The following is a 72,089-nucleotide window of genomic DNA, read 5'->3' as shown; positions in this document are numbered from 1 at the left end:
ATCATAGAGGCTTCTTTAGGCAGCAGGTAGGAACAGATACATGAGCCCACAGCCAGATGTTATCAGGAAAGAGAAGAGTCAAAATTGGAGGTCTCCATCAAATCTTTTCTCTGAGAGCTCAGAGAATCCTAGAGAGATTGTAAAAGCAAAGGGAATGGATTACACTAGGAGAACCAGGCCCTACAAATCAACTAAGCAAGGCACATATGAGCTCACAGAGACTGAAGCAACAAGCACAGGGCTTACATGGTTCTGCATCACAAGTATCATGTCCATAAAGATGAAGAGAGGATGTCAGGTCCCCTGGAGCTAAAGTTATAAGTGTTTGGCATGTGGGTGGTGGGAACTGAACTCAGGACTTCTGCCAGGGTGGTGTTTGTTCTTAACTGCTGAGCACCTCCCCTGCCCCATCTCTATGCATTTTTACAGGTGATATTCAAAGTGTGTTTTGTGGTTCAACATTGTGGGTTTTCTGCCGTGATCAAGAGAACACAAATTAAATACTGTACTCAAAAACGTTTACAGGAAAAAAGGGATCTTTTTCATAAAAATATTGATGGAACATAACATTTCTTTGAAACTCATAATATTGATTTCCTGACATGATTTAAATTATATGTAATGCACAAATAATAGCTTTTTTCTGGTTTTATTGTTCTCTATGGCTAGAGCTTAGGAATGTGATAGGAAGATACTAGAGAAGAGGAGGATAAAAGAGAAGAAAGGAGGAAGTAGAAAAGAGAAAGAGGAACAAAGGGAGAAAGAGGGGGAAGAGGGAGGGATGGAAGGAGAGAGAGAGAGAGAGAGAGAGAGAGAGAGAGAGAGAGAGAGAGAGAGAGAGAGAGAGAGAGAGAGAGAGATGGATCATGAACAGCTGGGGAAGAAGTGGAAGAAAATTCCTAAACAATAGAACCTGCAGGAGAAACCTGAATAATCACTGAGCCTGTAAGCATTCACTCACCTATTCAACCACACAGTGATAAATTAGAGTCCTTGCTGAGGCAATGTCAAGGTTTTCACAAAATCTGATGTGTGAACTCTTAAATTACAGGGGTTTCTAATCAAAAAACTATGAACAGATATTTGAGTGACAGGTTAGAGAGTTTTGAAAAGACAAAGAGAATAACATGTTGCTTATTGGAGGCCTGTGGTACTCTCGCTGGATTTATAAGCCAGCTAAAGTCACATAATCATGTATCAGAGATGTGGTAGAAGATGATGCTTGTCAAAATGCACTTAACTAAAAGAGTCTATATAAGTCTATATAAGTTGGGTGTTGTTTTTTGGTGCAGGTAACAGCAAAATAAAATAGCAGTAAAAAAAATAGGTTAAAGATGATGGCAAGCACTTAACCAAAATAGCAGCACGTCACACAGTTGCATCCAACCTAAACTTCAAGAGCTCTAGATGTGTTGAGGGCTTATCAGTCATATCTTCAGGTCATCTGTTTTCTTGCCAGAGAACCACTTTCTGCAAAGAAATACTCTAAGGAGACTGCTGATAGATAGGCCTGAGTTTACATTTATTTGGAAATGGTGACGCTTCAAGACTTAATACACCCTCATTGCGTTTGCTTATGTTTGATAATGACATGGCAAACTTGATTCTAAATGTGACCATTTTTGCTCAGCTGACTTTATTCCTCCCTTTATTTCTTTCACAATTTTTCAGGCACTTGCAAAACCAAAAGATAGTTCATATGGAAAAACATACTTTCACTTTATAACTCTACCAAAAGACTAGTAAGTAATACTCACAAAACAGATTTTTTAAAATAAAAATTTGGGGCACATGAACTTCAATTATGGTCTACTCTCCAATAGTTCCTTGTTATTGGCCAAGATTGTATACAAAGAAAATTGTTTATTTTTCAATTACATAAACATGTTACTAATAAGATGCCATGGTTAAAATGAAGGAACATCACACATCCATCAGCATCATGGTAGGTTCTTCAGAGTGACATGGCAGAGCTGAGTTGATCACCATCTCATATAAGGTGAAGGTTGCACCGTTTTCCTGTAGCCATCTCAGTTCACACTCCTTTTTACACCTACCAGCAACAATTCTCCCTTTCACCATGAAAGAGTCTGGATTTAGAAGGTCAATAATGTTTACCTTTCTTTTGGTTAGACTTCACTGAGTGTATTGGGGACAGCTGACAAACAAATTCATTTTGAGTGTTTTCTCTAATTTTGTTTCTCTCTAGCTTTGGGCATTGCTTGGTCTACACATGGAGAAAAAAATAGTTAGATGCAGGCATTTCTTCTGCTTACCAACCACACACTTTCACAAGTTAGTGGCTAGATCCTCCTCCTGACTCCCAAACCATCACTAAATTAAATTTATGTTGTGATTTTTGGATGCTCTTAAGGACATTGTGCTAGTCCTTATTCCAAACTCTCTATCAGTGACTGAGGTTTGCTATGTGGAATTGTTGTGAGTTGTTTTTGCTCACTACTGGCTGAAAAAAAAATCTGTCAATCTGTGAACTAATGTTTTTAAATGATCAATGAATGATCCTAAGAAATCTTGCATAGGTTAAAGCTGTATTCCACATGCAAAATAGAGTAATGGATGCTCTTGTGTTCAAGAAAGACTGATTGATCCCATGTTGTTATGCTTAACTTAATGTTAAGACACTCATGATTATCTAAAAAGTTCTTTAAATATAGTCTTCCCTGTACACATCTGTTTTCCCACTATGAGGTGTGAAAATGGATATTCTCACATAACTAAATTTTACAGAGCTTACAGCACACTGGATATAAAAGTACATATGAAAGTCAAGCAATTTCCTGTTAAGTATTACAAATTAATTTAAAAACTAATTAAGTGTCAGCCATACTATTAAGCACCTATTTTTCAGAAAATTATAAAAATAGAAAGCACTTTTTGAAAAATACAATCACATAAATATGTTATTAATATTAATGGTTAATGTGATTAACATATTTACTTCAATAAATACATGGCAAATTAAATTTTATTTTATTATTCACTAATTTTCAATAGATTAAGCTTATACAAAATACACATTTTCTAGGACATTTAATAAAGAAAATTTTCAGAGTATACTATTTGAGAAACACCATGCTACTTTAAGGCACATTATTAAAAATTGAAATATATTGCCTTATCTTTTTCTTATGAGTATGCAGCCATTAAAACACAGAAGATAAAACTAGGAAAGCATATTTCTCTACTTACTGCTACTTTCTTATCTAATATATGAGGATTGATGATCATAAAGATTTAAAAATTTGTCAAAAGTGTTCAAAGATCCAATCAGTCTTCAGATTGGCTCATTTTTTCTCAAAATTACAGAGTAATGATTGTTTCGAGATATCATAGGTTTTACTGGCTATAGCAATATAAATTGATATACTAGATTGTGATCATTAATTCAGTTGTCAAAAAGGCTTATATATACTCATATCTTTATACTAGGTCACCTCAGTTATAAGATTCAAGTATGCTACAAATACAGTTTGGAACTGAACGGTAACAGAATTCAATCTAACAAAGCTAACAATTACAGTGTTGATCAAACATTATTTTGGAAACTAAGACACTGAGAATAGATCTAAACATACTCCAGGGCATGGAGAGATGGCTCAGTGATTAAGCTAGCATGTTTGCTGTACTTCCAGAAAACTTGAATTAGATTCCCATGAGTTCTCATATCTCCAGTTCAGGTGGTCTAACATACTTCTGCCCTCTACATTCAACTACACTACATATAACACACACAGTCTCTCACATGCAATAATATATATATATATATATATATATACATATATATATAACATATATATTATATATAAAATAAATCTTTAAAATTTAAAAAATACTGTGTTGTAAATGCACAGTGGAATTTGTTTGCCATCAGAAAACATGCACCAACAAAGTATATATTTACCCAGAAAAAAACCTCACATTAAGTTCAAAGGTGGTCATGGTTAAACAATATTCAAAAAGAAAAAGATAATTTTAAAAATCAGAAACATAAAATAAATTGTACAGTAAAGTATGTAAGGTGTGAGGAGATAGAAACTCATGCTCTGGAGGCTGAGATGTTGGTAAGGTCAGGTAGGCTGTGGTTTGTTCTGTTTGTCTGATCTTCCAGTTTTCACCACAATATTTGGCTCCAATTTTTTTTATTAATAAGACCATTTAGCAATTTGTATTACACATTTACACAATGGAACATTACTCTGCTGCTAAAACAATGACATCATGAAATTTGAAGGCTCATGAATAGAACTAGAAAAACATTATCCTGAGTGAGGTAACCCAGACCAAAAAAGACATAGTATATAGTTACTGATAAATGGATATTAGCTGTAAAATAAAGGATAACTATGCTGGTATAAAATACTGAATGTGAGGAATGCTGGGTGTGTGTGAGGGTAGGGGTTCCATGACAGTTATACACTTTCTATGCATTTTGCTCTGAATGGAATTGTATTATTCTGCAGCAAGACTTGCTACTATCATTTCTATTTGTCTTGTCAACTCTCTGTTAATCTGAAAGCAGAATAATCCACATGTATTTCTAGGTCTAGGCTTAGGGGTCTTCCATCAATTGGAATAGATCTCAACTCTACTACCAATCAGAGAAAAGGTGATTTGCAAAGAATGTCCCATCCTCCTAATTCAGGCTTTGGAATGACTTTTAACCATAGGGTTGGATATTCCAAAAATGGCTATCTATACCAGGAAGAGGCTGAGACCCCAGGATCTGCTCAGTCCACAATGTTAAATGTCTCAAGAGTCTTTAATGGGGCTCTGAAGACCTGGGAGATTCCCAAAGAGTCACTGGTTCTGAAATTTACACTGAAATGCATAGAAACAGGAGACTGATATCAGGGAACAATGTCAGGAAATAAGTTTCACTTTCCTGGACAATGCCCTCCCTGACCAACATAGGGGTGTGTCTGCTTATTTATCAAGTTGGCTGGCCCCAGAAACAGTTTAGCATTTGACAAAAACTCTTCCTAAGGGTGTCTGTGAGTGTGTTTCTGATTGATACTAACTCAGTAGACTGAATAAAGCAGTGCTCTTTCTTAAAATGAATGAACCTCATATAATAAAATTCACTGAAAGCCAGAGTGAAGTCTTAGGCTAACTACAAAGTTATTTCTCTGTCTTGTTGACTCAAGCAGGGACACCAGTCTCCATGGGTAGACATAGATGGAGGCTAAAAGTTACACCACTTGCTCTAGCTCTCAGGCCCATAGCCGGAAGGTTTCTCTGGTCCCAAGTCCTGCTCTGCCCCGTGGTCCCACAGCCACTTATAAAATAATCATTCAGAGGCTTATATTAATTATAAATTGGATGCCCTATGGCTCAAGCTTCTTGCTAGATAACTCTGATAACTTAACCCATTTCTATTAATCTGCAAATTGCCACATGGCCATGGTGTTACCAGTCTGCTGGCATCTTGCTCTTCCTTGGGCAGTGGCTGGCATCTCCCTCACTCGACCTTTTTCTTTACTGTCTTTCTCCTTGGATTTCTGCACAAGCTGCCTTTTCATATAGTCTGTAACCAGATCAGAGAGTCCCCTTGTAGTAATTAGAAGGTTTCTCCAGTCCTGCCCAGCCCCGCGGTCCTGCAACTGCTTATAAAATAATTACTCAGAGGCTTATATTAATTACCAATTGCATGGCATATGGCAGGCTTCTTGTTAGCTAGCTCTTATAACTTAAATTAACCCATTTCTATTAATCTATGTTTTGCTGCATCTTTTTTTTTATGACAATGAGAAACATTTGCTCCTGGCAGTGCCAATTTACTTCAGAAAGGAGGATGAACATTGAAGACACTCAATATGGAGTTTATCTTCTTCTTGGCAAAAATAGTCATTTGGACAAGAAGTTGCCCTTGACTGGACTGCTGATAATATGTTGTATCAACTGGACATGCAGGACCCATGGAAAAATGACCAGGGAATTTTGCCCAAACAAGATGAGATGTTCCTTCATGTTCCTGCTTCACAGAGGAGACTGCCAGATATTCTATAGGACACAGAGAGAAGCAACTGAAAGAATCTAGGCCTATAGGTTGAAGATGGATGCTACAATGTTACAGAAGAACTTTGGATGACTGTCCAGGTAGCCAGCTGTCTCTGTCATTTTAGATTTTTGGAAGTTGCTGACAATGCTCTTCCTACTTAGGTAATATTATATACTTCTGGGGTCTTTGATGTAGTTGAAGACTAGATAGTTATAATTTTCCTTGGTTATGATAAAAGATAAATTAGATATGAAACTTTAGACTCACAAATATAGGAAAAATAGAATATTTTCTTTAATTTTGCCAAATATAAACAGACTAGATATTATAACTGTAATTCTTGCTTGATAACTCTTTTGTTGTATGTAATTTTACTCTGTTAAAGTTAAAACTTTCCTTTTGGATTAGACAGAAAAGGGGAAGTGCTGTGGGATGTCGATGTTGTTCTGTATGCTATGAATAATTGTTGCTCTGATTGTTTGATAAATAAAATGCTGATTGGCCAGTAGCCAGGCAGGAAGTATAGGCAGGACACAGGAAAACTTCCAGCTACATCCCCTGATCTCCAGCTTGCTGTTGGCTGACATTTAGCTGTCTCAGTCCCACAATCATGAGAGACAGTTCCTCACAATATCTCAACAACTGAAGACTTTACTCATGTGGGGATTATCTCTAAAGTGTACTTTTCAATGTGGTCAGAGTAACTGACCACATCTAAGCATCTAAGAATTCCATTAATTTGAGCGATACTGAGGAGTAATATAAAGCACTGTATATTTGGATTTAGATTTTTCAAAATGTGTGGGTTGAAATTTTAATTCTCAATTGGATACTAGATATGCATCCTGAAAGATGTATTTGCAGTTAAATAAAAGAATGAGATCCACTATTGGAGATATCAGAACTCTTGTTCTCCCTGACACACAGACACACACACATGCACACGCACACGCACACACACACACACACACACACACACACATACACACACACACACAAATTTATATGGGCGACCAAGAAGGAGATAACCATCTACTATCAAGAGAAGAAGTCTTAGGGTGGAGCTTTATGTGGCAGACTTAAGATCTTAGACCTCTCAGCCTCCACTACAGTGAAAAATAAGATTTCCCTTATTTATAAGTCACACGGTCTGTGTTGTTTTGTCCTACATCAGAGCAGACTAACATGGAAATAACCAAAAAGGTATCTGTAATCTTGAGATTTTTTTTTTCTTTCTAGAATGTAGTACAGAGCAAATTTGACTTCCCTTCATTTGGTATAGGTGATCAAATAAGAATGTGATGTATAGAGATGTGTTCTCAAAAAATGGCTCTTCTTTTCATCACACTCCTAATGTAAATATTATCAGATAGAGAAACTGCTTTTTTCATTTGTTTCTTCATCAGCAGTTATAATAAAAATCAATTTACTTTAGAGATATGGTAAGAATTAAATAACGGAGCAGCAATTCTCATTGTACAGGGCAAGTTATTCCATAAATTTTACCTGCGATTGAGATGTTCACATTCAAATAATACAAATTCTCTTTACTCCCCTAGATCTTCAACATGCTCAGTTTTTCTAATTTGTCTCAATTTCCAACTCACTCATGTTGCCTCTATTCTGCATCCTTTCAACCAATATGCTGTTGTCCTAAAGTAGAGTGGGATCTCTAGTTCTCTGTAGGAAGTATCTGGCAGTAGCAAGGTATCATTAAAATGCAATAAAGAAAGGTGAAAATATAAAAAAAGGAGCTGACTCTAATTTGGTTTGTGTACTAATTAGCAAAATAATTAAATTAAAGATGCCATTCAGGTGAACTTGACAGATCTGAGAGATATTGGCATTCCATGTGGTATCTTCTGTGTAAGAAGGCCTGACTAGTAGAATCTCATTCCTCTATTACTTGGAAATCTCGAAGCACCTTTGAGTTCTGGAAGACACATTTTATTTTTACCACAACCATTCCACAGGTCACTGGAATTTCAGCCACCATAGCCATGTTCCATGCTAATTGAATAATTTTCAATGTGCACACAAGTTTATGTATGTAAATTCCACTCCCTTCACAGGCTTCTAGGATTGGTAGGATTTTACTTCCTCATTTTATAGATGAGGAGATTGTATTCTGTTCCAAATTCCATCTAAATGAAACAAAAGGCTGTGTTATGTTTGCACAAGCATTCCCAGGCAGGGAAACCTACTTGGGGAGTGAACAAATGAATAACAAATGGAGGAGAGCTCAGAGCTAAGGGACTGGCCATTCTCTACAGACAGTAGCAGGAAGTATGTCCCAGCTCCCCAACTTATCATTTGTGAGTCACTGAACCTGTGGGGATTTAATACAAACATATCATTGAAGTGGCTGTAATGTATAGATGCTCAATTGGTATCCACCACCATTATCTTCCTTCTGTTCTAGCTGCTCCCAGGATGTGTTTCTTGTACCCAGCCATGGACAGCAGTTTGCATGGCTTGGAAAAAATGAGTGAATGTGACGATGTGATATGGAACTATTTCTTCATCAAAGACACAAAGCTTGTGTTGTTATTCTCATAATGATACAGTATAGTGGAAGACTATTTATTGTCTATAGTATATAAAGTACTTCACTCAATTTAAAAATAAATAATTAAGATCCAGACCTCATTTTGCATAAAATACATTGGATGTCGCTTATGGAGATTTTCTGAGAACAGAAATTCCTTTTAGATGTCATTATTAAAACTGGCCACAGTCTGGAGAATGGGAATCACTGATTCTGAAACGACAACAAACCTCAGAGAGAATGGATGACTTTGACAAAAACAAGCAGAAAAAAAGACTTGACATTTAGGCTAAGACGTGCCTGCTTTCCCAAGCCAATATGAACTTGCACACAATCATACAATACTGTTGTGCACTCTGTGACAGATTTGTTTTCAACTTTTGTCATCTTTATTTCTCATATTACTAGAGACAGAGCCTGGGATGAATTATCAATGCTGTACCCTGGACTTTGTGTCTCATTTCTTTAAAACTCATGTATCCCCACAACAAATATGTGAGAAATTCAATACAGTTCCTTTCTGTAAGGGATTGTTTAGGGGATTTGATGGATTTTTCTGGTAAGTCTAAAGAAAATACCCTTAGGGAGGGTCTCTCCTGTATTTCTCTCCACCCCAATTCTGTCTGTCTTTATTCCTAAGTCCTGCTAAGTTGAAATCAGTCTAACATGATCTGTCTACAGCAGAATAAGACCTGATGGGATGCAACGCCACGAAGTTATTTAGTACCTGGATACCCATGAAGCCTAGAAGTGGGTCAGAAGTCAGGACAGAAGATTCAGGTAAGAAAATGGAAGAAGGATCCTTCTCAAATACAAATGCTGTAGGTGCAAATACTACAAGAAATGGGTATCATTCCAGCTCTGCCTTTGGGTAGCTCTATATTCTTAGAAAGAACCTTTAACTGTGAGAGGCAACGTTCTGATATAATTTTTAAAAATTAAAATTATTATAGGAGTTCTAATCTGGTCCTGGAGCCTGGACTTGTATATTCACCACTAGACAGATCTGTTGATGGTAGTGCTCTGGCTCCAGTGCATTGCTCTCGAGTAGAATCCAGAAATCACAGAGCTGCTGCTGCTGCTGCTGCTGCTGCTGCTGCTGCTGCTGCTGCTGCTGCTGTTACTGCTACTGTTGCAGTAGAATCAATGGACCCAGAGAAGCTGTGAGAGCCCAGAGCTGACAAAGACTCTTGCTGCTGTCTTAGATGCTAAAGGCATAGCTGGAAGTTGAAAGAAGACCTTCCATCTCATCTTCTACCTCCCTGTCAAGTCCTCCCATAGAAAGGACCAAAGGAATTTGGTTAAAGGCTTCCACTTTCTTGATCACTAAAGCACACAATGGGACTGAAGATGACGAACTAATAATGACCACAGATCCTACAGAAGGCTAATTAAATTCCTTGTACAAATGGTAACTTTTGATACCACTACTACAAATCAGAATAAAATTGTCAGCTCCCCTGGTCTTCTATTCCAGGTGCCAGCTACAATACAACGTACTATTTTAATTTCAGTTTTAGAAAAATAATATTTTTTCATACAAATTTCTAATGAAATATGGCATGTGCATATTATACATAAAAGTGTGCATATAAAATACATGTGTATGCATCTAAAGTCTAAATAGTGTATAAGATGTGTTTGTTAGTTATATTTCATGCTTTTCTGAAATTCAAATTGTATCCAGGCATTCTGTAGTTTGGCTTGCTAATACTGTCAATGGTATTTCATACAATTTTGTGGATATTGCCAAGGATAATGATTCCCTCAAATATTCACTATAGCCAGTATAACATTTACCACAAACTTCAATTTTCTCAGTAGATTTCATTAAAGACACTAGAATTTAACTAAGTACCTGTGTGTGCCAAGTACCTTGAGAAAGCCTGAAGATGTAATATGATGGCAGATGATGAATACTATAACAGTCTACCCAGTAATTCAGAATTGAAATATCTATTTCTTTATCTCTCAGTGTATTGGAGGACATTAGATCTTAATCAAATCCCTCCTGAACAATTCCCTTGAGCCATGGAGAGAAGCCTGGTTCATGCCATACTCCTTCAAGGGGCTTAAGGGGGCCACCTCCAATTAAAAATTAACACAAAGGTACAAACAAACAAAACTCCTTTCTTGCCACAAACAGGGTGTTCTGGAGGGACATTTTAGTATCAACACTCTGTTTAGAATAGAAAGGGCTATTGTTATGAAGGCTTACAAGGTCAGCCTCTGCCTTTGCCAAACCATGTTTTTGTGGACCACTATCCATACACCAAATGCATGAAATATCAGCATCACTTTCCTAAGGAATATAATGTAAAGCGGGATTACTATAATCAGTAACTGTTCTCCAGTGTCAAAAATAATCTATGTAGGCTGCAAGACAAAACATCTTTAATTTAGGATCTAGTCTGTTTTCTCTTCTCGTGTTTTTCTTGGGTCCTAGCATGGTGCACAAGTATTGAATGGATAAATAACTGGGTAACCGAATGAATGCTCAGTAAATGTGAGACAGTCAGATAACAAAAACTCAACATTACCTCCATTCTGCTGGAAGAGTACTTTGCAAATTGAAGAATTTTCATTAAGTAAATCTTTTATACATCACTTTTCAACTCACAAAATGTCTCTATCTCAGATGATAAAACCTCTTTGGGGATCTAATTTAAACTCTTTTCTATAGAACTTTAAACTATATATGTTTGAGTACAAGACAAAACATAAAAGGAAACACTGTGAAGGAAGAGGAATAATCAATACACGCTTCAGGCTTTCCCATTATTCCTAATATTCTAATATCTTGCTGCAGCACAACTGGCTAGTTTGAAACATTCTCAGACTTTATAGGATAGTTAATAAACCATTCTGACTCTTGATAGAAATTGTTCTAAGTGGACATGATATTACAATCCCAGGGCCCAATCCCCAGGAAAAGCCAGTATCTGCCTTTTTCATCACGGCCTTTAAATCTATCCATACACTATGCGACTTTTGAGAAAGATGTCTTTATTTCAGCAGTGTCTTTAAGATTCATCCATGAATCAACAGCTTGTTTTCATTGTTGTTTAGAACCTGGATATATAAATGTACTACAGCTTATTTATAAATCCACCCATTAAAATATATTCAAGGTATTTATAGCTTTGGTGGCAATAAAAGAATAGTGTGGATTATATAAGACCATAAGTTTTGTTTATCTTGAGCAGAGATGATGGAGTGTAACTGTCAGTCATAGAGAGGTTAGAGATCCTTAGAAGAAGCAACCAGTTTTCCAAAGCAATCTAGTATTTTTGCATTCCTAACAGTGTTGCAAAATACTTCCAGTTTTTTTTGTTTTATTTATTTATTTATTTATTTATTTATTTATTTATTTATTTATTTATTTATTTATTTATTTATTTATTTTTTATTTTATTTTATTTTATTTTTTTTTTTGTGTGTGTGTGTGTGTGTGTTTGGTTGTGAACCCATATGTCCAGGTTATGGACTTTTTTTCAAGCCACTGATATTGTGGCTTTATCATCTTAATTACTTCATTCTCTTTTTCATATTCACACACATACTGTGATGATTTAGCAGCGTTTCCCTAATGGCTCTGGAGAGGAGTATGTTTTCCTATACAGGTTTGCATCTCCAAATCTGACCAATTAATGTCATTATTTAAATAATTTGTTGATTTCTAGGTTAATTTAGGAGCTTTCTATCATTATTGTTGACTTTTCAAAATCATTTAGAACATTGAAATACAAATCCTTTGTTATGTATATGATTTTCATCATTTCCCTTGGTGACATATGTTTTCATTTTCTAAGCAGTATCTTGAATTCCACAAATACTTTTGATCCTATTGAGGTCCAATTTATCAATGTTTACTTCACAAATTATGAATTGTTTAGAATCGTATGTTCAGTTTCTAAGTTTTAAAGGATTTATAGCTATCATTGCATTATTGATTTCATTTTTTTCTCCATTATGATAACAATATAATTGTGATTTCAGTTCCTCTACCCTTTCTCAGTTGTGTTTTCTGACATAGTTTCATCTATTTTGGTAAATGTTCCATATTATTTCACAGGCTCTGTGTTTTGCTATTGTATGATAGAAAGGCATCCACCCTCATTAGATCTGGCTGGTTGATGATGCTGTTCTTTTCTCTGTACTCAGTGATTCTTTGTCTGTGAGCTCTAATCATTATTAAGGCAGATATGCAAAGCCTCTGTGGATAGTCGTGTAATTCCTGTCATTCCTTTCAGGACTGTCAGTTGTTCCTTGATGCTTCAAGACGGTGTTAGCATCATTAGAATCTTGTGAGGCTCTGCATGTAGGAGCATTGTATGTTCTCAGAGAACTTCCTCTTTCATCTTCATGTAACACTGATCTTTAATGTTGGCATTTCTCTCTGAAATCTACATTGCCTGGTGTTAATAGAAACCCTGCATTTCTTGTTCATGGTGCTTGCATCCTTTCTATCTTTTTTAAATTTTATTTCAGCTGCATATAGAATTATGTTGAACAGGATTTCTCCTGGGCAGCATGGCTGTGTGTATTGCATCTCCGTTTCCTTTGTCTTTTTAATTTCCTCTTGATAATGCTCAAATTTTAATAGGAGTACTTAGCTATTTATATTTAATGTAGGTCTCTACAGGTTTGCATTTATGCCTACAATTTTAATATTTACTGTCTATCTATTCTATCTGTTATTTCTGGTTTTTATTGCGGACTATGTCCTTTTTCTGCTTTCATTTTAATAATTATTTGCAGTCCATTTTAATATATCTAGTCACAATGTTATTGCACTGCTGAGTTAATTTCAGTAGGACTTCTGGGATTCTTATTTTATATTTAATTTTTCAATCTACAAAATAAATATTTTATTATTTCAAATAAAATGCAACAGACAACATAGTTGAATTAATAAGGCTGCTTGCTGCCTACATTGACAACCTGAGTCTGAGCTCCAGAACTCACAAAATAGAAGAGAACTAGTTGTTATGGATTGTCCTCTGACATCTGAAAGCACATCAAGGCACATATAATACCACACATATAAACAAACACATATACATACTTAATTAATTGATGTAATTTTAATAAAAGAGACTCACCACCTAAAGCCCATAGAAAACATCATAATGATTAAAAAGTATAGGTTTTTTGTTCTTAGCCTTCAGAACTCTGGAACTCAGGCAATCTCTCTTTGTCTGCCTTCCCCCAATGACATGGTTTCAACTGCTCTGCCTTGGATGGGAAATTAAAAAAATATCCAAGACAAAATTCAGTGATTCAGAAATTAAATAAGAATTTCTCTCTAGCTCCCACCACCAAGTCCTACCAGTCCCAGAATCCACTTATAAAATAAACACACACTCTGCTTGGCCATTAGCTCAGGCCAATCATTGTCTAGCTTTCACTCTTATATTCTATTAATCTTTACTTTGTCAAGTGGCTCGTGGCTTACCGGTACTTTACATCTTCCTTGTCCTGGCGGTGGGTCCAGGTGGTCTCTTCTCTCCTTTCTCCCTTCTTCATTCTCCTCTATGTTAGTCCCGCCTATACTTCCTGTCTGGCTATTGGCCAATCAGGGTTTATTTACATATAGCGATATCTATAGCACTTCCCCTTTTCTTCTTTTTTAAAAAGGAAGGTTTTAACGTTAACATAGTAAAATTACATATAACAAAACAATTATCAAGCAAGAATTACAGTTACAATATTAAAGAAGATATCCTATCTAATATTTGTGAGTTTAAGGTTTTATATCTAACTTATCTTTTATCATAACTAAGGAAAATTGTAAATATCTAGTCTTTAACCACATCGAGGACCTCAGAAGGATATAATACTACCTGAGAAATGGGAGAAGGATGAAAGCAACTTTCGGGAGTCTTGCAGGGTAGACAGAGACAGCTGACAGCCTGGACAGTCATCTAAAGTTCTCTTGTAAAGTTGGGACATTTGTCTTCAGCCCACAGGCCTAGAGTCTCTCGTTCACTTTTCTCTGTGTCCTGTAGAATGTCTGGCAGTTTCCTCTGCAAAGCAGGAATCTGAAGGACTATCTTGTCAAGAAAAGTTCAGTGGTCATCCTTCCATGGGTCTTGCAGGTCCAGTCAATCAAGCAGTCTAGGCAAGAACAGTTTCTTGCCTGAATGGCTATCTTTGCCAAGGTGAAGATAAACTCCATATGGAGTGTCTTTGATGCCCATACTCTTCTCTAAAGTAAATCGGTGCTGTCAGGAGAAGACATGTCTCACTGTCCAGAAAGTCTAAATTTTTTAAAACATTTTAAATGCCATAGTCTGTAGGTCTTTGAAGTGTTTGAAGACTACCTATCTATCTGAAATATATCTATGTATATATACCTAGAAGACTTAGCTAACATGGCTACAAATATGATTATCATAGATGACTAATTATTAATCTATTTTTTAATTATCTATTACAATTTTAAATGAGTTACATAAACACAATACCTCACACAAGAATAGAAATATATATACAGTATAACAAAATTAAGTTTAAATTTGTATCAATAAACTAAAATCTATAGCAATGTAAAACATTTTAAACAAGTTGTTACTCTTTAAAAGTAGGTTCATTAATCTACCCTTTCATCTTATCATATCTAAACTATCCTCTTTTTTTCTTTAGAAACAGGTTATATTTATCATCAACCTATTTTGAATTAAAATATTGGTTTTTCTCTGTCCCACACAAGAGGGCTCTTCTGATTTTGGACACAAGAATCTCTTAACCATTTTTTTTTAAAGTAATATGCCTGGGTTTAGGGGGGGGCGGTGAGCCAATTCCATCTCTAAAGCCAGCTTGGTATATTTGGGAATTTGGTCGTAGTTTCTCTTACTACTTCCTGCTGGAGGCGGGTGTTGTATCTTATGGGGACACAAAGAAAATTTTAGGATTATGGATTAGTCCATGAGGGTGCATCATCTGAGCCAGTTGCCTGAAACCATTCCGGATGTTGGATCATCTGGGCCATGGTGTCACTGGAGACCTTTTAGGTCTTGGCTGGTCAAACCTGATGTATCTTAATCTGGAAAAAAATCCACAGCCTCTGGCTTTCTGTGGAAACAAAAGCAGACTCTTTTCCAAAGCAACATATCCTTATAGCCAAAATTTGAAGTCAAGGTACCTTTAAAATTTACATTTTGGCATAACTCAACAGCTTTTACAATCAAATGATTTTCTTCAGTTACGAATATCAAAGACAACATAATCCAGATTTTCTGTGTGATAGCCATCTTTACGTGGCTTATTACCTTTAATGTTTCTTTAAAGACTTTATTTTTAAAAACTATCTATTTGTTTATATAACTGTATATATTCCTTTTTTTTCTTTCAAGCCTATGTACATTTTACACACATTGTAAACTATTTTATCTGACTCAGTCTTATTGTGAACCTATTGATTTAAACTGTAGCATTTTAAGACTGAAATGGCACTGTGGCTGCTGGCTTCTCCCACTTTAGCTTTTTAACATGGCAGTGGTACATTTTTTGCCAGCTCTGGGAGTCATCAAGTCTCAGAAATAGTGGGTCTACGCTTTTATCAAAGTAGCGTGTAGCCCAGAAACCTATATATATATATATATATACTAGTAAAGACTAAATCTACCACACAGCATAATGTGCTGCTGGCAGAAGCCTCATTCCCACCATATTGCCAGTCAAACACACACACCAGGAACCCGCCAGTAGTTCAAACCTGCGTTTTGTAGTGTCTAGCTGCCCTTATGAGACATGAAGCAGGAACCTGGTTTGGGCTCTGTTGAGAATTGTTTATTAAATATTGTTAGGTCTAAGGTGGAAACTCGAGCCGTTGGGTGCCATTTGTTGCTGGAGAATTTCTCCCAGCTCCCACTGCCAAGTCCCGCCAGTCCCAGAATCCACTTATAAAATAAACACACACACTCTTACATTATTTAAACTGCTTGGCCATTAGCTCAGGCCTATCATTGTCTAGCTTTCACTCTTATATTCATCCCATATCTATTAATCTTTGCTTTGCCAAGTGGCTCGTGGCTTACTGGTACTTTACATCTTCCTTGTCCTGGTGGCGGCTCCAGGAGGTCTCTTCTCTCCTTTCTCCTTTCTTCGTTCTCCTCTCTGTTAGTCCCGTCTATACTTCCTGTCTGGCTATTGGCCAATCAGGGTTTATTTACATATAGCGATATCCACAGCAAAATACATTGATTTGGATGTATGTCATTGGAAAGGACCTGGAAGAATCTAAATGTAGACCTTGTAGAGATTGAAGAAGAATCTTTAGCCCGAAAACACAACTGTTGACACTGAAGGCATTCATTTTAATAATTTTCATAATTATTTGCAATCCATTTTAATACATCTAGTCACAATGTTATTGCATTACTGAGTTAATTTCAGTAGGACTATGGTTAGATGAAATGCTGAGGAAACAGCAAAAAAGACAAGCGGACTGACCTGGGCACCTAAACTATGTATTCACATAATGGAATCATGGAAATGCACCATGGAAATGGAAAAATCATGGAAAACAAACAATGGGACCTTATGGAAATGCATCATGCAAAGTTCTCAGAAACTGCAATTAGAGATTTAGGAGAGCAGGAAAAAGTGGAGAAAAATGGAATGGAATATAAGAAACATGAATGTCCTAAACAAGAGGAAGAGAGCCTCAGTTGATACACGTTGGTTCTTCAGATTGAGAACTCCCAGAACCATGGCAACTCTGCCCATTTGGCTTTATCTAAATTTACCAACACAACCATAGTTTCTTTATGCTGTGGACCTATTTCCACAGTTCTCCTGGAACTATATAATTTTTCATTAAGGTGGTTTCCAGCGTCCATCGTCTTAATGGGGAACCTTTGAGTGATGACTTTGGAGTGAATACGAAACTTGGATGAGGGCACCAATTAAAAATTACAAAAGAAAATAAGAGAGAGTAGAAATGGAGAGAAAAGAAAGAATAAAGGGAGGAAAAAAGGAAGGGAGGAACAGGGAAGGAAGGTAGGAGGAAGGAAGAAGATAGGAATGTTGGGAGTGTGGAAGAAGAGATTAAGGAGATAGTGAAAGGACCAAGGGAAGGGAGAGTAGTAACAACAAAGAACTTTACCAGATATGCAGGTAGGGAAAGTTCATAAGGAATCCATGATCCTGTACGATTGTCTGACTCTAAGAAAATTATTGCTTACAAATGAGTGCTTCAGGCTTGAATTTGTGGAGTAAAGGACTGATCAATGATGTGCTGGAACCAGCCACATGGGCTCATGGGAGACAAGTACGCCTATCTCTGTTTCTTTGTATCATGGACGTGGCTTGAAACTAATTTTTTTTGACACAAAATTCTTTATTGCTACTTGATTATACAGACACAAGGAGACACAATGGCTAGGCTCAGCGACTCATTAACAAAATAAAGACAGTTCACCACTAGACATTTACTATGTAAATCCTAGGGCCCAGCAATACTTTAGGACAGGGCAGGAACCTTTGCCCATCTCCTGGAGGCCTTTACTTGCAGGTGCCTAGCCAGAGAATAGGAGCCCTGAAGAATAGTCCCCCATTGACTGGTGGCTTATTAGCTCAACTTGGTTGTATCTGTCTATGACAGCATTTATCTCTAAGTGGAGGGAAGACGATGAGAACTCCAAGGCCAGCCTGGGATACATTAAAAAAGAGAGAAAGAAAATGGAAAAGAATGATGTTTATCCCCCATTCTGTTGTTGTTTGTTGTCTTTTGTTCTGCTTCAGACATCCCTGATGCCCCCACAGCTCCTCCTAGCCTGACTACACTGGATTGCACTCTGCTGCTCATTCACTAAAACTCCTTTTCTCAAGCCTTGGTTTTGCATATATTGCTACTTTGAAAACTGGACATATAATCTACTGGGAAGGTGCACAATTGGGAAAACAATGTCTCACTAGCTTTAGTTCACTTGAATGTTGAGAGGTCTTCACCAACAAGAGCTTAGACAAGATAGAATCTTTCCATTCCTGTGTACAGTTAAAGGATTGTTCTCACCATGGGCTTCAGAATCAGATTAATGACTGAGAAGCATACCACAGAGAGATTATCAGGATTTGAGGATCTGACCATTGCTTTATATGTAGAAGAAAGCCCCTGGAGAGCCTGTCCTGACAGGTGCTACATTTGGAAATGTGGAACTCTCTTTCTGACTCCACAAGACACAACCTCACTGTCACAATGTGCTCACAATGTGAGTTCCCATATTCTGTCCCCGCTGCACACAATTTTTGTTTCTATCACACTGAACAATGCCCAAAATCATGTATTCTGCACTCCTCTGCATGAGAAGCCTCTCCCCATGCATTCATTTCTTAGTACCCAGAAGGAATTTACAGTCAGCAATCACAAAGTATGGTCTCCTGTTCATAGAAATAAGGCTTACCACAGTCATAACAGGCATTGTTACTAAAGCAGATTGACTTGGCCTGCCTTACAGTGATGAGTGTTCTTCAGCTCAGCACATATTGGGAAAAGTCCTCTACATTGATATAACCAAAGTGATTACAGAGCTTTTTAGGAGCAGCATACAGCTCCTTAGTCAGCTGGCTTAGGTTGGCAATGTGGTGGAGGTCTTTCAGGACATTGTTGAGGATGTCATTGTAATAGAAATTGATGCTGGTGTGCTAGGCGCATTGGCTTAGGGCAGGGAAAAGGATCCTGAAGTCAGGGTCCTTCATCCTAGAATCTTCTAACTCCAGAGTTGGCAGAGTGTCTGCAACACTCTCTAAGGAAACTATGAGAGGCATGAAATTCAAATCACTTAAAATGACATTTCTCAAGCACTGATGATCAAGCTGACAGTGACTCCATGGGGCAAAGGAATCCAAGTCTGACTGTGAGAACTTGCAGAGAGAGATGAACAGGAACTCCAAGGGGGTCTTCAGGCACCTAAGCAACTGTTTCATGAAGTCATCGAGGAAACAGACTTTATCCATGGTGAGATGCTTGAAACAGTTGAGTTTGGACAACAGAGGAACGATCTTGGTGACACACTTCTCCATGTCAGTAGTAGTCCTTCTTTTGAAGATACGTTCTAGCATGATTTCATGAAGATTACTCATCTTGCAGATGCAAAGCACAAAATTTGCCTGTGTGGAGAGATTACACACTATATTCAGTCCAAACTTCTTGATGAACTCTGGCTATAAATTTTTTAAGACTTTCCTGACTCAGTATACTGATAATGCCCCAATCTTCAGTTCACACAGCACAGCTGCAGGGAACCCCTTCACTTCTTTGCCCAGTGCAACAATTGTGTTTGGTATTCATCCTGGGGTAACTGAAGTTCAGTGACAACCTTCAAATGCCACCTCAGTGTGCATCTAGAAAGGCTCTTCACTACTTGCTGCTCAGGCAAAGTTTCTGCTGAGTAGTCTCCACCCTCTCTTCCAGTCCACACATCCCAGAAATCATGGTGCCTATTCCTCAAGTTAATCACTCTAAGCTTCTGTCTTCTCAGGTGAAACCTTCATTCTAGCCATATGTCTATTCCATGCAACACAGCCTGGTATGTCTCTAAATGGGGGTTGTTCATCAGCAAACCAACAGAAAGGCAAGGATAGGGCCAGTCTTCCACCGGGGCCTCAATCATCTGTGCTCTTCTCTGAGTGTTGGCCTCCTTGAACAGTGGGGGAAAGAATGTCATTGGCAGATCCTACAGAATAGGCCAAGGTCTCATTCTTCATCACGCTTTGCACTGCCAGCTGCATGAGTGTGGATGGGGCCTAGAAGCTCATTCTGAGGAATGTTTAGGGAGATGATCCTGATCTGGTCGCTGGTGACAGGCTCCAAAGCTCTGAGTCTTATTTTATTTTATTTATTTATTTTTTTATTATTATTTATTTTACAATACTATTCAGTTCTACATAATAGCCACAGATTCCCTTGTTCTCTCCCTTCCTGCCCCCTTCCCCTTCCCCCCAGCACACCTCCCATTCCCACCTCCTCCAGATCAAGGTCTCCCCCGAGGATTGGGATTGACCTGATAGACTCAGTCCAGGCAGGTCCAGTCCCCTCCTCCCAGATTGAGCCAAGCGTCCCTGCATAAGTCCCAGGTTTCAAACAGCTAACTCATGCAACTAGCCCAGGACCTGGTACCACTGCCTAGATGCCTCCCAAACAGATCAAGCCAATCAACTGTCTCACCTATTCAGAGGGCCTGATCCAGTTGGGGGCCTCTCAGCTGTAGTGGGTAGACATTCCAGCTTGGATCTGGAAGCTCCAACCCCCATTGAGACTCTGGCAACTGTCACGCCTACGAGGCGGGGCGAGGGGAGGTGCTGGAAACCTGAGAGCTGGATGGGCAAGCTCTCTCTCTGGGCGCGCTCTCTGCGCCTGGACCCTGGATGGTGGAGATTGATTGTGCAGAGCTCCAGAGAACACCGCTGGATTGCGATACGCCTTCCCCAGACCCCCGCGACCTATCCATTCCTTCATTTGTAAGTCATCCACTAAATAAATCTTCCTTTTAACTACGTGGAGTGGCCTTTATAATTTTCCCCAATACTCAGCCTTTGGTTCATAGTTCATGTGTTTCCATTCATTTGGTTATTTGTCCCTGTTCTTTATCCAACCTTGGTTTCAACAATTCTCGCTCATATAAACCCTCCTCTTTCTCACTAATTAGACTCCCAGCGCTCCACCGGGGCCTAGCCGTGGATGTCTACATCCAGATTCCTCAGTCCTTGGATGGGGTTTCTGGCACAACTATTAGGGTGTTTGGCCATCCCATCACCAGAGTAGGTCAGTCCCGGCTGTCTCTCGACCATTGCCAGCAGTCTTTTGTGGGGGTATCTTTGTGGATTTCTGTGGGCCTCTTTAGCTCTTTGTTTCTTCCTTTTCTCATGTGGTCTTCATTTACCATGGTCTCCTATTCCTTGTTCTCCCTCTCTTTTCTTGATCCAGCTAGGATCTCCTGCTCTCTTTCCCTCGACCCTTGCCCTTCATTGCTCCCACTCATGTCCAGTCTGTTCATGTAGATCTCATCCATTTCTCTGTGTCTTTCTTGGGGTTCCGTTTTCCAGGTAGCCTCACTGGTGATGTGAGTAGCAGACAATCAATCAATGGCACCTCTTGAAACTGAGAAGCTTTTGTAGAGCAAAGGATACGGTCAACAAGGCAAAGCGACAGCCTACAGAATGGGAAAAGATCTTCACCAACCCCACATGTGACAGAGGACTGATATCCAGAATATATAAGGAACTCGAGAAATTAGACATCAAAATGACCAACAGTCCAATTGAGAAATGGGCTTTAGAACTAAACAGAGAATTCTCAACAGAGGAAACTCAAATGGCTGAAAGACATTTAAGGAATTGTTCTGAGTCTTAAAAATATTTTTAAGGTATTATTTACTCTTGCACAATTCAAAAGATATACCATGACCATCTTTCCTTCTCTTTCTTCCTTCAAAGAACATGGACTGATTGGTCATCTCTCAAAACTCAAGTGTTGAAGTGCTGAGAAGCCTTTACTCATAATTAATTAGAACATAATATGGCCCCATTTTGTAACATTACTGAGATGGGTTATTTTGTTTTCTATTGCTTTAATTAAAAATATTTTATTATTTTATTTTTAAGATAGTCTCATACATCTCAGGGTGACCTCAAATTCACTATGTAATAAGAGGATGACCTCAAACTTCTAATATCCCTGATTATACAAGCAGAGTGTTGAGATCACAGCCATATCAGTCTTGCTAGGTTTCTGTGATGCTGGCATCAAACCCAGGGCTTCTTCCATTTAATCAGCTGTTCTACATCCCCAGAACTGTTGGTTTTGAGACAGCAACTCATTGTGTAGCCTAGACAGTTATGCACCACAATGCCCTAGCAAATAATCATGTGTTTTTATTTCAGTTACTTAGTTAAAAGGGTCGGCAGGTGGGTTCTATCCAATAAAGCCATTGTCTTCATGAGACAAGACAGTTCGGTAATCCAGCAAGTCTGGAGGGAATACCATGCTTATAAATCCAAGGAGAAAGACCTCAGAAGGGAGCAAATATGCTGATATCTTCATTTCAGATTTCTGCCTTCCATGATTAAAATAAGCACAAGTCTACTCTTTAGCACCCCTAATCCATGCTAATTTGTGTGCAACCATGTAAGACTCCTTGGAAGAACAACTGCTGAAGGGCGATCAACATATCTCTTCTAAATTCTGTGCCAAAGGCATTAAAATGGCTCTACATGAGCAAGTTTTCTGGGTAGTTTCAGAACAGCATGCACAGTTACTAGAACTCATTGCCTGCAACTGCTTTGTCTAAGGTGCAGTTATCATGTTCTCCATGTGGCATCTGAGATGGGTGGTAAGTGGAGCCTGAAAATGGGAGTGTACTAGGGACTGCAGATGTATAATGACAGTGAAATCTTCTCTCAGTCTCTTTGGTCACTATCTGTGTAGGTTAGGCCAATTCTTAGACTCTGGCCCTCATTTTCTTTGTCTATTAAATGAAAGATTGTGACTTCATGAAGCTAAGACATATTTTAAGAATTCATTTATATCCTGAATCTAAGGCTCATGGAACAATGCAGAAAAAGGGAAGGAGTGTAAAAGCCAGAGGATCAAGGAGTTTGCTGTAAGATTGTTTCCCCAGTAATATCAAAAGCTACACCCATAAACTCTCATCAATGTTACTGCCCTAGTATGAGATGAACAAGGACAATACCAATGGAAATGCAAAAGTGGATAGGGGAAACCTCAACCACACAAAGAGCTGTAGCTGAGGAAGTTTGAGCAAGAGAGGTGGTCTTCCCCAGGTAATGGCAAGTAATGTTATATAAGCTGAGTAATGTGTGTGTGTGTGTGAATGCAATAAAAATTAATAAAAAAAGGAGGCCACGAATTTGAAAAAGATGGATATGTGGGAGGGACTGGAGGAAGGAAAGGTAAAGGAGAAATGTTGTGATTATATTATAATCTCAAAAATTGTGTGTGTGTGTGTGTGTGTGTGTGTGTGTGTGAATGCAATAAAAATTAATAAAAAAGGAGGCCATGAATTTGAAAAAGATGGATATGTGGGAGGGACTGGAGGAAGGAAAGGTAAAGGAGAAATGTTGTGATTATATTATAATCTCAAAAATTGTGTGTGTGTGTGTGTGTGTGTGTAAAATGCATTTAATGTTTTCATTCTGTACATCTGTGATTCCATGAACCTAAGCAAAAAGCTAGTCATGGTTAATTCCCTAGACAGGCAACAGGCATGGTGGTTACCCTCAGGGGGCCGATAATTAAATAAAAATCCCTATCATAACTAATGAGAAACTTGTAATATGAAACAAATCTCGCTCAACTATGAAGCATAGAAGTTTTAGGATGCCTTCTTTGCTCAACAATTCTTCAAGAAAACACTCTCCTGCTCCATCCTTGGCCTTGTGCAGCAGTGGTAACAAGCATAGCCTTTCCATCCTTCTATCACTGGCATTTCTATCATCTTCTTCCTGGATTCCCTGGGTTCTTTTTCACAGTAAACCTTTCATAAAACAATGCCTGCCTGTCCCACTGCACTGTGGCTGAAGAGCAAGATGACTTGTTTCAACCTGGCTGCTGCCTCTGGGGTCCAATGTTTCTTCTCTAACCATATGTCATTGTTCCAGATGGTGCCTGCCTCCAAGTCTTATTTTCTCCTAATTATGTCACCAACTGTCTTGTTGGGACACATTCTACAGGTGTACATTTCTTTCTGCTTCTTCTTTGGAGGTTTATATTGGTTGAGACTAGCTCTAAAACTTTGTTACTTCTGTTAAGATTTTAGAATTTCATTAGGAATCATACAGATCTTTAGTTAAATGAAAATGGATTCGTTATGAAAATAGGCATTTCAGGATAACTTTTTTTTTTTTTTTACATTTTCAGATATTATATGAAAGAGTCCTGAAATATGTTTAATTGTGACAATTCCACTTAAGGAATTGTCTTAGTCTTAAGGAAAAATCACAAGCATGCATTCTAATGTAATGGACACGATGAGTCATTTCATCAAACTGTCCATCAATCTACCTTCCATCTCTGTATCATTTACCTACCTATAAATCATATACCTACTTATCTGTTCATACATTGTCCATCTTCTGTCATGTCCTAATCTTCATTATAAATTGTATATTAAGTCTGGAACATGAATGTTCCACATCAATGCTTACAATGAAGTACAAATCTATTTTAAGTATCATATGTATTAATCACATTCCACATCACAGATCACAGAGAAGCATATATCTTTTATGCCACAAAGAAAATCCTTATCTGCTTGATTTGGATGAGTCAAGTAGGACTTCCCAGGAACATTTGCTTATTTGAAATAGGAAAATAGATTTTATGGCATAATATCTAATTTTATAGATGAATAGCAAAATGGTTTTTAAGCAAAACCATGAAAGTAAAAATTTTTATCAAGAAGATTTGGGTTCATATCCTAATAATGTTGTTGTTTCTTTGGTTGAGGAGAAAATTTTTACTATTGATATGAGGGAGAGTACATTTAAAGGATTTGGAAGAGTCCAGAGCAGGGAGAGAAAGTAATGCACTGAACATGGCCAGTAGAATGAATGGGGCCATGAGAGGACAGAGAAAGCATAAGATTGAGGCAGATTAAAAAAAGGGAGGGAACAAAGGAGGCAGAGAGAGGACCAAGAGTGAGAGAAATGAGAGCTAAGAGGGCAAAGAGAACCAAGAGGAACAGCAATGCTATTTCTTAAACACCACTTGCTTTATGTTTCATTATCACTAAGGTAATTTCATTCCTGCAGTACAATATGTATCATGTTCACAGAGAGTTGAAATTCAGGACTCAGTGAATGGCATTGCTACACACTTTGGGGGATGCTACTGTTGATTCTTCATGTTGTCAGATAAATATCTGTCCTACTCACTGTTCCTTTAGAATGTCTTCCCTCCTGAACCTTCAGATCAACTTATTCCCACAAACTATCTCTTAATAACAGCTCAACCCCCTTTTTGGTAAATAAAGTAAATTTCCTTAGGAGACAAAGTTATTTTGGGATCCATTAATTAAATAATAGAAAAAACCCCAGAGATTTGGAAAAACTAAATTATATTTATGTTCTCTTGAGACACCAAATTCTTCCTTTTCCGTGGAATGACTGGCTCAAATATTTTAATCCCTTTATTGTGAAGCTTTTAATATCTTATTTTTCATTTTCTTCCACAAAGGCATCATATTCTATTTCTGGATACTTTGCTACTGATAGAACATGACTCTGTTCCATAGTGTACCATTAAGTATGCATATGTATTACCTCAGGGTTTCAAGGTCATTGCCTCAGCTCTGTACAAATAGAAACTGGAAAAAAGAGGTTGAAGAGAAACCAAAAAGAACTTAACTGAGTTACACAAAACAACTAGGCAATATAATAAAGATTCTCATGACCCTGTGGGAAAGGATAGAGTTATAAGATGATATAGAGTGTTTAGCCACTCAGAGTACTGGGACTCCTATGAAGCAGGAATACAGAACATGTTACAGGACAGAGATTATTATTTGTACTTATGTTTATAGAACACACACTTGGGTTTTCCTAGCAGTTGAGATTTTAGTACTAGAAGGATGGGCTGGAGTGGTGCCATCAGTGTTACACTAATGGTGTGTTTTTTTCTGCATTGACCATGTCCTCTAGCTATTCAGGGTCAAACTGGATTGGAAGCTGTGGTCAGACTCCTCTATTTTAGGTCTAAATCAATTATATTGATCAACTTAAGCAAATTGTACATACCAGAAAAGATGAAATCCCAAAGAAAATAACACAGTTAACTCAATACAACCAACATAAAATTCCATAAATACATATTACTTGAACTTATTGTGATTTATGGATGTTCATTGTCAAACATTATTTTGATGATAAATAATGAATTATGCATTGCTATGAATCTAGATCCCCAAGAATATTGTGAGCTGGTCTCAGAACATGGCTTACTGACTTCCATTAGTTAAAAACAAATACAGTCATTCCCTGCTTTCCTATTTTGATTCCTTGTTTTGTTTAGTTCCAAGGACATAAAATAATAACAATTGTCTATGCTTTATTTTTCTTTTTTATCAAGGAGATCTTTGAAGAGCTGCCCCCCATTCTTTCCATGAACTCTATACCTCTGGGCTATCAACTGTAATGAACTGATAATATTCTTACACTAGATATAAACTCTAAGAAATGTCTCCATCTCTATTTCAGAGAAATCACCTCACAACTGTCATATTCGTCCTATATTCAATTAATAGTCAGAGAATGCTTCACTGAACAACTTTCATTAAGTATTTAGAGAAGAAACATGCATACCTGCATATCTTTCCCAGAAAATAGAGCAGGGATAAGATGGCTAAAAGGATGAGGATGTATGTTGCCAAGCCTGAGAATTAGATCCAATTCCTGGAGTCCACATGGAAAAGGGAGAAAATCAGTTTAAGAGTTGTCTTCTCAGTTGCTTGGTTTGACCTGCTTTTTTATTTTATTTATTTATTTATTTATTTATTTATTTATTTATTTATTTATTTATTTATTTATGTTTTAATATTTTTTCCTTTTATTTTATTTTACAATACCATTCAGTTCTACATATCAGCCACGGATTCCCTTGTTCTCCCGCCTCCTGCCCCCTCCCCTTCCCCCCAGTACATCCCCCATTCCCACCTCCTCCAGGGCAAAGCCTCCCCCGAAGACTGAGATCGACCTGGTAGACTCAGTCCAGGCAGGTCCAGTCCCCTCCTCCCAGATTCAGCCAAGCGTCCCTGCATAAGCCCCAGGTTTCAAACAGCCAACTCATGCAATGAGCACAGGACCCGGTACCACTGCCTAGATGCCTCCCAAACAGATCAAGCCAATCAACTGTCTCACCAATTCAGAGGGCCTGTTCCAGTTGGGGGTCCCTCAGCCTTTGGTTCATAGTTCATGTGTTTCCATTCTTTTGGCTATTTGTCCCTGTGCTTTATCCAACCTTGGTTTCAACAATTCTCGTTCATATAAACCCTCCTCCTTCTCGCTAATTAGACTCCCGGAGCTCCACCCTGGGCCTAGCCATGGATCTCTGCATCCAGATTCCTCACCTTGGATGGGGTTTCTGGCACGACTATTAGGGTGTTTGGCCATCCCATCACCAGAGAAATTAGACATCAAAACAACCAACTGTCCAATTAAGAAATGGGCTATAGAACTAAACAGAGAATTCTTAACAGAGGAAACTCAAATGGCTGAAAGACATTTAAAAAATTGCTCAACACCCCTAATCATCAGGGAAATGCAAATCAAGAATGGCTAAGATCAAAAACACTGAAGACACTTTATGCTGGAGAGGATGTGGAACTAGGGGAACTCTCCTACACTGCTGGTGGGAATGTAAGCTTGTACAACCACTTTGGAAATCAATATGGTGCTTTCTTAGAAAATTGGGAATCAATCTCCCCCAAGATCCAGCTATACCACTCTTGGGCATATGCCCAAGAAATGCTCAATCATACCACAAGAGCACTTGCTCAGCTATGTTCATATCAGCATTGTTTGTAATAGCCAAAACCTGGAAACAACCTAGATGCCCTTCAACTGAAGAATGGATCAATAAATTGTGGCATATATACACAATGGAATACTACTCAGCAGAGAAAAACAATGACATCATGAGGTTTGCAGGCAAATGGATGGATCTAGAAAAAATCATCCTGAGTGAGGTAACCCAGACTCAGAAAGACAAATATTGTATGTACTCACTCATAGGAGGATACTAGATGTGGAGCAAGGATGACTGGACTGCTACTCACATCACCAGTGAGGCTACCTGGAAAACAGGACCCCAAGAAAGACATGGGGATCGCCCAGTGACGGAGAAATGGCTGAGATCTACATGAAAAACCTAGACATGAGTGGGAGTAATGAAAGGTGAGGGTCAAGGGAAAGAGAGCCTGTGGTAGTGGGAGATCCCAGCTGGATCAAGAATGGAGAGGGAGAACAAGGAATAGGAGACCATGGTAAATGAAGACCACATGAGAAAAGGAAGAAACAAAGTGATAGAGAGGCCCACAGAAATCCACAAAGATACCCCCACAATAGACTGCTGGCAATGGTCGAGAGACAGCCGTAGCTTGACCTGCTTAAGGGACCCCTGGAAGTGGGATCAGGATCCATCCCTGCTAATGAGCAGGCTTTTGTAGCCCAGTGCCTATGGTGGGACACCTTACACAGCTTTGGTGCAGGGGGAGGGGCTTGGACCTGCCTCGCCTGAATGTACCAGGCTCTGCTGCCTTGCCATGGAGGAGGTGGGAATTGGAGATGGGTTAGGGTGGGAAGGCTGGGGCATGGGAGGAGGGAGGAGAGGGACACTTGTGGTTGGTATGTAAAGTGAACAGAAAATTTCTTAATAATAAAAAAACAACAAAAAAAGAGTTGTTTTCTAACCTTCACTCCTGTGCCATGCCACTCCAGGGTGCCCTTATCTCATTTACACACACACACACACACACACACACACACACACACACAAATAACTATTAAATGCTAATTTAAAAATGTTACTAGAAAAGAGATCAGAGAAGCAAATGAGAAGGAGTACACTCAGTATCATCTATAGAGCCTTCATTTTCTAGAAAGCTATTATTATATGAATAATAAAATCAGTGCAGAAATAACTAGAGAAGATCTTATTGACCAATATTGTTAATCAAAACACAGGTAAAAGCAGTACCAATATATTATTACCCTGAATCTTACAGTATATAACATGGTTACTTTGTTATGAGCCATTGTGTGCTTTTTTTTCACCAGAATGAAAGGTTGATTTGCTTCTTGAAAATCAACAGTTTACTATTATAAAAGAATTAATAAATGTTCATTATTTTATTTATCATTTGTCATAATAATTTAATGTTCATCTACTATGACATCTCCCTGTACACATAAAAGACAAAAACTTCTTGAATCTGACAAGTTAAAGCTATGAAAAACCTACAGCTGGCATACTTTATGATCAGAGGTAGCATATAAAAGAAGGTGCCAGTGTCTATGGTTCTTATCCGACAGAGTACTGGATACTCTGAATGAAAAACCTATAGATTTTGAGTTGACAGACCTGCTTTTCAATGGGTGCAATGTTAAAGACACACTGGGATTTACATCATGGTATCTATGGCAAAATTTTACAGTTAATAATGTAGGGGGCGGTGAGTAGGATCCTTGCAAATTTTTGGCAAGCAAATATTTCTTAGCTGAAATAGTGAGGCATAAGTCCTTTCTAATCTGCTTATATTTCATCAGAACACAAAATTTTAGCTCTTCTAATGCCTTGGTTCAGGAACAAAGATTTACTCAAAATTTCAAGAGAATGTTCAGTTATTATAATCCTACGAAGGGTTTAAGATCTCCTCCGACTCAATTATAAGAGAAAGAGTGCGTCTAGGGAGAGGAGTCTATTGATAAAGTGCTTGATATGCAAGTGTGAATTTCTGAGTTCAGATCCCCAGCACTCCTGTAAAAAGCCTGGCACAGAGATGCCTGTCTATAATTCCAGCTCTGAGAATGCAGGCACAGGAGGAATCCAGTGGCTTGCTTTCCAGTCAGTCTAGCTGAAGCAGCAAGGTTCACATTCATGGAGAGACTGTGTCTCAAAAAGAAATAAAAGGTAGAGAGTTATTGAGGAAAACAGCCACATCAACCTGCACACATGTGCACAGCCCCCTCCCACATACACAATCATGATCACTTACATACACATACAAAACAGGAATATAAATTACATAACCAATAGGAGACAGAAGGAGATACTATATCAAAACTATACTAGTACACAATAATCATCTGAAAGACTGAGCAGAATTATTGATTATAAGATAATACAAACTGATGCCACACAGAGGTGTGCACATCTGCCAGAATGGCTAAAAGGTAGCTAATGCCAGTGGTAATGAAAATGGAACAATCACATTTATATCATTTTATTTTCAGTGAAATGGCATTGCCACATTTAAAAATTGGCACATAACCATGAAGTTTGTTAGCACCGAACTTGTACCCTTGTGGATCCCTCTCTCCTGGTCATGAAGTACATGGTATTCAGCATGCCCCGTGAGGCCTTTGAACACCTTAAAATATCAGCACATGTATTTGAAGTATAATAAAGATTGTTGTTTGCTTTCTTTACTCTTTTTTTGCTTCACATCCTAAAATGAGCAAACAGCTGCTAATGGACAAATTAACATTAGCAATTAAAACAAAACAAAACAAAAAGCCAGCAAACAACACAAACATTTTAGCAAGCTTGAGAATATGGATCCTATCAGCCTCTTGTCATCAAAAGGGCTATATACATCTCAGTCTCTGGTTTTACTATAGAACAAGACATTAAACATTTGTCCTGTTTTGAGTTTCTTTTTTTCCAGGCAAAGTCTGTATTTCCTTCATGTACTTCTCTTCTACCTCTTCTCTGCATTTGTCCTCACACTGTTTGTGTTTCAAAAAATATAATAACATATCACATATTTAACATTTTCCTCTAGATCCCAAAGGGGAAATGGATTGCTTACCTAAAGTCAGATTAATTTAACCATGGAAAAAATCCATAGCTGTGACCTGGAATATGACTGTGATGATGGCTACACTTATTCAAGTATCCAGAAAGATGCCATTGCTTCATACACTTTGGGGATAAGACCTTTATCTGCATGTCTCTCAGGGTTTCTCATGGATTCATAGTGGCACATCTCACTCATAATGGAACAATGTAAGTGAAGACTGATTAGTTAGGCAGCCGAGTATTTGCTTCTGCATTTTAGCATAAACAATAATAATTTTGCTCTAATTGTTGCTCTTGGTTTCTTAAAAGAAGTGTCCTCATGCACTGGACATTATAAGGAGAACAGACACAAGGAGTCACAAGTATACAGTGATAGGGTGTAGTTAAATAGTTCATTGGCCTTTAAAAAGTCAGGACTGATGCCGGGTGGTGGTGACGCACGCCTTTAATCCCAGCACTTGGGAGGCAGAGGCAGGCAGATCTCTGTGAGTTCGAGGCTAGCCTGGTCTACAAAGCGGGTTCCAGGAAAGGCACAAAGCTACACAGAGAAACCCTGTCTTGAAAAACTAAAAAAAAAAAAAAAAAAGTCAGGACTGCACGTTGTCATAATTGATAGGCTTCTTTATTGTAAAGAGCCATTTGCTAGGAGTCTTTCAATTGCTTGTAGCTGAAAGTATGCAATAGGCATATGGTACTTTCTGATGACCTGTCCTGGTTGTCCACAGGGAAGGCAGACTTTAATGGTACAGCTCCTTCTACTTCTCCTACAGAATGCTCTACTGCTTCTTTTACTAACACCATTCCCTCCTCTTGTATTTAGTCAATTTAACTCTTTTTTTCATACAATGTGTTGGAAACCTATTCTTTTACCTCTTCCAACTCCTCCTAGGTCTTTCCATCTTTACTTCCCAGATTCATGCTCTTACTCTCTTGAAAAAGTAAGCAAAGATAAACATGACAAAACAAACAAACAACAACAACAAAAAGCACACCCAAAAACATGAAGCCCATTTTGTGTTTGCCAGTACTGCTGGGAATGGGGCATGTCCTGGACTCTGGTGGATATACCCAGTGTTACTCTATTAGAGAAAAAGTAACTTTCCTTTCACAGCAGGTATCAACTACAAATAGCTTCTTGGTTATGGGTAGGAATCTGTGCCTACTTCCCCTTGTTGGTGCTGGGATTTTGTCTGGCTTGACCTTTTGCAGGAACTGCTGTAACAGTCTTCGTAAATTCGTATGTACACTACTCCTGTTGTGTCTGAACAAAATGCTTTCTCTTTGTAGTTAGACAACACCTCTAATTCTTATAATCTTTTTGTCTCCTCTTCCTATAGTTTTCTGAGACCTAAGTAAAGGAATTTGATAAAGACATCCAATTTAAAGCTGAGTGCTCCAAAGTCTTTTACTCTCTGAAGATTATCCTGTTGTGGGTTTCTGTGTTAATTACCATATTCTGCAAAAAAGAAGCTTCTCTGCTGAAGGTTAAGTGATGCACTGAACTCTGGGTATATGTCTTAGTTAGGTGAGAGATATTATAGCTATGACAACTTTTATAAAGGAAAACATTTAAAGGGGGCTGGCTTACAGTTCAGAAGTTTAGTTTATTGTCATCATGATAGGAAGCATGGTGGCATGCAGGCAGACATAGTACTAGAGAAGTAGCTGAGAGTTCTACATCCAGATCTGAACCTAACAAGAAGACAGAGTGATACGGGGCCTTGCTTGAGCATCTGAAACCTGAGAGCTGACCCCCAGCAACACACTTCCTCCAACAAGGTTACATGTACTCTAACAAGGCGACACCTCATAATAGTACCAATCCCTATGAACCTATGGGGGACATTTTCATTCAAATCACCAGAGTATAGCAGTAAGCCCTTAAGAGTCATTTTATTGCCATTTCATTAGCAGAGGGATCACAGTAGATTTTCCCATATAGCCCAAGACTTGTCTCAGTTTCTTGGCTACTTTAGCAAGGTCAAGTATGGGCTGCATTTCATGGAGTAAGTCTTAAATCCAACTTTTAAAATTGCTTGGTTACTCCCATAACATTAATGTAACTATTGTAGCAGTAGATCTACCAGGCAGGGCACTATATTGTTCATTACCTTTCTCCTCCAGTAGTATGCACAGTCCTTCCAATACTATGAACACTAAACTATTAGACTAAAGCTTCTAAGGTGACACCAGCTAAATTTCTCCAGGTTTGATGATGTACTTAAGTAGTGTCTTCAGCAATAGAACTTTAGTATCATGTTATAGAGAGAAATCAATATCATTGCCTATATCCTATAATGTTGGTTGGAGTCTGTGGGACACCTCTGGCAACCATATGTGACCCATTCCTGGACTTAGCAGTTTTACTTGTTTGCAAAAGATTTCTAGTTGGGGCATTGTCCCTCCCATTATGTGGTAACAATTCCATCTAAATTTCTCTCATAAACATACATATTACAGGAAGCTTCTACAGTAGTAAGTTCCCATATTATTTTCAAAAGGCTTTTAGTATTAACAATCTTTTCAAAGTACTTTGCATGCTAGCCAAACCAAAATATGCCCCAGGATAAACTAAATCTCAAGTTACCTCTTCTTTGAGTCACAACAAGTTAACACATACAGAGGCGTCCTTCTTTAATTCCGGATTTGTTCCTTTACCATTATTATATTATTTTGCTTTCTATTGTTTGATAAAACACCATGACCAAGACAACTTATAGAAGGAAGAGTTTATTTGATCTTATGGTTCCAGAGGGATACAAGTCTATCACCATCATGGCAGATATGATGACTGGAGCAGTAAACTGAGAGTTCACATCTTGAACTACAAGAGGAAGCGAAATAATGAACTGGAAATGGATTTAGAAACCTCACAGCCCACCCCCATTTATGTACTTCCTCCAGCAAGGACACATTTTCTAGACCTCAGCAACTGCTCCACCAATTGGGAACCAAGTATTCAAATGTTGAATCCTTGGGAGAGGTTCTCATTCACATCATAACAGTGCTTAACTTTATTCCCTCTTAAAAGAAAAACCAACTTCTTTACATATTCATTGCACTCAGTTGAAGGGAAGAACTATTTCTAGTCATTGGCGCAACTTTATGTTTAATATTATTTTTAACATGTAGACTATTCTCAGATCATAAGCTGAATAAATTATAATACAAAGTTAAGGGTATTATAGAGTGTATAAATTGGAAAATAGGAATAGAAAATATGTGAATTCACTTTTTTAAAGTTTCTCGGCTAATTATAATTCTTTTTATTCCAATGGCATCTAAGGTGAATTATTACAAAGTTGATATTTTGGAGAACATCCTGTTTCAAATTCTGTTGCTTATATTAACGATCCTATTTTATTTTTTAACTGCTAGGGGAATAAAAGTACAATTTGCCAGGAATATGCCTCAATTTTGAGGACATGAAGAAGAACAAATAAATAACTTTTAATCATTTAGGGAGGAAAAAAATGAATGGAATTTTCATAGACACATATGACTGTTACTGAAATTATGAACAAGCTGTGGAGGAGGCATACCTCTGCTAAAAGATCTGCATAATGGGTCACTTAAGCTATCTGAAAAGGACAGGAAAGTCTTACATTAATTGAGATGATAATGGTGATAAACATCTTGTTCTAGTTTTAATTTCCTTTACTGTGATACATTGCCTGATCCCTCACCCTCAAAAAAAAAAAAAATCACTTAGCAGGTGAAGGTGCTTATTTAATTTTACAATTCCTGGTTATAATCCATCATTCTGAGCAAGTCAAGGCAGAAATTTCAAATGATTATTCACAACATATCCCAAGCCAATAGCAGAGAGAAATGAATACACACATGCTCACTTGTATACTTGTGTTCAGTTAGATTTCTCCACTCATAGAGGTCAGGGTGTTGTGCCTAAAGAATGATGCCACCTACACCAGTGTGCCCTTGAAAAGGAAAATACATTCAGCTGAGTATGAGCTAATGGCAAGTGATCATAGAGTAATTAAGAGGATAAGTAAATGTAATTATGGAAGCGTTTAATGTTACTTAGAAGATAGGTGGGTTGATTAGATAAGGCTGAATAATTAAAAGAGAAAAGAAAAAAGATCAACACTAGTACTTGAAGCATTTGTGTTTTCAGACACATGGTTCTCATGAACTTTCTTAAAATGGCAGGGACACCAGCTTATATCTGCACTTTCTGTAGATTCTGTTGCTTCATCCCTTCAAATTTAGGAAACCCTGAAGCCAATTTCCTTTAGGAAATGCATTTTCTTGTTATTTGATTTTTAAATAAAAATTGGAAATCAATCTAAACTTAATTATTTGCTGCATAATTTGACTCTGTAAAAATTGTTAATATTAAATGAGGTTTTGAGTTTTCCTTTTTTATTTTTGAAGTAGAATGTATTGACCCGAATATTAAATTTCCTTGGTTAGTATTTGCAAAGCTGGCTCTTTCTTTTGAGCTAGAATTTTAATTCTGGCATTTGTTTAATCAGTTACCTGCTATAGAAGAGACTTGGTGAATAGAAGCATTGTATACTTTTTATAAAATTAATTATATATGAGAAATTATATGTCAAAAGCAAGGAGAAAGCTGGCAAGATTTGTATGGCAGTGATGAAAGACAGAGGAGTAGATGAAAGAGTGTTAATAGGGAGGGAAGGAGTCATCACCATACTGACCATATGGCTCTAACACAGGTGAACTCCACTGCTTACCTCTCTGGGTGATAAGTAGCTGTATTAGTTATGTTGGTGCTGCTATAACAGGATACCTAAGAATAGATAATCTATAGAATAGCAATTCATTTCTTACATTTTTGTAGACTGGAAAGGCCACAGAGGCATATTTGCTGAGCACAGTCTAAAAGTATCACATGTGGGAAGGCAGAAAGACAAAAGGACATATGTAGCAGGTCAAGGAAAGGATCAAACTCATTCATATAGAAATCTGCTTTGACCACAGCCGACAATTGTAATAATAGTGTTCCTCAGTTTATGAGAACAGAGCCCCCAGGACTTAATTCCTCCAAAAGGCCCTACCTCTCGGTATAATTATATGAGGATTACTTTTCCAACATATGAAATTTGAAAGGTAAACACGGGGAATAGCAGTAGCATATTTCAGGGAGATGAGGATGATCTAAATAATACCATTCTCATTTTTTAGAGAGATAAAATGATATCAGATATGAAAAACTAACATCACATACAGGATTAATGATAGTCAAACTTGACACAAGAGTTCACTTTCTCTAACACTGTTTTCAGAAAAGAAAATAAACAAGCCTTTGTTTATTGTGAAAATTATCTTTCCTACAGCAAAACTATTTTACTAATCAGACTAACAAGGGGAATAATCTATAAATACTCTATTCTTTGTGCTTCTTCTACAACACATTATGTTATGATTTGTGAAGTAAAATGATTGTACCACATGCATCTAAAGTCATTAAATAATAACAATGGGAACAAGGGCTGTCCCTAATGCTTTGGCTGGCTTTGGGAATTTATTCCTCATACTGAATTGCCTCGTCCAGCTTTAATATAAGGGGGTGTGTTTAGTCATACTACTACTTGACATGCCCTGTTTTCTTGATACCCATGGGAGACCTATCCATTTCTGAACAGACAAAGAAAAAGAGTGGATTGGGGGAGGAGGGATAGAAGAGATGAGGGTAGGGAATATGAGGTGAGGAGGGAGGGGAAACTTCCATTAGGATATAAAATAATTAAATAAATTTTAAAAAAGAGAAAAAAAAACACAGCAAAAAAAAATTGAGGCAATGACCATGGACCTTAAGGAGGGGAAATGTATTGAATTGTAGTTTTAGGAATTAATCCTAGTTTTAGCACTCAAAAATAATCAAGTTTTTTAAGCACTGAACATGCCCTAGGTTACTTTCCAGTTTCTGGAATAAAAAGGAAGAAGATATTGTCATTCCCATCCATGAGTTCACACTGCTAGAACAAATTGAAGTTACTATGGTAATTCTGGGAGATGATATCAGCACATTTTGGCAACTTCCTTCAGGGTACAATAAAATTAAATGTTATAATGATATCAGAAGTATGGTCATGATGTTATGTCTTCATCAGTCCCCAAAATAAAAATAAACACTTTGCTCTGAGTCAATGGTTCTGCATTTATGAGGGATTTTTTGTTACCTAAAGTTGTTTAAATGAATTGGTTTTGATTTTATCTTATTAGCATGTCATTTTTTTGAGGTGTCATCTAGGAGGTTTATAGTCTATAGCTACTGTGATGGCTTCTATTGACTGTCACCTTGACAGGATCCAGCTTCATTTAGGAGACAAGCCTGTGGACTTGACTGTAAGGAATTATCCAGATTATCCAGATTCTGGCATGTCTTTGAGGATTTGCATAGATTTGGTTAGCCTGTGGCCTTGCCTGTAAGGTATTATCTAGATTAGGTTCATTAAGGTGGGAATTCACACCCGAAATGTTGGACAGATGAAAGGGAATAAGTGAGCTGAGCACAAGCCTTTATCATTCTCTGATTCCTGACTGCAGATACCATGTGAGGAATTGACTCAAACTCATGTCATGTAGCTCAGATGTTCTCTCCATGGCCTCATATACATGCACGTCCCAGAGGCACCATCATGCTTCACCTGCCTTGCCATATTTCATGTTTAGAATGTGGGGAGGATTTGAGGTTTAGTCTCTAGGTTGAGAATGACTCTTTATTATTGCTGCATTAGGGAAGATAATGTTATCCAATCACAATCTGGTTCTTTGACCTTCTGAATAAAAGTGGCAAATCTTGTTGACTAAAGCAAAGCTAGACCAATTTCAAATTGAAGCATGTTTCTATGTGCATGGCAGCAGACCTTGAGTTTATTGGGTGCACAGCAGGCAATGGGAAATCAAGGTTCTTATATCTATTATGCCTCAGCTTAATCACTTATGGAGAGAATATGAAACAATACAGTAAGACATGAACTAAAACTTATTTGGTTCCTTTTCTGTTCCAAATATACCAAGTATCAAGTTACTTAATTACTGGTTCCCCAAGCATATGGTTTATTGATGGGAAATTAAAGAACTTTTGGGCTTACAGGCTGACACAAGCTCATATAACTTATCTGATTTATATCTTATGAAATGGATAGGGTTGAGTACCTTATAATTCCTAAAGAAAAGTCTTCCTCCAGTGTGATAATACTTGAAGACAGAAACTATATGCAAAAGTTCAGTTTAGAAGTGCATACAATGTGGGACTCTTAAAAATGAGCTTAGTATTTATAAGGAAAAGAGATAGCAGAGGACCCTGTCTACCAAAAGAGGACAAAAAGAGAAAGCCACACTTTACGATCAGGGACCAGAGTTTTCATGAAGGAATTAAATCTACAAACACCTTGAATTTAGAATACATATCCTCCCAAATTGTGAGAAAAGAATTCTTATTCCATACACAACTTTGAAGCATCTTTCTATGATAAGCTGCACTTAATGGTATGTATTTCAAATATTTCCAACTTTCCTTGAGCCTCAGTCCTGTCCTCCATAAAATGTAAATCATCCTCTCTACTGTACCTTCCTGGCAGGTTTCTTGGGGGTGAAATTGAGCCCTCAACATTAACTTATAAGTTGTAAGTAGACTGCTTGTAAATACTATCTTACATGCTCACTCTTAATTTCTGTTTATGGATTCCATTCTTCTCGGATTTGGTCATCATCTTGATCTGCAGCCATCAGATACTCATCAGTGTTCAAAGCAAGAAAGGAACCTGATCCACAATCACACCATAGATTAAAGAGATGTGGCAGCACCATAAAGAACACTCTTGCCAAGCATCATTGTATAAATGAATCAGCACCTCCTGGACAGTAGGAACAAAGCAGAGATTCCACCAGGTTATCCATCAGTAGAGATAGTGGCAGACCTAGAGCACAGTCTTCCACTGATAATGTCACTTGACCCAGGCCAACTCACTCAGCCTCTCTAAGCTTGGTTTGAAAGCAATTAAATGTTATTAATAGAAATTTTTACCTTATATATTTTATATTTTTTCTTAAAGTAAGTTTCCAAGTCCTTTTCTTAAAGAAAGTCCAAAGTCTTCCAAGGCTCTAATAACCCATTGATTTTCTCCAGAGACCCAGAAACAGTGCTATGTTGGGCAGAAAGGGAGGATCAAGTAGTTATCCATATTCTACAGACCCCTCATGATTGTTTCTCTTCATTTGAATTGTCCTAGTGGTTTAGGCTATGATGAACAAAATAGAAAAATCCTTTTCATCATGAAGACATGAAACAAATCAGAGAAATGTTCTGCTCTCTATGTTCAGGTTGAATGTACGCTATTATACTCTAAGGAGGAACAGAGCACCAGGTAAGGCAGCAGGGAAAAGAGCACAATTGATGTGTGAGATGTTGCTGGGCCAGGTATGACATCAAAACAAGGCAAGCAAAGAACTTTATCAGACCCAGATTCTGACAGAGAAGAAATTGGACATTTTGAAGAAAAGAAACTCAATAATTGATTCCTAATTTGGGGGGACAGATGATTGCATGCTGTGAAAATTTGTCTGGCATGTTTTCTGTGTCTTATCTGATGGGTAGGCTTTTTCAGTATCCCATGAAATGCTGCCTGTGAAGGCACATTGAATTGGAGGTTTATTAACTATGGAAGGAGAAGAAAGAAATCAGAGAGGCATGACTATGTTACCCTTTCTGTTTCTAACACTACAGCTGCCCCTGACCTGCTCCACCTGTCTTTACATGGGTATTATGCAAGGGCAATGCAATTCAAGCCAAACATGTATTTCTAATTGTTAACTGGAATTGCAGATGGAACTTTATGAGAATCATCAAGAACCCCAAGGTTAGCCTTATTCCTTTCCATTACTCTTGTAAAATGTTCAGTACAAGATGGAAGGATTTTTGTTTTCAAACTTAGGGTATCTAAGCATACCTCAGATGATGTGGCCTTAGGTAACTAAATAAACATCTTCTTTTGCACAGCATTGCCACCCATTGGCCAAGACAAACAGAAAAGATGGTATCTCTGGTTTGAATTCTGCTGCAGATGTGCACTTCAAAAAGGAAGCTTCCATTAAAGCTCCTGCATTCCACAGTATCAAGAAATCTGCCCTTTGAGACAGAGCAGATCCAGCTCTGGAGGGAAGGGTAGGTGTGTCAGTCAGTCCTCTCATGATGTCTCAGCTCAGTGTCAGAATGAGAGGACAAGGCAGCCAACATTTGTTTTTTCATAGTTCTGGAAGCTAGAAGACCAGGACCACAGTGCAGTTAGGGTGGCTTTCTATTCTTAGTTTGCAATCAGACTTTCTCTATGTATCCTAAAATAGACTTTCCTCTGTGAGGTGTGTGTGTGTGTGTGACAAAGACAAAGAAAGAGACACACACACACAGAGACAGAGAGACAGACAGAGAGAGAGAGAGAGAGAGACAGACTACCATTGGTGTTTCCTGCTCTTCCTGTAATAATACAAGCTCCATCAAATTAGCACTTTCACATAATGAATGTAGTTGAAGTTGACTGTAATTATCCAATGAAAGGCATTTATGTCTAAATAGAAAAAGTCAAGAGTAAAGATTTGAATGTGAATTTTAGGATGGCACAATCCAACACTTAATAAATTGCTGCAGCACAACATACACACAGAGAGCTAGTCATTAGGATTATTAATGTTATTGCATAATTGATTTGTACACAAGAACAAATGAAATTAGTGACATTTACTCAAAGTAAGGAAGAAAGAAAAAACATGTTCTACTGATTCCCGAATGTTCATAATTAGTGTGGGCCTTTGATTTACTTAAAAGTAGATTTTTAAGTTTTAAAGTAAATGAAATGTTTATTTTATTGAGTTTTGAAAATTAATATTTTTGCATTATTACAATCTTAAATTCCTATCCTTATGTTTTTCATTTAATTTACATGTATTATTTTCACTATTTAAATACAAAAATATTAACAGACTTCTTTGGTAACCTCTACAACTCCAGGCCAATTAATTACTTTAGCTTTATTTATTAATTTAATGTATTAATTTTTATTTTTAAGTAACATTCTCTAATAATATATATTTTCTAGGTCGTTAACCAACTGCCGAAATCTAATAAATATAAATTGTAAGTATGTTACAATTTTTTCACAGGTATAATAAAATCTCCTTAGATTTTTCCAACTTGGAATGACAAGCAAAATCAAAATTTTCAGTTCCACATTGCAAACCACAATCAGTATTGTCTCTTAGATACTGTGTAAAATCAAATTACAGTTTAACATGTCTAATTCTCCTACATTATAGATGATTAAAAGGTCAAATAATCTGTTTTTCCAAAATAATAACAAGTATATAATTCTCCTCATCCACTTCTGAAACTGACCAACATATGTCAGTTCTCAGCCAAAAGGACCCACTATGTGTTAAGCATCATATGAGTTGGTCTTTCAAAAACATTAATTAAAAAGGAAAGTACTAATGTCCCACTCAGATAACTGTTTTTGCAGGAACATAGGGAGAAAAACAAAGGCAGAGGGACTAACACATCTGAGGCATGCTGTTGCTGGAGGGCTTCTCTCCAGGTTCCCAAGCCCCGCAGTCCCACAATCCACTTATAAAATAATCATTCAGACGCTTATATCACTTATAAATTGTATGGCCGTGGCAGGCTTCTTGCTAACTGTTCTTTTATCTTAAATTAACCCATTTTTATAAATCTATACCTTGCCACGTGGCTGGTGGCTTACCAGAGTCTACATGCTGCTTGTCCTCGCGGTGGCTGCAGTGTCTCTCCTCTCAGCCTTCTGCTTCCCAGCATTCTCCTCTCTCCTTGTCCCACCTACTTCCTGCCTGGCCACCTACTTCCTGCCTGATCACTGGCCATCAGTGTTTTATTTGTATAGAATGATATCCACAGCATTTCCCCTTTTCTTCTTTTTTAAAAAGTAAGTTTTTAACTTTAACATGGTAAAATTACATATAACAAAACAATTACCGAGCAAGAATTACAGTTACAATATTAAAAAAGATGTCCTATCTATCTTATATTTGTGAATTTAAGGTTTTATATCCAACTTATCTTTTATCATAACTGAGGAAATTACAGCTATCTAGTTTTCAACCACATCAAAGACCTGAGAAGGAACATAATGGCACCTGAGAAATGGTAGATGGATGCAAGCAACTTTCGGGAATCTTGCAAAAGTAGACCAAGACAGCTGGCAGCCTGGACAGTCACCTAATGTTTCTCAGCATTGTTGGTGCATTCAAATTGGCTACAGGCCTAGAGTATCTGACAGACCATTTTCAGAAGCAGTATTTCTGAAAGACCATCTTACCCTGTCTTGGCAGAGTACAGTGGTCGCTTTCCTTGTGTCCCACTTGCAGAAAGGACAGCATTGCATTTGTACTGTCAGCCATCAAGACAAGGGCAGTTCTTTGCCCAGTAGGCCATTTTGTGCCAAAAAGACAAACTTCCAAATGGAAATGTCTTAGAAGCCCAACATTCTCTCGGGATCAAATTGGTGCAGCCAGGAGCAATTGTGTCTTACGTCAACAGAATTTTAAGTTATTTAAATGCCATATTCTCTAGGTCTATGAAGTGTTTGAAGATTACCTATCTATCTGAAATATATCTATGTATACCGAGAAGACTTAACTAACATGGCTACAGATATGATTATCATAGATGACTAATTATTAATCTATTTTTTAATTATCCATTACAATTTTAAATGAGTTACATAAACATAATACCTCAAACAAAAATAGAAATATATATATACAGTATAACAAAATTAACTTCAAGTTTGTATCAATAAACTAAAATTTATACCAATGTAAAACATTTTAAACATAAACTAAAATCTATACCAATGTAAAACATTTTAAACAAGTTGTTCTTTAAAAGTAGGTTCATTAATCTACCCTTTTATCTTGTCATCTCCATATCCTCCTATATATCTATATCATATCCCCTTTTCTTTTTTAGAAAGAGATCATATTTATAATCAACCTGTTTTAAATAAAAATATTGGTTTTTCTCTGTCCCACACCAGAGGGCTCTTCTGATTTGGGACACAAGAATCTCTTAACCATTTTTTTTTAAAGCAATATGTCTGGGTTTAGAGGGGGAGTGAGCCAATTCCACCTCTAAAGCCAGCTTGGTATATTTGGGAATTTGGGCATAGCATCTCTTACTACTTCCTGCTGGAGGGGGGCGCTATATCTTAAGGGGGTGCAAAGAAAATTTTAGGCCTATGGGGTAGTCTGTGAGGCTGTATTGTGTGAACCAGTTGCCTTGAAACTGCTCTGGATGTTGGATCATCTGGGCCATGGTGTCATTGGAGACCTTTCAGGGGGTCTTGGCTGTTGAAACCTGATGTATCTTAATCTGGAACAAATCCACAGCCTCTGGCTTTCTGTGGAAACAAAAGCAGAACCTCTTTTCCAAAGTAACATATCCTTATATCCAAATTTTGAAGTCAAGGTACCTTTAAAATTTACATTTTGGCATAACTGAACAGCTTTTACAATCAAATGTTTTTGTTTAGTTATGAATATCAAAGACAACATAATCCAGATTTTGTGTGTGATAGCCATCTTTACATGGCTTATTACCTTCAGTGTTTTTTTAAACAATTTAATTTTAGATACTATTTGTTTATATAATGGTATTTTTTTTTGTCTTTTAAGCCTACGTACATTTTTACATGTATTATAAACTATTTTATCTGAATCAGTCTTATTGACTGTAGCCTTTTAAGCCTGAAACGGTGCTGTGGCTGCTGGCTCCACCCCCTTCAGCTTTTCAACATGGCAGTGGTACGTTTTCCGTCAGCTCTGGGAGCTATCGTGGTCTATGCTTTTATCCAAGCAGCGTGTAGCCCAGAAACCTTTTTTTTTTTTTAAATACTAGTAAAGACTAAATCTACCACACAGCGTAATGTGCCGCTGGCAGACGCCTCATTCGCCATACTGCTGGTCAAACGCACACGCCAGGAACCCGCCAGTAGCTCAAACCGGCAGGTTGCCGCTCATTTGAGAGAGACAATTAGGAAGCTGTTTTTAGCTCCATTTTAGAATCTCTTCTCAGGTTTTAGGTAGAAACTCTTGCCAACACGTTGGGCGCCATTTGTTGCTGGAGGGCTTCTCTCCAGGTTCCCCAAGCCCTGCAGTCCCACGGTCAGCTTTTTAAGTACTACATTGAAGAAAGGATCTTCCCAAATGTACATAGTAGATTGAAGAAGTACCCAGAAAAAGTAGAGAAGTTCACAACAGGGATGTTTGTGTCAGAATCATTCTATGACAAGTGATGACCAAGGACATTGGCCCTGAAAAGGAGTATAGATCACGGGTTAAGAGAACAGCCTAAAGCTCAGTATATGCCACTCAGGAGACAGCAAGGAGAGGATGACGTCAGAAAGAAAGAAATGGCAGCTGGCCAGGTCCTGCTGGCCATTTACCTTGAAAGAAAAGGTAACAGTGCAAGGAATTGCACCATAGATACTTCCTGACTTGACATGATGTAATAATGTTGACAATGAAATGCGCTAGGAGAGAAACTGAAAGAACAGTTAGGAGAGAAACTGAAAGAACAGTTAGAGGTAAATGGAACACTACATGGAAATGGAAATGATGCCTCTGGTTAAAGAAAAAAATTGTAGACATGGTGAGATGTGCACAGATTCTGGAGACCCAGAAGATGTGCCAGGATACGCTAAATCATGCTTTAGTGATCCTTGCTGTGAACCACTGACAGAAAGACATGTAGAAGATATACCAATACAGGAAACAAGTGTTCAGTTTGGGATATGTTAGTTTGGAAAACTGAATGGACTATCACGAGCTGATATCACATTGGGGTTAGATATATGATCCTGGAAATAAAGAAGGTTTATGTCAAGCACATTTGTGAAGGGATACCCACTAAGCACATTGGGGTTACAAATTAACTGACAGTTTCCATGGGGATATTAGAATCTAGCTGCCAGTTGCAGAGGTGGTCTTTCCTCATAGTGTTTAACACAGAGTAATAAAGACAATATCTGTCTCAGGGTTTTTACTACTGTGAAGAGACACCATGACCAAGGCAACTTTTATAAAGGAAAAATATTTAATTGAGTGGCTTATATTTTCAGAGGTTTAGTCCTTTATCATCATGGTGCAACATGGAAGCATGCAGGCAGAAATTGTACTGGAGAAGTAGCTGAGTGTTTTACATCTTGGATGCAGGCAACAGGAAGTGGTCTGAGACACTGGGAGGTATCTTGACCATATCAAATCTCCACAGTGACATACTTCCTCCAGCAAGAGCATACATACTCCAACAAGGCCACAGCCTCCATAGATACACTTCCTATGAGATCATGGGGGCAATTACTTTCAAACAACCACAATATCTACAAGCCTTTCTCCTTTGCATAGTGTCTCAGATTTGAGGTTAAGCGAGACTAGTTATTAAGCTAATATTTTTGCTACACTTGGACTTTTTTCTAGGCACTCAAAAATAAATGCCTTAACTGTTTGTTTTCTAACCCTGCACTGAAATATTTTCTCTGTTTTCCTATCTGATTATTCTCTGTATTGATATTTAAATGGGTTTGGCTGGATCTATTTCATTGTTCTTCCTTGATTCAAGGTCTAACCTCTTAAAGCATCCCATTAAACACTGGCAACACAAACGTTTCTTTTTCCTTTTTCCTTTTCTTATTTTGCTTTGATTTGGGAGGCAAGCTGTGCCCTTACCATGCTTATTTGAAGATGTGAAGTCTTTGGGAAGCAGCATTGTATGAAGATAAATCTTTTTTTTTTTTTTTCCAGTTGACAGTGTTAAGTTACCAAGAAATCCTTTTGGCTTCTCAAAAAGTTAAAAATATTTAAGTTGAAAAAAAAAACTACAAACAAACAGGGGCTCAAAGAGGAGCTTTTCCTTCTTAAATATGATACTCTGAGGGCTGTTTGGAGATACTTTCAGGAGGTCCATGCGTGCTGTAGTGGAGATGGTAGGCAACTGTTCGCAATACATGCATCCGCAGTCACAGCTTTGTTACTCACTACCTTTACTTAATTTATACTTCCATAAACAGAGAAGAAGGTTTTCCTTAAAATGCCTTCATCAGCACCCAAATACTCCACAGGGTTTTCTCTGAATATGTAATCAATGCTTGATAATCACCGTAAGGCACTTAGCTATTATAGGATAGAAGAGGTTTGGGAATCTAGGAGTCAAATCTGAGCAGACGGCTTGGGAGATGGTTCAGTAGGTTAAGTATATTGTGTGCAAGCATGAGAATCTGAGTTCATTCCCAAGCACCCAAGTGAAAAACCCCTGACAAAGTTGTATGAGTCTGAAACTGCAACACTGGCCAGGCAGAGACAGGAAGAGTCCTGGGTCTTGCTGGTCAATCAAAAAGCTCCAGGATCAGTGAGAGGTTGTCTCAAAATAAGTGAAGAATGATTGAAGACAACTCCTGACATCAAACTCTGGGCTATATAGGCACATATTCATGCACAGACACATATGTATATCTATCTATCTATCTATCTATCTATCTATCTATCTATCTATCTATCTATACATACATACTCACATAAAAGGAATCTGAGCAGATCTGAATAAAAATAAACATATAAGGAAAAAGCAAATGACCATCACCTTATTCTTACCAGTATATCAAGAACAGAAAGGATTCCAGGCACTGGCAAGCATGTAGAGAAATGAAAACCCTGTTATCCTCCTGGAAGGGATATAAATTATGATATTATGGGAAACTATGGGCATTCCTCAAAAAATTTTAACTAAAAATATTATGCCATTCAACTATCCCAAAGGAAATGACAGCAGCATGACCATCAAATGGAAGAATCCTCATGCTTAGTTCAGAGCTGTTCACAACAGGAAAAAATGGGAATAACTGATATGTTGGTCAAATGATGAATAGAAAAGGGAAATATGGTATAAACATACAATGGTACTTTTATTCATCCTTAAAAGAGTATATTCCTGCTATTGACAACAGCATAGATGGAACTTCATGTTAAGGACCTAAGTCACAGGATGCCATTTACAGTATGGAAAAATAAATAATAATATAAGTTGGAAGTAGGAGAATGGAAGAAGAGGAGGATGCACAGAAAACTGATCAATGAGCTAATTTGCAGAGAGGTGAGAGTAAGCAATTTTTGTTTGTTATCACACAGTAGGCTTACTCTAGATAGCACTTACATATCACATTTTAAAAAGCTAGAGGAAGGGGTTTTGAATATTCTCACTATAAAGGGTACATATTTAATGTACCTAACCTTTAATATCTCACAATGTATACAAGATTCTAAACATAGCACAATACTCTGTCAAATGCATTTTTTACTATTTTAATAAAATAAATTTAGAAAAGTGTCATGACTATGAGTTCACCATATAATAATAATAATAATAATAATAACCATCTTGAGTTCCTCAAAGTGATTCAAATTAATTAAAAAGCCTGCAGTGACATTGAGTGTCACGTAAGGAAGTAGAAATTACTTTGAATTTCTCATGTCTTGAATGTTACCATCCATTAAAAATGGCCTTGCCACAAGTTTTAGTTACCACTTGGGAAATTTTACCCTGAGGGTCCAATATGCGCAAAAGTTTGCCTTGAGAGAGTATATGACATGGAACTCAGTTCTGCCTACCTCCTCCTGAAGCTGGTGGGATCTGGAGGCAGAGTATGTAGAGGTGGAGGACATAACAGTCCTGGTGGTGTTGGCTAAGTTCTAGGACAAGCCACTGCTCCAGAGACACCAGCTAGTTCATGAGTGCTTAGCTGAAGAGCTCCCACACATTTATGCCTTTGAGCAGAGAACTTTAATCCTAGAACAGTAGACCCGAGAAGGGTGAAAATGAGGGCCAGAACATCTATTAAATTGTAAATCAGAAAAAAATAGAAAGTGGATATAATTTTATATTAAAAAGTAAGCTTTAAATCCATTTTACTAGAGTAGAAACACCCACCAGGCAGGTTCGAAGTTGTGTCCAAAATCACATGGCACAGGTAGTGTCAGAGCCTGGATTCAAAGTAAATGAAATAAAATCTCTTCCAGGATGCATCTGAGTTAAACATATTTTTGAGTCAAGAATCAGATTCCTTTTGGATTTTTTCTTTAAACTTCATTCTAGTTATACTGTGATTCTGCAAACGAAACTGAAGGCAGTATTCACTATTCTATGTACACACCCCTCAGACTCTCTAACTACCTTTCTTCACTGTCCGTGGTCATGTGGGTGTTTGGTCTCTCAAGGACCATACACATAAGCCTCTTTTGAACTTGACTATTTTTGCCTCATCTTCAGTGTTCTCTAATTAACTAGACTGCTTTCTTTCAATTTTTTGTTGTTAAGCCCTATTTTTAAAAAGGATTCTGTGTGCAGCTTACTGCATTTCCCAGTTACATCAAGCTACCTTCTTACTGGCTGACTTTATCATATTTTCTCTAATTTCCTTTTCAAGCGAAGAGCTTAAAGCCTTTATTTCTCTTAATGACACTCTGTGCATCTTTACGGCGAGAGCTCCTGTTTCATTTGCATTCTCATTCTTTTATTCTTAGTTTAAACTTTTCTAATCTAGAAATAAGTATTCAAATGTAAGAAAAATCAAAACACCATGCAGTACACAAAGTACTTACTTTATAATTTCTCTACCATGTTTCTTTCCCCTCCTGTTAATGTTTACTACCTATACATCTACCACTTCTCAAATATGTTGTTTTGCTTTAGAAATCCTTGCCCTAAAATATGACTATGTTGTATGCAACCTGACCACCTTATGGAATAGACATCATGACCATAATCAGGAAGTTCAATCACCTCCCATGAAGGATCAGTTAGACTGCTAAACTTATCACTCCTGTGGGCTTTCTTCCAAGGTCTCAGTATACTAGAGATCTGTACACAGAGCTATAGTTAAATATCTCTTGAGCTACTTTAGAATGCTCTTTCTACCAAATCTTAAAAACAAAGACAAAGAATGCTGTTACTACCATAACTTAAAAACAAACAAAGATAGTGATATTGGTGTTATTTAAGTATCTGAATCAGATTTTTTTTTTAACTTACTTAATCACTTTTGCAGCTTACATTAGAGGTGCATGTCTACAATTCTATCATGGAAGATACAGAAGTTGGGCGATCCACAAATTCAAGGAAAACATGGGCTAAGTAGTGACACATTGTGGTGATATTTTATTTGTGTGTTAATAAATAAAGCTTGCCTGGAGATCAAGGGGAAAAGGCCAGTCATTTTAAGTAAACAAAGAAGTCAGGCAGTACATGCCTTTAATCCCTTAGCAGGCAGGATCTCTGTGTGTTCAAGACCACACTAGGGAACAGAGCCAAGTGTGGTGACACATGCCTTTAATCCCAGTACCAAACACAGATACCTGGAGGTCTGTACAGACAGACAGACAGTGACAGAGCTGTGTAGGAAGATGAAGTGAAGTAGCTGGGCTAAGAGCCAATGAGAGGGCAGAAAAGCAAGGCATATAAGCCTGGGTAGACAGGAAGTTGCACTCATTGGAAGCTTTGGAGTTGGTGAGGCGAGGTTATCTTGTGGCTTTTTATATTTCCCTAATCTCTCTAAGGCTTTAACCCAAATTTCTGGCTCTGTGCTTTTTGTTTAATAATACAGTTTAGAAATTTGTCTACAACACATTCTCTCAGAAGTCCCAAGTGAATGTAGCTCAGGTTTACAGTATTTACCTAGCTTTATTGAAGTACTTGGTTCAGTTTCTTGCTCTGAAAGAGCAATGCAAAACAAAAATTGTAGGCACTTCAGAAATACATCAATTATTTCCTGATATTAGCACAAAAACATTACACAAACTATAATCTGAGGAGTCAATTGTAAATCATTTAAATACAATGCCTAGTCCATGTCTCAAATTTTATTTCCTTTTATTAAACCTCAGATGAGATCACATTCTATACAGTATCTTATAGGGGACTAATATTTATTTTAGATGTCATCCCGAGTGCAATAACAAACTGACAATAGACTGAATAGCTTGAACAAGAACCATTTTATTCTTACATATTCAGAAACTTGGAATCAAAGATAAAGACTTTAGCAGATTTGATGTTATAGGAAGGTCCACTTCCTGGTTTATAGTTGACACATCTTGATTACTGGACATGGCAAAGGCATAAAGGACATTAGGGGCCCTCTTTTACAAGGACAGAAACCCATTGCTTAGGAATCCACCCTCATGACCAAATCATATACCAATTAATTAGGATTTCATATATGATTTCTTTTTGTTTTGTTTGTTTGCTTGGTTTTTGTCAACTTGGCACAAGCTGGAGTCATCTGGGAAGAAGCATTCAAATAACAGAATTTTCTCAACCAAAATGCCCCATAGGGAAGACTATGGGACATTGTATTGATTAATGATTGGTGTGGGAGGGTTCAGTCCACTATAAAAAGTGCCACCCCAAGGTAGATGGTCCTGGTTTGCATATTTTTAAAAAGCAGGCTGAGTGAGCCTTGGGGAACAAGCATCCAAATAACAATCCTCCATGGTCTCTGCTTCTAATCCTGTCTCCAGGCTCCTACATTGCTTGAATTCTTGCCTTGGTTTCACTTGATGACAGACTGTGATAGGTACATGTAAGTCAAATAAACCCTGTCTTCCACAAGTAGCTTTTGGCCATGGACCTGAATCACAGCAGTAGAAAACAAATTAGGGACAGTCTGTAGCAATATTCTCACCCAAAGTGTGTAGATTGAGAGTGTCAGCTCCTCTTGCTGCATGATCATTGCACAGAACTGTCTTCATTCAAGCAACTCCCATATGCTTATACCAAGAATCCCAAGGTAAGAGTTTAAGGGCTAACTGTAATATCAGGTCTAAAGATGCTGACGCAGGATTGCCGTGAATCATAAACCAGCCAATCTATATAATATGGTCTTTTGACAGATAGGTGTGAGCCACCTGCCTTGAGTTCTGGGAGCCAAAGCCAGTTCCTCTGCAAGAGCAGCCAATTCTCTTGACCCCTGAGGCATTACTCCATCTCTCACCAGGGCTTTCTTACTGTATCTGTAATCTTGGTTACCCTAAATTTTATGTCAGATTCATGCTCAAATTTGCAGGGACGTATGTTCACCATTTAAGCAGCATTCATCTAAAATATTTGCCTCATCATTTTCCTCCCTATTTAAGGATGAGAAGATCAATGTAAGTAAGAACTAGAACGTTGTCAAGATGTATAGGGACATTAGTGAACAGTCTGTCTGTCAACTACTAGCTTTACAGCATTCTGTTCTACCACCCTCATACTAGGATGTGTTCAGCTGTTGACCTAAACCTGAAGGAAAACTCTGCCATTGTCCTTAACCAAACCCACCTTGGCATTCTAAACCATGTTTTCTTCTATACTAACCTTGAGTTCCAGGGAACAGGAGACTTGGAGGTGATTTTCCCCTAAGGTAATATGCAAGTACACACTACCTGAATATGAGTACTTCTCAGCCTTCTTGCACATTTGGTCATATCCTATATAATTCTGTAGCTACTGTCAGTATTGTAAAGACAAATCTTACATAGTCTGCTCTCTTGTACTCTATATAGCTAAATTAAATAAATTTATTTTCTACCTTCTCCCGAATTTGTTTCTTTGTATTGGGAACCTTTGGTGTCAGGGCTTTAGCCAAGACTTTGACAACAAAATGTGTGTGTGTGTGTGTGTGTGTGTGTGTGTGTGTGTGTGTGTGTGCACGTGTATGTGTACACTTGCACATGTGTGAGTGAGTGTGCATACACATTTATATCAGGTGATTCACAACCATCTGTATTTCCAGTTCCAATGGATCTGTCACCTTTATCAGGCACAGGCCACTGTGGTACACAGACACACATGTTGAAAAATCATTTCTGTACACAGAACTAAAATAACAAAGTTTTAATAACTTAAAAAGAAAGCAGAAGTGCCACAATTTGTCCTGCTTTTAGGACTTCCTGGAGGCCTTCAAGATGAGACAAAGGCTCCACTCTCAGCAAGAGCAGTCTTTAAATCCTCAGTTCTGCTTTATTTAGATTTTTCTTTTATATATGATGGATATGTGCATATATCTGTACCATAAGCTGTAGCATATATCACTTGAATGAAGATTCTTTCCTTCTATCACAGTTGAAGTGGGTATACTCTTTAAGATCCCATATTTCACACTGATAATCCTAATAGTCTTCTTGGAGAAAAAGTTACCTTTTAAGTAAGTATACACAAATTTTAAACAATATATTTCATTATTTAATGTTGACAGTGGTTTCTCCAGTTACTATGAGAAAGTCCATGCCAATGCCAATTTTTCATTTAAGCCATAGGTCATGCCCTAAAGTCAATGATGAAATAAAAGTTATTCACATGGGAACTTCTTGGGCTTGACCTTCATCAAGTAGAGCAAAAAATATAACACTTTTATCCATTTTGTGGTATTTTTTTTAAACATCAGGGTTGTCTTTCCATACTGTTCTGGTTTCCATATATTGATAAACTTGAACTTGCTTTGGTCAGAAAAAGGCAGCTTTAAATAAATTATAAAATTACATTCAAAATAACTTTAAGTACATCATTATTTACATATTCATCTTTTCAGTATTTCTTTCCAGTGACTGTAGAGATCTTTATTTTCTGTCCTTTTTTGTATTTCTTATACCTAAAACACTTTGTTCCACATAAAACATTTGCTACCAAGTAATGTGGGGATTTATCAAGGTAACTCCACATAGTAAAAAGGAGGTTTATTTTGGGGTAACTTACAGCCAATAAAGGGATTGGTTATAGGATCCAGGAGAGGTGAGGTACAGTCCAGCAGGTTTCTCTGGAGAACTCTGACTCGGTCTATCTTCCAGCATCCAGGATCACCAGGAACCAAGAGGGTCTTAAGGGCTCCTGTCTTGGCCCTGCCCCAGTAGCGCATCATAGGTAGGCATGGCCGTTACCAGAAGCCTCACTAGGGGTAGTAATTCCAGGTCAAACGTGGAACAGCTACCTACTACAGTAGAGTCCTTTCTTTTCTGTCCTTTGTTGTATTTCTTGTGCAGAAAACAATCACATGCATGTTGCTACCAATCATGATTTGAGTGAATACTGATCTGCTCTCAGAAAGAAACAGGGTACCTGAAACATTATTGAGAGCTGGACTGATCAACTGATTTTTTTTTCCCTGAGGCCCTGATATTTGGAGAAGGAATACTGATCCTTCCCCAAATGAGGAACACACATGGTAGGGCCAGGAACAGCCTGTAACCACAGCTTTAGGAGCTTTTTTCCCTAAGTATCTGATGTATTGAGAAAGAACACAGTCCCTTGTATAAAAACCAGGAATATACTTGGCAGAGCCAGTAATGGTCTGGGGCTGCGGCCTTAAGGGAGCTGCAGCTTCAAGTCCTGAGAACACAGTCCTTCCCACTGTACAGGGCTATGGTTATCAGTTCACTGGCAGCTATGTGACCTGCCTGTAGTGTTTTTGAGACACACTATGTCTCTCTGTGCAATATTGTTGATTAGCTTCTTGATGACTTTGTCCCATTGTATGATGGTTGCTGCTGACTTTGCCACATTTCTCCCATGGAAATAGTATATGAGGTGCTGTACTTCTTAATAAACTTGCATGACATAAGATATAGCTTGAGTAAGAGCCTTAACCCCAAACTTTCTTTTCTTATCCTATTTTGTATCCTCTTTATCTTCTGATCTACTAGTCCTCTCTCTCAGGATGCCCTCACTGAAAAATGTCACTTTTTGTTCCTCATATTACTGTCACTGTGTAGTCATCAGATGTTTATGTACAATAAGAGACTTGATCCTTACCACTACCCAATAGAGAATGATATCTAGAACTAAGAAAACAGCCATTTATCTGTTTATCTATAAGTCCTCTAAGTGCTATTGGCAGAATATGCCCAGGATACCAAATTTATCTTCCTGATTAGTTAGGGATTTTCAGGTTGCTTTTCAAAATTTTGGCAAGTAAGGTAATCCTAATGCAGCCCGTACCAGTTTTCTGACAAAGAAACTGCAACAAGAAATAGGAAAATCATTCTGCCAGGGCCATGAGGCCAGGGCACACATTGGCACTGATGTTTTATGAAGACACATACTGGAAAGCTAGACTTGTTCCTCAGTGCTGCAGACTATTGGCATCAGTTCTCATAGGCAGTCATTGGAAACACAAGATCTGATACCTACTCTATGAAGACTGGATCTAGGAAGGCTGATAATCTTTCTTTCAAGAACCACTTGAAGAGGACTGTAGAGATGGTTCAGCAGCGTAAAGTATATGCTACTCCATGGGTACTTGCATACATGTGCACATGCACACACATACATAAATAAAAAGAAATTACTTCTAAAAGAACCAGTTGAAGTACCTGGTAGGTGTAGATATGGAAAGGGCAGAAACCTGAAACCCTATGCCAAGAACAGCAGTCTAACCCCTGTTCTCTAAATCAGTTCACTCTAGCAAGTATGTCAGTTCCTCCAACTATTACAAATCAAAGCTTTAGAGACCCGAAGAAGAGACTCAGCATACTAGATGGTGATGTTTGCAGAATCCTGGCACACAGACAAGACACAATTCATTTCAGGAATCATAATTTCTCCTCCATCTAAAGCGATATAAAAGGCTGATGGAAGATGCTCTTGGCAGTGTGTTAATGGATGCTAATTAAAGTCCTGCTTTGGACCAAAGGAAACAGCTGAAGAAAGCAGAACACAATAGAGCCTCACAGATGGCTCCTGGAACAAGCAAGGTGGGCTCGGTGATTAAGACACAACACTGTGGAACTTGAGCAGCTGAAGCAGTTCTGTTTGCCTGGTGTAGACACAGTATGAAGGTAATTATTCATATGTAAATCGTGTGAATATTTTCTCCACTTTTTTTTTTTAAAGAAAAATGTCCTTATTCACTCTAAATGCAAGCTGTAACAAGCAAATTCAACTAAATATCATCCTGTTGATTTTGTGGTTCCTTACTCCTCCTTTCTCCCCTCTTTCTGTTTGTAATGGCACTCCCCTTTTAGATGTGGCTTGGCAAATAAAAAGCACACAACATCTGGAACTTCTTAAAATCAATTTCTTTTCTCCTTTATTTTTCGGTTCTATGACTAAAAATGGACTTTCCAATTTGCATCAGGCCTTTCCCCTCCTCCCTTCCCTTTATAAAATAAATAAATAAATGCCATCTGGTCTGACAGCTCAGTTGCCGATTATCAGCCTGAGGCAATCCAAAGCAGCCAGTTAGTCAACGCAGAAAATATGGTTTCAAGAAGAAATGCGAACAGAGTCTTCGCTGTAGTGTGGCTTGGCATCCTGCCAAATCACAGCCCTGTGCAAACATGGTCTTATGTCCTAGGGACTTGGAAGAAAGCCTTGCAATCTGGGTTTTGGAATATTAGCACCTTGACTTTTTCTAATGAAGATGTTGTCAGAATTCAACTGTTTCATAGTTAATGAAACATGTCAATGGTTCAGAAAACCAGATCAGTGCTCTGATGGAACTGTGGGGTCTGTGAGGAAATTAATTTTCCATGCGTTCATTTTCCTGGGATCACAGTGGCTGTGGCGCATCACCAGCAAGGGAGAGCAGCCACGACCTGAGGTACTCCAGCTGAGCTACAACCACTTAAGTCAACACTTGTTAGTAACTGATATTCAGTGTCACCAGGCAATGGTCATATGACTCATATTGCATGAAAATTGATTCAGATACTTATTATAGCTATGGCAGGTTCATAACCTAAAAGACTCAGAAAAATCTTACTCTTTCAAGAAATTTCCCAGTGTTGTCTTTTGTCATATTTCTTAATTTAAGCATATAAGACTACACATAAAAACTAACTGCACTAGCATGGTGTGGAGATTCAAAATCAGGACCCAATTCTTGCACAGAAAGTACTCTTACCCACTTAGCCACCACCCCAACCATATCCTTGATCCTAAATATTTGCAATATACCTCCCATCTTCTGTAAAACAGTTCCAGTGGTTGATGTCATAGAGGCATAGAAACTAGTTTTTAACAACCCTAGTATAGAACATTTTTGGATAACAAATTATTGAGAATGATGGTCATCTTCAGTGACTCCTGTAGCAGAAGTACAATGCTTGAATATTGATATGTTATCAAGACAAAAGAGAGACATTGAGATCTGGAGGCAGGGCATCACAGAAAGGGAAGCTTAGAAAGAAGATATTTGTTCTTTAACAATTTTAATCTCTCTCTCTCTCTCTCTCTCTCTCTCTCTCTCTCTCTCTCCCTCTCTCTCTCTCTCTCTCTCTCTCTCTCTCTCTCTCTCTCTCTCTCTCTCTCTCTGTGTATGGACATATACCAGCCATTGCATGTGTAGGTGCAGCTGCCTTTTGCCTCCCACCATGCTGAGTCAGGGTCTCTCCATTATTTCTGCTGCTGCACTGCATACTCTCGGTTAACGAACCCACAAATTTCTGGAGATTCCTATCTATGCCTTACATCTCTCTTTATGAACTGGAATAGCAGATTCCCACTGCTGCAAATATTATTCAGGGCCCTGACTAACAGTGAGGCTGCTTCTGCCCAGCTCAGTGACTCTGTCACTTACAGAATGAAGAATTGACTTGCTGTCAATAATGTATTATTGTGATGTTTGTGACTCCTAGGCATGTTGGTTTTTGTGCTTTTTTTCTCAAATATTATTTAAATTTATATCTTATGACTATTTGTCATAAAGACAAATTTATCCCAGGCTTCATATATTATGATATATTTACTGCCCTCATTTATATAAGTATTTAAAAAAATGTTTTAATCCTCAAAAAAAGAAGATATTTGTGATGGATTTTAATAAAAAGGTAAAAATAATCATGACTTGTTATAGGAAATGAAGAATGGGGAGCAATAATTTTTAATTTGTCATTTTATTTTTTTAATGTATATTGTGTTTTGCCTGCATGTAGGTATGTGAAACATATATGTATTTGATGTCCATAGATATGACAGAGGAAGATATCAGATATCCTGGAACTGTAGATATAATTGTGGATTGCCATGTTGGTGCTGGGAATCAAAAACCACGTTCCTCTGAAAAAAAAAAAATTGCCGGGCGGTGGTGGCGCACGCCTTTATTCCCAGCACTAGGGAGGCAGAGGCAGGCGGATCTCTGTGAGTTCGAGGCCAGCCTGGGCTACCAAGTGAGTTCCAGGAAAGGCACAAAGCTACACAAGCTACACAGAGAAACCCTGTCTCGAAAAACTAAAAAAAAAAAAAAAAAAAAAAATCCAGTGTTCTCAATTGCTGGGCCGTCTTTCCAGCCTGGAGCAAGCATTTTTAAAGAAGAAGATGAATAGTTTATAGGTAGAGTTATATCTACATGCTATTTTCAGTGACTCTTAAGTCACCTCATGTGGTGATATATTGTGCACTCCAATAAAACTTATCTGGGGATCAAGAGGACAGAGCAAGCCACTAGATTAGACATAGAGGCCAGACAGTGATGGCATACACCCTTAATCCTATCACTCAGAAGACAGAGATCCCTAGATCTCTGTGAGTTCAAGGACATACTGGAACAGAACCAGGCATGGTAGCACACACTTTTAATCCCAACACTTGGGATCTCATGCTTTTGCTTGTGAATTACACATGCCTTTAATCCAAGGAAGGAAGATGGCAGGGCAGAAAAAGATATATAAGGCATGAGGAAACAGGAACTCACTCTCTTTAGACTGAGGATTTCGTAGAGGTAAGAACTTGACTGGCTTTCTCAGCTTCTCTGATCTTTCAGCTTTCATCCCAACGTCTGGCTCCAGTTTTTTGTTTTGTTTTTGTTTGTTTGTTTGTTTGTTTTTTGTTTTAATAAGATTGTTCATAAAATCATGTTATATCCTCACCTCCCTAGAATGATCCACATGAAATGGGGAGTGGTAGGGAATGTTGCTTGATGATTGTTTGACATGATACCCACTAAATCTTCCAAATTATGATAGCTTCCAATATTAAGGGAGGGAGTTGGAATTTTTCTTCGTGACACTATAGGGAATCATTGAAGGATTTTCAACAGAGCTGATGCAGTATTGGATATGATTTTTAAATTATTTGTTTGATGAATGTGTGGAAAGAGAATTGGAGTGATACAGGCATGAGTCAGAGACCCAATGGAGAGGATATTTTAGTAACTCAAGTGATAAGTTTTTCAATAGAGAAACATTACATTAATAATACCCAATAGAAATCATCTCTATGTGGCCAAAACATTAATCAGACTTGTGCTAGATATCAAACTTTGGGATTGCATAACTTGGTGACTGTAGTTATTGTTGTGAGATAGACAATGAGAGGTAGATTTATATTATACAAGTTTTTGTATCTGCAGATATATCTGTTAATTATAGCATAGACTGTATCTTAACTCTTATGAATTCATTTTTCTTTTTTTTTTTTCTTTTGGTTTTTCGAGACAGGGTTTCTCTGTGTAGCTTTGCGCCTTTCCTGGAACTCACTTGGTAGCCCAGGCTGGCCTCAAACTCACAAAGATCTGCCTGCCTCTGCCTCCCGAGTGCTGGGATTAAAGGCGTGCGCCACCACCGCCCGGCTTATGAATTCATTTTTCTAAGTTTGTGATACTTCTTTACTATAGAACTAGTGTTGTAAAAATAAATTAGTGGGACTTGAGAAATGGCTCATAACTAAAGAGCAGGTACTGTTTTTGCAAAAGAGCCAAGTTCAGTTCCCAGCATTCACATCCAATGGTTTACCGCTGTCTGTAATTCCTTTTTTAGGTATCTAATGCCTCTGGTCTCCATGGACAGCTACATACACAAGCACATACCTACATGTAGACACATGAACATAATTAAAAATAAATAAATATGTAAAGGCTTAATCCATGCATTCTTCTGTATTATCTTACAAATGGATAGCCTAAGGATCTAAGAGACAAAAGCATGCCTTTATTTCCAAACTCTTAAGAACAAAAGTAAAAGCTGTCACCAAACTGAAGAGCAATTTTAAAAATGAATCCAGCATCTACAAGACAAAATGGAAGCCTGTAGTCTTTTCCTGACCCTTCCTTTCCACCTCAATGCTGTGAACCCAGACTGCACAAGTAAGTCTTTTATAGATTCTATTGCACCCACTAGCCAATGTTGGAGGAAGAGGAGGAATAAATCAATACAGAACATGATTATTTGATTTCACAGCTCCAAATTTCTAAATAGAGAAATTTCCAAATCTAAGCGCCTCGACTAGGTTTTTTTTTTTCTTTTTTTTCTGTAGGCTGCAACTTTCACTGTTGTCACCTTAGGAATGACATTCATTTCTCTCAATATCAGCCACAAAGAACTAAAGGTTGCAGAATGGTAAATAAATAGGTTGTAAAGTCTAAGGTATGGGAGCTCAACTCCCCAGGAGATCCCTCAGATAGAGCACTATTTAAGCCCCATCTCCATTTTCATAAAACAAGTATAACCAAATGCGTACATCTCAGAGGCTTCCTTCAATGTGAAATGACATGAGGTTCAAATGCAGAAGCCTGCCACACTCTCTTTGTGATAGTTAATGTTGGTTTTCAACCTGACTGGATCTGAACTCAGCTAAGAAATAAGATGTTAGGCAAACCTACACGAGGTTTTTTTCTTGATCAGTTTTTTTTTTTTTTTTTTTTTTTTTAGGTAGGCAGAATCAACCTAAATATGGGCAGTACGTTCCAGTGGCAGCCATATAAAAGTATGGTCTCGGTCACAGTCTTGCTTTTTGCCTCACTGCGTGTCTTGTTAGTGATCTCAGCTACCCTGTTGATGATGTCATCTATCTGTTTTCATTATTGATGCTCATGCCATTGTGGTTATGGTTCTTTAATAATATCACAACCCAGTTTCCTTGGACATTCTATGTGGGCTGAAGTACAGTAGTTGTCCAGAAATCTTTTAGGCTTTCAATATCATGTTGGAATTGCCCACCCTGGCCATGAACCACCATCTATACTTGTGATTGAGGCCATTCTATGTCCTTTGAGTCAGCACAGGAGACACTCTGTTGGAGGTGGTCACTGCAGCACCCTTACCCATTGGCTATATGAGCTGGGCTCCTTCATCAGCCACTTCTTAGATATAGAGAACTTGTGTGTGTGTGTGTGTGTGTGTGTGTGTGTGTGTGTGTGTGTGTGTGTATGTGTGTGTGTGTGTTGGTCATGACTTTACTTACTTGATTGTTGTGGCCAAGATTGTCAACAGTGAAAGAATCCTTGGTGTTTTCTGAGATTCTGTGAGAACCCTGTCTTCTCCCAGAAATGTTAAAATGTCACACTTGTAGGATTGAGAGTGGAGCAGACTGAGATTCAGATTTCATCTCAGGTTTGTACCAGAACATTCAATGAAATGTTCATTAAAATTCTACATGACTTTGTGCTCCAGTTACTACCTCTTAGACTGGAGCTAAACACAAGATTGGAACACTTAAGTATCATGCAAATATTTATCTCATTGACTCTGCTACCACCTGAGTTCAAAAATGCCACCAGTAATGCTACACCTATGCAACAGAGACCCAAATTGTTTCTACAGTGACAACCTTTTCTTTATAGTACATTTAACATGCAGCTTCCTGAGGGTTTTAGCAAGGATTTGGTCAAAATAGACTATATTACTAATGATATTCTCATAGGATGGGGTCTATGATGCCTAGTCATGTAGCTTGTTGGCTTGTGTAAGCACACTGTATCATACTTGCATCATATTGGAATTGTCAAATAAGGCACTTTATAGAATGAATCACAGTATTTAAAAATGAAATACCAATTCCCAAAACAAGGATTCTTTTAAGTACCCTTATTTCAGCTTCTGTTCTAAGAGTTCTCATCAACTTTACAACCTTACTTCCTGGTTCTTAAATTTTCATGTTTCTGAAAACCTTGCTGTAGCTGTTTCCTCTAAGAAGAAGGTGGATCCCAACTGGATGATGAGACCATTCAATCTTTTTTTTTCCATTTATCTTTATTAAGAAATTTTCTACTCACTCCACATACCTCTCTCAGATCCCCAAATCAAGATGTCCCATGGGTAGTCAGCAGAGCCCAGCACACTGAGCCTAGGCAGGTCCAAGCCCCTTCCCACTGCACCAAGGCTGTGCAAGGCATCACACCACAGGCACCGGATTCCTAGAAGCCTGCCCATGCACCAGGGACCATTTAATCTTTAGGTTTCCTTATCCTTGACCTATGAGTGTCCCTTTCTTCACCACTAAAATAATATCCCTGTAGAAAGCATGAGTTGCTTACTAACTCATGCTTGATCACTTATTTCTTTTTTCTTGTACCATATTCACACAGATAGTTTTTTTCCCACCTTTTCCTGGCACTGTTAAGAAGAAAGACAAACAAATCAGTCTTCCCAAGACTCATTTCTGACTTAACCTCATAAAGATTATGTGGCTTTATGTGATTTCCTTGATTTAGTCCTTTTCCCAAAGTGAATCAATTCTAAAGTGCTTAATTTCAAATAGTATATATTATATGATTACCTGCACATGAAATACATTGTTGTAATTTCTACCACTCTCCCTGCTTAAAGAATGAGAACCATTCAGAAGTTATTTAGTAAATATGGACTAGCATATTGCTTGTTGAAAAATCAATGCCCAGCAGATACATGTTCTCAGGTTGTGATAAAAATTAGCAATAACAAGTTACTGGAGGCATACTTTAGTGGCACAGTGTGTCCCTAGACTTAGCCCATGCTACTGCAATATAAAACAGTAGTAATAATAATTAATAACCATAGATTTGTATTCATCACTATGTTGAGTGTCAGAATGCTCAAAAAATTCAGAGAGAAAGGTCACAGTAGAATGGAGGAGCCTAGGGTAACTACCACGAAAGGACATACAACCTCCTATTCCCCACAGAAAATCACACTGAATTTGAGATTGCAGAGAACAGTCTTGAACTTGCTTCACACAGCCCCACATAAAGCACACCAGAGTGGGAGGGATATAAGTACTCCTTTCAACTCACTGTGGTGGTACCAGCAAATCATTTATTTTTTAATCATTCAGTATCTACCTCTGGATATATGTATCTTGATGTTGTGTGTGTGTGTGCTGTCCAATTAAGTTTACAGGTTGCTGGGTATGTGTTTCTTCATCTATACTACAATGTCGTTTTTTACTACCCTTTACCCATTTTATACTTCCACTTTTATTTTTAGCTCTTCTTTACTTCATTCTTATGATTCCTACATTCTTATCCATTTCTTTCTTTCTTTTGCTACTTAATTATATCCTTCTCTAGATTTGATAGTGTCTACACTCTGAGGACACTTTAATAACATTACCAATTTCCTACCAATTCACCCTTACCACTTAATTTTTTTCATCTGAAAACTATTTTCTCTCTGTCCTTACCCACACTACTTCCCTCAAATCCTAATTTTATAAATAAAAGTCTGAATATATTTCATAATATCATTGGTTACTTAGACAGAGAGGTCACTGCTTGTGTGTATGTGTGTATGTGCTTTATTTTTATTATTTAAAATAACCTTTAAACTTAAATATATTTTCATCGTATTTCCCCTCCTCAAAGTTCTTCCAGATCCTTTTCCTGTCACGACTCACCCAACTAATTCCTTCTTCAAAAAACAAACCAAAACCCAATACAACAACATCCTCCAAACCATGAGAAACACACACACACACACACACACACACACACACACACACAAACTGTGGAATCCATTATATGTATATTCTATACAAGGCCTACCTTGGAGTGGTTTATATACTACCAAGTGTCACTCTATTGGAGAAAACTGTTTTTTTTTTTTTTTTTTTTTCACCCAGCAGGTATAAATGACAATTCAGTTGTAAACCTTTATACTAGTAGCTGTTAGGTTCTCATTCATTCATTTTTTAAACAAATATAACAAGATAAAATGTAATAAGATAAAACAAAAACTATCACATGAAGTGGACAAAATAACCAGAGGAAGGAAAAGATGCTAAGAGAAGGCACAAGAATCAGAGACTCATTCATTCAAACACTCAAGAATTCAATAAAAACACTAACCTAGAAGAGGACACTGCTATTAATTGGCTAGTACAAACATTTGTGTAGTTGCAACACCCAGCAACTGTGGTTGCTTTCACAGTTAATATTCAATTTGGTAAATAATGTGGAGTTTTAACCAGGCACCAAGAGCCTCTAGACAGAGAAACTATGTACTGTACTATGCACCTCATCTCTATCACTTTGATGATAGTATTTGGACATAGAAAATGCATCATCTAAAAGAATATAGGTCATTTCAAAATCCCAATGAATGTAATAACTCCCTATGTATACACTCCAGCATCTTAATATATGAATCTTAAAAAAAAAACTCAATGCAACAAAATTCCTCCAAAAATTGCTAAGACTACCGTAATGTCATCAAGTGATAGTAAGATAAAACTCCAGAGGATTCTAAGTAATGATTATATAAGTATAATATAGTCAATAACACAATCAATAAGTTCAAATAGATCAAAAAGAAAAATAAATTACTAGTTGAGAACACCAACAATTGAAGGAAATGAGGAAGGCAATAGAAGCTATATAAAAAAGGAATTCAACAAAGAAAGAAATACTGAAGGTAAACCAATTTGAAATTGTGTATATGGAAAAGATCAGTCAAATAAAAATCCCTATAGAAAATCTCAACAGTTGTAAGGATCAAAGCAAGAACAAAGTGTCTGAACTGGAAGACAAGGTTGAGGAAATAATCTCATCAGTTATAAGTAAACTTTAAATAATAAGAAGATGCCAATAGGAGCTGGAAGTAACATACCTCATCTTAAAATGACAAAATAACTAAATTATATCATAGATCAAATACACTTAACCATCCATTCACTGCAGAATGTACATTATCCTCAGCAGCCCATTCAACTTTCTCTAAAATGCAGCATATATGAGGACACAAGCCAATTATCAATAATTACAAAAATATTGAAACAATGTGTACTAAAATATCTGCTCAAAAGAAAATAAGATCCCAAACCAACTGCCAGAAAAAAGCACAGATTGTATACAAATTTAAGGAGATTAAATAACACACTACTGAACCATCAGGTCCATAAAGAAATAAAAAGGAAAAATTTTTAAATCTTAGGTTAAATAGAAAATGAATACACAATATGTCAAAACCTATGATATAAAATCAATGCAAATAGTCTTGAGGGAAATGTATAGCCCTAAGGCCCCATTATCAGGAAATCAGAATGTGTTCAAATAAACAATAAGGATGCAGATTATAACCCAACCCTGGAGTTGGTGAACAAACTCCAAATCAGTCAGTGGAATCAGATCATTGTCATGTGGTGCAAATTTATGCTGACAGTCCATTTCCAAAGTCTTTGTGGCTTCTTACCAAAAGTATGTATATGAGGTTTCACAGAAGGAGATCAAACATACACTCATCCAGTATGATAGGACCCTTCTTGTAGCGGACCCCTGTCATTGCAAATCCAAAAATCCCTGAGGTCCTCATGACCTAACTTGTTACCAGAATTCCTACTGATAAGCTGATGTCAAAGATTAGGATTTACCATTGCAATAAACATTCTACAATTTTAATAAAATGCAAAAAGAAAAGATAAATCAGATTAATAAAATTTAGCTAAACTAAACAAACGACAGAGACAGAAGACAGAGTAATAAAATTAGAGATGAAAAGGGAACTGTCAAAACAGGTATCGGTGAAGTTCAGACGAAGTCATTAGGTCTTACTTAAAAACATTTTTTTTTATTAATTTGGAAAATTTAAAAGAAATGGAACATGCATGCAAAATTTTCTGAAACATGTATTTGCAAACCAAATTCAAGAATGCATTGAAAGATCTCTTGCCACAATGAAACTGGCTTTATTTCAGAGATGCAACAATGATCTCTGTAAATCTATAAACGTTATAAATTACTTGAAAGGAATTAAAGATAGAAATTACATGGTTTTCTCCATACATGAAGAAAAGTTTTGGCAAAATTAAAATACTAGAATTTCTAAAGACATTTAAATTGAGAGAACACACCTCATTACAATAAAGACTATATGTCACAAACCTGTAGCCAGCATTAAATTAAACAGAGAAAGACTCAAAACATTTCCAGTAAAATCAGGATGAAGACAAAGGTGTATACTTTCTCCATTCCAACAGTTCAGTATTAAAAGTCTTAGCAGGAGCCATAAGAGGAGAAAGCGAGTAACAGTGATGCAAACTGGAAAGAAATGTCAAAGTATCTGAGGATACTATGATCCCATACAAAAAAGACCCTAAAGACTCAATCAGAAAACTTTTAAAACTAATAAACACTTTCAGTAAAGTGGCAGGACATCCAATAAATCTGCTAAAAAATCAGCAGCCTTCCTATGCACCAATGACAGACATACAGAGAAAGAAATTGGGGCAGGAGGACTTCTGTCTTCAGTAGCCTAAAAATTATTTTGTAATGAAACTAACTAAGGATATGAAAGATCTTTACAATGAAAACTCTAAAGCACCAAGAAGATATATGTTGAAGAAGATACTAGAAGATACCTTGCATGTTCATTTATCAGAAGACTCAACATTATACAAAATAGCCATGCCACCAAAAATAGTTTCAATGTAACATCAATTAACATACCACAATAATCCTTCATGAAAGTAGAAAAATATCCTAAAATTCATATGAATACATAAGACCCCAGATAGCCTAAACAATCCTGAATAAATAGAATGATGTGTAAATTCAAGTTATGTTACAGAACCTTAATAATAAAAGCTCCATGAATCTGGCCCCAAGTCAGGCATGCAGATGAATGACACAACAGAGAGCAGCTATGTCCACGTCTAGGCAGGCATGGCCACCTGACTTTGAAATGAAATTTCATCAACACATCAGAATGAAGGCAACATTTTCAATAAGTGGGCCACGTCAAACTGGATATCTTTCTGTAAAAGAATGAAATTAGATCCTTAGCTCTCATCTTGCAAAAGAATCCACTATCAAATGGATAAAGGACCTCAACCTAACGCATGAAATTCTGAAGCCACTAGGAAAACACAGAGGTTTCAGTTCAAGATAGAGAGTAGATAAAGACTTTCTAAAGAATACTTAGATAACTCAAGAATGGGACAAATGATTGACACATAGGATCCCACAAAATAAAAAGGTCCTACAAAACAAACTGTCAATCAAATGAAGACATAGACTATGGGATGGGAGTTCTTGTGAATGCTACATCTGACAGATGGTTAGTCATCAATATTATCCAAAGAACTCAAAACATCTAAAAAGACAATTCAATAAAAGTATGCCATAGAACTGACCATAGAATATCAAAAGTGGAAATATAAGTAGCTAATAAAAATTTTAAAAGTTCAACATCCTTACACATCAGAGAACAGTAAAATAAAACTACTTTGAGATACCATCCCATTAGTCAGAATGGCTAACATCAAATTCAAAAATAAAACAAAACAAAACAAAACAAAACAAAACAAAACAAAACAAAAAACAAATGCTGCCATGAGTCTGGGGAAAACAGAGCACTTATCCAACCTTGGTGGGAGTTTAAACTAGTGTAGCCACTATGGAAGTCAGTGTGATGATTCATAGAAAAGTTAAAACTAAAACTCAGATATAAACCCAGCAACAGCACCATTGGACATATGCTCAAAGGACTCCAAATTCTATCATATGCATATTTATTTCTGCTCATTCATAGTACCTAGAAAGTGAAATCAACCTAGATGTACAGGAACAGGTAAGTCATTGGATAAAAAATGTGTTACATATATTCTATTGAATTGTATTCAATTGTAATGAAAACTGAAAATATGTAATTTGTAGGAAAATGGAAGTAAAATGGTTAGAAGATGTTTTATGTAGTGGAGGCCCTGAAGTATGAATACATATTCTCTCTGATATGTGAATCCTAGCTTCACATTTTCAGATTGTTATGTTTAATGTGAGATGTCTCAAGAGGTGAGGAAGTAGAAAAGGACTATGACAAAGGATGGGAGGAAGAGAGTCCTTTGGGGTTGAAGAAGGTAATTATAGACATGGGATATGAAAGGCAGAGAGAAATGTAGGACAAGGTCATTGTTCTTTTCTGTGTGGCTATTGATATATTGCCCATTTCCATGAAAGCGTCATGAATTAGACTCTGCATTATTAAAAAGAAAAAGACATGAAGATAGGAGGAGCACATGTTAATGGGGGGAGTCAAAAAGGAGAAGCTGTGGATGTGGGTAGATATCATGTCAGTCAAATCCGAACACAGATGGAGGAAGGGCCCATGAAGAGTCATCTGTAGCTGACGGGCTACTAGCATTTGATAACATCAGTTTTCTTCAGTGTTGTTGCCCTAGGTAGGTGGCCTGTGCACCAGTGGGTGGCTCTACAGCCTAGCACATATTGGCAAAAATAACTGGTCTCAGTAGTTAAAAAAAGAATACATGAAACTGGAAGTGATGTATGTGAGGAAGAGTTGGAAGAAAGAGAATTTGGGGATGGATTTGATCAAAGCACATTGAAAATGTGTGAATTCCTCAAACAAATTAATCTGTTAAATATTTGGAAAATGTTTAGGTTTGTCACAAACTTTTAAGTCAGAATATCTTCCTGCCTTGTCCAAACAGCTGGGATAAGGTCAATAAAATAGAGTTATCTTCTACATTTAAACGACTAGGCAATTCTGGAGGTGTGGATCAAATGCTTTGGAATTTAAAGGTTGTTCCCATTTCTTCCCAAGGGAGGCAGGATATCTTTATTAAAGTTGGTGTCAAATAAATTGCAGTTGAGATATAAAGTATAAATTCTTCTGTGAAGCCAGGCAGGAAGGCAACCCCCATCAGTTAGTGATAGCTAAAAATATTCATGGACATATAAATTATCAGGTGGATCAGGGAGTGGATTATAAGCTGGGATTCCAGATACACACTGAGGTAAGACCAGAGACTGATATTGTGGGAGTTTGAACTTATTGTGAAACTCTAAATAAGAATGGTACTTTTGTTTTGGGCAACAGAAGGAAAGGGAAGACATCACTTGGGACACTTTTCTGATATTCATAATTAAAGCTAGTTTAGGGATATATCTAGAAGAAAAAAATAAGGGGAATAGACTTTAAATGATGTAGAGCAGAGTTCTAATTTAGTTGCCTCCAGGATGTGGTTTCAGAGAGAGGGAGAAATTCAAAGGCACATTGATGTATCTATTTTAGAAGATAGACTTTTTTATGCTAGTCATGTGTATAGGAAATCCAAGACTAGAAATAGTTCAGTTGTGGAGAAATGTGAATAAAAAGATGTCACTCTTGATTCGTGACAAAATGACTTGGAAGCATGTAATTTGCTAAGTATACTTTGACTGTTTTGAATATGTTTATGAAAGGTTTACAGGTAAGTTATCACTTCAGTTTGGTGAGGACACTCCCAGTTTTTCCTTTAAATTACCATCTAGATTGGTTACTAATATTACTCCCCTTTTCTCATGAAAGTATTCTGATTCCCTGTTCTGAATATAGATGAGATAATTGCAAAACTAAGAAATTCAGAAATGTCTCCTTCAAAAGCAATGTGTAATCTAATGTATAAGAGGAGTATAGAAACTAGTGTAGGAGGGAGAGATGTATGAATGTATGTTCAGAAAACGCAACCAGAATTTAAAAAAAAAATTTAAACTTTCCAATTTAAGAGTCACTTTTAATTCCTATCTTGGCATCATTGGCACTGTTATGTTGATGTCAAGCCAGTTGTTATATTTTTTCTAGAACTTGTTGTGAAGTGTTCTTGCACACTGGTGGTCTTTCATAAGGGGTTGTGTGACATATTATACACCCTGTGAATCCTTACAAAGCCTGTGGGAGGTAGATGCAATCTCCCCCACTTTCAGAGATAAGACCAAGTTTCTGAAGGGTAAGCTAGTGTGTCCTATAGAGACATAACTTGAGTATTTCAATCCTGTTATCAAAGATTGCTTTCTTTACACTCTTCTGCTTTAGAAGACGACACAGACATGGGCAGGAGTGTGGCTCGGCAGGCTGTGTAGATGCACCAACCTGGGCCTCTGAAGGATCTACGCATCATCCTGGTGCTTCAGGAAAGCCGTCCATTTCCAGGAGAAAAAGCATGAGTGAAAGTGGCTCAAATCTAATTCAGCTCGGCTAACACAACATTCTCAGTGATCCAGGTGGACATTGTAATCAACAGTGTCAAAAGCAACATTCAAATCATGCAAAATTAAAACACTCAAGCTGTCGGATGACAACTACATTAATAAACCATTAAAGAGAAAATCTCTGGCAATAGCTGATCTGCCTTACAGTGGTATAAATAAAGCTGGATTCCTGTTTCTCATGGAGATGGTGCCCTTCCTTAAGATAGCTTGTTACTGCTGACTGAGAATATTCTGATGCAGAGGCACATTTAGCACCTGATCAAATGGCTCCACATCACAGAGCCATTTCTATCCTGAGAACTAATTGTACTCTCAAAAAGCTGAAAAAGGGAGAAGCATTCACTGAGCAATCATTGTCACTGACTCCAAAGGGCACTAAAACAATGTTGTATGTACAGGAACAGTAAGAACACACGCCCTGGCCTCAAGATGCTTATGATACAGGATTCCTAAAGTTAGTATAAAAGATAATGCTTAATACAAAAAGGTTAAGGATTTAAATATAATCTAGAGCAGAGGCTGGGGACATGAATTAGAAGTAAAGAGTACTTACTGCTCTGGCAGAAAATCAGAGTTTCTTTTCCAGCACTTATGTCAAGTAGCTTACAACCACCTGTAAATCCATAAAGGGCATTTGACACCCTTTACTTTCACCTGGGAATATCTGCATGCATCTCTCTCCTCTCCCTCGCCGTCCCTCTCTCTCCCTCTGTCTCTCTCTTCCTCTCTCTCTCTCTCTCTCTCTCTCTCTCTCTCTCTCTCTCTCTCTCTCTCTCTCTCTCACACACACACACACACACACACACACACACACAAACACTAAAAATGAAATAAATTGGAGCAAATTGAATATGATGTCTGTTCTTTAAACCTTTGCCTTTCCTTTAGAAGAAAAAAAACTCAAATTTGTAAAATACCTGAAAAGAAATTTTAGTCTATAAGAGAAACACTATATTTCTCCAACATGAAAACTTGCAAGTTACAAAGAAATTTATTAATGATCACATCCAAGGAGCATTGTCTACAATAAACAGATAAACATGTTGCCATATGTTCATAGCCCACATTATAAAAGACCATCATTGCTCTCTAAAAATTTGTAATAGATACATTTTGACTTCACAGGTAACCAAATAATGAAGCATGTACCTTCTTTTTTTTAAAATTTATTTTACAATACTATTCAGTTCTACATAATAGCCACAGATTCCCTTGTTCTCTCCCTTTCTGCCCCCCTCCCCTTCCCCCCAGCCCACCCCCCATTCCCACCTCCTTCAGATCAAGGTCTCCCCCGAGAACTGGGATCAACCTGATAGACTCAGTCCAGGCAGGTCCAGTCCCCTCCTCCCAGATTGAGCCAAGCATCCCTGCATAAGTCCTAGGTTTCAAACAGCTATCTCATGCAACAAACCCAGGACCTGGTACCACTGCCTAAATGCCTCCCAAACAGATCAAGCCAATCGACTGTCTCACCTATTCAGAGAGCCTGATCCAGTTGGGGGCCCCTCAGCCTTTGGTTCATAGTTCATGTGTTTCCATCCATTTTGTTATTTGTCCCTGTGCTTTATCCAACCTTGGTTTCAACAATTCTCACTCATATAGACCCTCCTCTTTCTCACTAATTAGACTCCCAGGGCTCCACCGGGGCCTAGCCGTGGATCTCTGCATCCAGATTCTTCAGTCCTTGGATGGGGTTTATGGCACAACTATTAGGGTGTTTGGCCATCCCATCACCAGAGTAGGTCAGTCCCGGCTGTCTCTCGACCATTGCCAGCAGTCTTTTGTGGGGGTATCTTTGTGGATTTCTGTGGGCCTCTTTAGCTCTTTGTTTCTTCCTTTTCTCATGTGGTCTTCATTTACCATGGTCTCCTATTCCTTGTTCTCCCTCTCTTTTCTTGATCCAGCTAGGATCTCCCACTCTCTTTCCCTCGACCCTTGCCCTTCATTGCTCCCACTCATGACAAGGCTGTTCATGTAGATCTCATCCATTTCTCTGTGTCTTTCTTGGGGTCCCGTTTTCCAGGTAGCCTCACTGGTGATGTGAGTAGCAGTCCAGTCATCCTTGTTCCACATCTAGCATCTTCCTATGAGTGAGTACATACCATATTTGTCTTTCTGAGTCTGGGTTACCTCACTCAGGATGATTTTTTTCTAGATCCATTCATTTGCCTGCAAACCTCATGATGTCATTGTTTTTCTCTGCTGAGTAGTATTCCATTGTGTATATGTGCCACAATTTATTGATCCATTCTTCAGTTGAAGGGCATCTAGGTTGTTTTCAGGTTTTGGCTATTACAAACAATGCTGATATGAACATAGCTGAGCCAGTACTCTTGTGGTATGATTGAGCCTTTCTTGGGCATATGCCCAAGAGTGGTATAGCTGGATCTTGGGGGAGATTGATTCCCAATTTTCTAAGAAAGTGCCATATTGATTTCCAAAGTGGTTGTACAAGCTTGCATTCCCACCAGCAGTGGAGGAGAGTTCCCCTAGTTCCACAACCTCTCCAGCATAAAGTGTCTTCAGTGTTTTTGATCTTAGCCATTCTGACAGGCGTAAGGTGGTATCTCAGAGTTGTTTTGATTTGCATTTCCCTGATGATTAGGGGTGTTGAGCAATTCCTTAAATGTCTTTCAGCCATTTGAGTTTCCTCCGTTGAGAATTCTCTGTTTAGTTCTAAAGCCCATTTCTCAATTGGACTGTTGGTCGTTTTGATGTCTAATTTCTTGAGTTCCTTATATATTCTGGATATCAGTCCTCTGTCACATGTGG

The 72,089-nt window shown here is 37.7% G+C and overlaps 1 pseudogene; it reads left to right on the top strand.

Annotated features, from left to right (window-relative positions):
• The first annotated feature begins 47,763 nt into the window (after positions 1 to 47,763).
• LOC121824452 (bolA-like protein 2 pseudogene) lies at positions 47,764 to 47,989 on the top strand (annotated as a pseudogene).
• The last annotated feature ends 24,100 nt before the right edge of the window (positions 47,990 to 72,089 follow it).

This window comes from Peromyscus maniculatus, chromosome 20 (genome assembly GCF_049852395.1).
Source record: "Peromyscus maniculatus bairdii isolate BWxNUB_F1_BW_parent chromosome 20, HU_Pman_BW_mat_3.1, whole genome shotgun sequence".
In the NCBI taxonomy this organism is placed as follows: domain Eukaryota; kingdom Metazoa; phylum Chordata; class Mammalia; order Rodentia; family Cricetidae; genus Peromyscus; species Peromyscus maniculatus.
This window is presented reverse-complemented; position numbering and strand designations above follow the sequence as displayed.